Source organism: Asterias rubens, chromosome 7, assembly GCF_902459465.1.
Source record: "Asterias rubens chromosome 7, eAstRub1.3, whole genome shotgun sequence".
Lineage (NCBI taxonomy): Eukaryota > Metazoa > Echinodermata > Asteroidea > Forcipulatida > Asteriidae > Asterias > Asterias rubens.
In genome coordinates, this window is record NC_047068.1 from 16,783,005 (window position 1) to 16,855,093 (window position 72,089).

Sequence of the window (72,089 nt, forward strand, 5' to 3'; positions counted from 1 at the left end):
TGAGGAATGACCCCGTTGGGTCATACTTGAGGAATGACCCCGAAGGGTAATACGTGATAAATGACCCTGTAGGGTCATACTTTAGGAATGATCCCGAATGGTCATGCTTTAGGAATGACCCATTGGGTTATATTTGAGTTGGGTTATAATTAGTTGAGGAATGACTCAAGGTCCAAGGTCCATATATACTTCAGGAATGACCCCGTAGCATCATACTTGAGGAATGACCTATAGCAGGGTGATATTCTGAGGAATGACCCCGTAGGGTATTATTTGAGGAATGACCCCCGTAGGATACGTGACAAATGACCCTGTAGGGTCATACTTGATGAACGACCCCGTAGGTTCATACTTGAGGAATGACCCAAGACTTGGATTGAACAAAAAACAGCCAATCCTGACCGTCGAAGACTTGGATTAAACAGGAGGGATATATTTAAAGAAAATCCAAGCGTTGCCCTGAAAAACATCCTGTAAAGATTTGACCCAAATTGTTTGCTCATCGAGACTCAATGTAAACCAAACATTGCATTGAAATGTTGAGGGTTCATTAACACCTATAGTACATTGAGACGTGTTTGTGAAATGCGCTTTGTAACTCAGTTAATATGATTATTATGAAAACCTCAGACCACCACAAATACTATAAAACAGCAGGGCAGCTCATTGGCTGGTTTATTTTCACAGCCAGAGCTACAGGGCGCTGGTCTGTTTAATCAAGGTGACATAAATGATCACAGGATGAACCATACTTTAGTTTATTTATACAAAGAATAATGTTACGATGATGGTGAGTGTTGAAATTGCAAATAGATAATTTAATTTATCAAACAGCGCTAATGCAGATGGCAAGATCACGATGATATAGGGAACGAATAGAAATGTTATGTTGTAGATGTGGGGAGGAAACCCGAAAGTGGGAAACCATGCAATTGGGTGCTATTAATTTCCTGCTTTTATTATTGCTTTGTGTACTGTATTATGTTAAATCTATATTAATTTTATTGTGTACCCCAGATGTGGGGCAACAGATCTACGGATCATAGTATGTATTTGCTTTTGTTGTCCCTTGCCCATCTTGGGGTATAATGTTGTCAATGTATTTTGTTTTGTACTGTTATGGAGAATAAAATAATAGTAATAATAATAATAATAATAATAATAATAATATTAATAATAATAATAATAATAATAATAATAATAATAATAATATTAATAATAATAATGGTTGTGAAGCTAAGGACTCTGATTTGTTTTCTCGAAATTAATCACTGTACTAGCCAGGAGCCAATTGGAGAGAAGATCAGAAAGGAAGTTTCAGTTTGTTTATAGATGTTATTGAAAACCAAGTCAACATGCATGGATGCTTGATCAAAATAACAACCGAAGACAACGACTTACTACGAGTGCAAAATATAAAACAGGGACTTCCCCGACCCATAATGATTATATATTACTTGTACGTCAAAATTAATATAATCAATCGCAGTTTCCCCATACACGACAGCCTTTTCCCAAACCAATCCCCAGGGAAATATGCGAAGGTTTCCCAGGTTTAGGATAATCTCCTTATTAACATCGTTGATCTCTCCAGTGGGCATCCCCAAGTTCTTAAATTATTTATAATCCGTCAGAGTCGTTTGTACGGCACGGCTGATTACGCCACCTTGACCGCACCGGGACCCAGAGTGATTTATTCCCCGTGCCTTGCAGTTAGACAACGATGATAAATTACTAGTTTTCATTTGGGCACTTTATTAAAAGTAATGCCTTCAAGTGAGAAGCAAGCACCATTTGCTCGCTCCTTATTGATATGAATGTGGCGTCCTTGCCCTTTCTGGCACTTTTATGGACCTTGGTTCGAATACAACTACAGTTGATATCATACACACACTGTGGGCCTTAAACAAGCTGTCAACCAAATCCACTGCTTAGTAAACATCCAGCTTACAGATTGGTTTTCCAACTAAACACAGAACCTCCTTCAATGTATTCGTTTTAAGGGTGCCACATGGCTCAGCCGTGGGACCTCAATTATTCTCATGACCCTGGATCCGTGTGCCAAGTCCCTCCCTGATTCAAATCAATTCGATAAAAACTTGGTGATGTTCAAACAATGTGTATTAATCAACACAGAGGTATACTGCATCATGACTATACGTGCAGCATGTGGGGGTCATTTTCAGAGTTGTTTCAACAGAAAGCAATGCTAACTGCTAAGCGAAACTTGAAGACAGTGGACACTATTGGTAATTGTCAAAGACAAGTCTTCACAGTTGGTGTATCTCAAGATATGCATAAAATAACAAACCTGTGAAAATTTGAGCTCAATCGGTAGTCGAAGTTGCGAGATAATAATGAATGAAAAAACACCCTTGTCACACGAAGTTGTGTGCTTTCTAATGCTTGATTTCGAGACCTCAAATTCTAAACTTGAGGTCTCGAAATCAAATTCGTGGAAAATTACTTCTTTCTTGAAAACTACGTCACTTCAGAGAGGGAGCTGTTAATCACAATGTTTTATACTGTCAACCTCTCCCATTACTCGTAATCAAGAAAGGTTTTATGATAATAATTGTTTTGAGTAATTACCAATAGTGTCCACTGCCTTTAACAGGAAACCCGTCAAAAATATTGAACTGTATGTGAAATAATATTTGGTTGTAACCCTTTACTGGTATGTGCCTGTGGTTAGAAGTTTGCTGTGCTTCGAACACCAATATGAAAGCCGAAAGTGACCATCCCACATTCCCATGTTTCTGAGTTTTTCTGATGGGCTGTTTCCAAATTGATCTTAATTAATGATTACTAGATTCGTAATACATCATGATGAAATGTTTTCTGGTCTAAAAGCATCTTAAGTATGACGTATACCCTTGGCAATTTAGCTTGGAAACAAATAAACGCGGATGGCCACGTCAGGCTTCCGTACCACTATCCATTACTTTTTGTATTTTGTATTGTTTATCATCCAGTAGATGCTGTGCCATCATCACCTTTTGATTTCTTGTGTTACGCTGGTGTTACATACAAAATACAGAGAAGACGTGGCGCGTAATTGGATTTTTTAAGCGCACATTCTCTACAGTATATCTAGTGTTAGATATACATACACTATATCTAGTGTTAGATATACATACACTATATCTAGTGTTAGATATACATACACTATATCTAGTGTAAGATATACATACACTATATCTAGTGTTAGATATACATACACTATATCTAGTGTTAGATATACATACACTATATCTAGTGTTAGATATACATACACTATACCAACCTGAAAATGTCATCCGGTTATAGAAAGTAGCAAAATTACTATTTTGGGTAAAATTGAGTACAGCTGGGTAAGCATTACATACGAAATATGGATCCGGGAACGAAAGAGGTCTCTACAAAAGGGAGGGTTTTGAAACAAGGGACTAACACACGTCCACACAGTGTTTTAATATAAACCAGTGTTGAAAATTTGGATTTTCCTGAAGTGTCACCGGTGGAAGTGTACATGCTCAGAGTGACTGCAACACAGAGATGCACGTTTTGTTGATTGGACGAATTATAATATCAGTTTTGGATGAACGGGCACAACATCAACTGCACGGGGGAGGGGGTGGCATGCATTCAGGTAAGAACTGAAAAACCAATCCACACATACGTGGCTTCGATGCTAAGCGCGACTGTAACCGTAGTCCACGAAGATGAGAGGCAGGAACAATTCCACCAATACATCAGTTGCGTTCTTTTGAGGCGCGTTGTCTTAAAGACGAGCATCTCAAAGCACTCATTATACAAAGACATGTAGAGACCCTATTATGAAGCATATTTTGAAGGGTTTACAAGATGATGTACAATGATGACGGTGTTTCTCCCATTCCCCCCCCCTCCTCTCATCCTCCCCCACTCCCTCCTCTCTCCTTCCCCACCCAAACCCATCTCAGGAGCGGTGTGATCACAAAGACAAGACAGTCTCAATAATACAGCTGACAGGTTTCTGTAACACGGACAAGACGGTGTGAAAAACGACAGCTTTTCCTAGCAAGGATCCATCATTGATTGTGTCTTCAGCCGGCAAGACAATTTACTATCATAGTTCCTACATCCAGTAAATCCCGCTTTTTTCCCCTCCCTAATTCTTGACAGTATATGAGCAAGGAACGACGGACAAATGAGAGACAGCTGCAAGAGGTTCGCAAGGCTATTCTTGCACTGTGTGTAGAGATCAAAGACTACTCCCGGCTCTATATGTTTTCATATTCCACAAAGACATAAATTGTTTAAGCTGAAATTTCTGCCGGATCACTTTATTTCGAGTATTCTTTATAGCCTAAAGACACAACCCTGTTATTTTCGCAGGTAAACTAGTTTATGGAGGCACACTGATTATTAACAAATCCTTCTGAGCAATACGGTTCGTCTGCATTACTATATCTATCAATACAATGACTACAGCACTACAGCACTACAGCAAGTTAGAAGTCGAAACGTTGAGATTAATTAAAAACTCATTCTGCGGTAGTGAAGTTGATAACGATACTCTATAGGCTAAAGTGGTAGTCCCAGCCGGTTTTCTACCTTCAGCCCATCAGGTAGTTAAAAAGCAGGAAAGTTCTTTTCAGATCTGAGAAGCCTCCCGAAGCCCGAAAATCTACTCAGCGGTAGTAGAACATTATAGCAAGACAAATTCTCAAAAGAACAACATCTACATGGCGAGCAGATACACACATTGTTATCGCAAACTAAATACATAGCAAAAGTATTAACGCTGGATATTCAAAGATTATAACAAGGGGGAAGCTTATGTCCGCCTGCTGTGTAGCCGACTGATGATGATAACAGTTTCTTATTTCAATTGCAGCAGTCACATTATTTAAGCAAAAACTTTACAAAACAGCTTAAACAGCGCCCTCACTGAGGTCAAAGAAGACCATGGACCGAGCAGTGTGCAACGTGTGACGTCAGTGCAAGGAGTCGACAGAAATAAAAAGTAAGTGGGATTTGAAGACGATCAGAGCATACTGATTGAACACTTATCGAAAAATACTGATCGAAATGTCAAGTTGAAAACTACTCAGTTCTTTTCAGAACCACCCCTACTCAATTAGAGATAATAATTAAATGGTGTTACCGCAAAGCTTAGGCCTACTATAGTAGAAATAAACATCTTCAAACGAATAAAAAATGTCAATGTTTTATGCGCATGACATAACTGAAACGTTTAACAATGCTTGGTTAAACGTAATTGGTCCGCGAAATCAAGGACAACCAAGTCATCGTAGAATCTCTTCGTTATGCAATATCCGAATAAACATATTGCAAATTATACTAATAACACCCACACAGGAGGTGAAAGTTGAAACAATGACTCTATAATAAACTTAAGAATCCTCGTCGGACAACTTAAACTAAAAAAAATAATCTTCGTCGGACTAATAAAATTATGTTATAATATGCAATTTATAACAGAGTCCGACACTAAAATCTATGTCAATTAATGTCCTATGTCAATATTTTCCTTTTGTAGAACATTTATCCATGATTGCTATTGTTGTATTTAATTTTAGGTCCCCAAAACATCCTCGACCCCGCAAGTCAAAACATCCTCGACCCCGCAAGTTAAGATCCTCAGAACTATGCCAAGATATTGTCACAAATGAAAAAATACCCTATTCCGTGTCGACTTTATTGACACAGTTCATAAAAAACAGCAGCTTCAAGGGAAATAGAATTGTGTCAAGGAGTGATTGTTGATATAACTCATCATATTTACTCCACATTTGTGTATCCAATGCCTCTCCGTGTGATCTTTCTGTTTTTCAATATTGTTTCAGAAAATTGGCCAGCGCGATGTGCGACGGGCTCTCAGACGTTCAAACACCTGCCCAATCAAAGCACACCATGCAATACGGTTTAGGGTTATTGTATATAACTATTCGATACAAGACACACTCAATTTGCTGTATGCTCTCACGATTGGAACTCTAACATAATATAGTAATTTTCACACGACTGCAATTTAGCAAGGGTCCCTTGTTTAATTTTAGCAAGGTTGCAAAAGAGCACCTCGTGTGAAATAACACCCATGTCAAAACTGTCTATAAATGACGGGAAATTTGAAATGTCATTAGGGACCTTGGATAGTCCAAAAATGTTCTTGTGCAAAAAATGCAATTTGTAAAACTTCACAACCATGCCAGAATCAAGCAAGGGACACCTGCATAATTACTGTCGTTTGGAAAGGGCTTAAGATTGCAGAGACCAAAATGTTCCCATCAAGGAGTAAGACGGACACCAGTTCTACTTCAAGATCTACTTTACCATCCAAAGTCACAAATTAAGAAGTGTTACGTGTTACTGAGATTACACGATGCTAGTTATCATAGGTGCTGGTCCACCCTGTCGAAATATCCATCATACTTTGGAAATGTTACTTAAGTTCTCAATAATTATGTCAATATCATCCGAATGGTTTTGAATGATAGATAAACTACGTTAGCCTGCATATTGTGGTATCATGTGGCGATTACATCTACACCATGTACAGTCAGCCCTCCTCGTATCTGACCATTCAACATCATCCACTTTGGTTTTGAATGATAGATAAACTATCAGCCTGCAATATGATATCATATCACAGTATATATAGTCAACCCTCCTACTGTCTGACCATTCAATATCATTCACTGTGGTAAACTATATTGGCCTGCAATATGATATCATGAAGCGACTACATCGACACAGTACACAGTCAACCCTCTTACTCTCTGACCGTTCAATATCATCCGCTGTGGTATTGAATGAGAGATAAACTATTCAATTCTTCAATGATGTTGCAGTGAACGCATCTACACAGTACACAGTCAACCCTCCTGCTATATCTGACCATAAAATCAAACGCATAAGTTTGAATGATAATGCATGCATTATGAGATCAAGTGGTGAAAATGTTAACACGTTACTTATACATACATATAGCCATGACCAGTATTACACCAACCAACACAAAGGCAATTGAATGGTTCCAATAGTCAACTAAAAAAGTACCAACAACATTTTTAAGTGTAGGTGGGTTACATTTTAAAAACAAAGTATCCCTCCCTTCATATGGGTCGTCCTCGTCGGGTACCACATTGGATAAAATGACCACACCGTCGTTTTATTGAGGTATTCCAGGAACTAGCCTAATGACTCGTAAGTTTTACAAGCTCCATTTATGACTGTGATAACACATTCGTGTGGTTCGACACGGTACGTTTATAAAGTATGACGTGTAACTCAAACCGGAAGTGCTGTGCAATGAAATTTGCTTCGTGCGACCATAGAGCAAGTTTGGGTGCGACCATGTTGCTTCTATTGTAACAGAAGCGCGTCATGACCTAACCAATACAACAAAGATGACGTATTGTTTGGGGTTTATCGATGCTTGTGAGTCTTACGTATTCTGGTGCCAGAACACGTCACTGGTGCCAGAACACGTCACTGGTGCCAGAACACGTCACTAACGGAAACAAAAATATGACGTAGCGTTTGGGACTTACTGATACTATTTGTGAGTCTTCTGTACTCTTATTCTGGTGTCAGAACACGACACTACTTTAAGACATACAAATTATGGTGTCAGAACACGTCACTATTTAAGACAAAAAAAAAGGTGACAAAGAGTTTTAGGACCTACCGATCTTTGTGAGTCGAACTTTCTTACACTGTCGTCCACGAGACTAAGCCGAGACTGGGGCGATGCTCTCCACTTGCGTGCTCGGGCGTCCCTGGGCGGGATCCTTGGGTAGAGCGATTGGTACCACGAGTTAGAGAATCGCTTAGCCGCGTAGGCATCGTCGTCCTGGTCAGTCTGGTACATGTCCATTGGTATGGCTGCGGCCACACCAACAACAAGCAAGGCGAAGAGGCCGACGCCTAGACATCTCAGATCGATGTTCATAATGGAGGATATCTGTGTGTTAACGAAGATACCAATATGGTTACTTCAATATGGTTATAATATGGTTCATTCGATATGCTTATGGTTCCTTCAACATGGTTATGGTTCATTCCTTGGTTGTGGCTATAGTTATGGTTACTTGATTATGATTATGGTAACGTCAATATGGCAATGCTTCATTTAATATTGGTATGGTTCCTTCAATTACGGTTCCTTCTTTGTTCATGGTTATAGTTATGATTCTTTAATTTGGTAATTGTTCCTTTGTTGGTTGTGGTTATGGTTATTGTTATGGATCCTTCATCATAGGAACATTCTTACAGAGAGGGGTGATGTCAGGGAACTCACGTATAATGGAAGACAAGTCTGAACGATGTTAATTTTAATTTTATTTTTTTGCTCTTTGAGATAGATGGATAGATGGATGATGATAATGTGCCACGCATCAGGGAGGATGGATCGGACGTGAAGCATGACTGTACTAAACATGCCCCCATGCATATTGATAATGGGACAATTGCATCAGGAACTCTTTATTTGCGTTTGTATTTCAACTTTTCAATTCAGTTCACGTCAAACTCTCTTCTATCCGTCACACCAAATAAAAATAAAGAGGAAGTAAATCAAAATTAATAGCAAGATGGTACGGAGGTTGATAGTGGCAAAACTTTCAACTTCTCAGTTAGAACTGGTATTGATCAGTTTCAGTCCGCAGATTATACAGTTTATGGTCGGATCAAAGTTTCCTTTATGTTATTATCTTTACTCCAAAGAAATGACCAAGAAGTAAACAAGAATAAAAACACCGACAGTTGGATCGGTACAGAATCTTAACATGACAACTAACAGATACATTAGGAAGGTTTGAGTCGAAAGAAAAGAGGAAAAACGATTTTGTGAAAAACGGAAACAAAGGAGAGACAAATTAAGTCATTTATTTTGCATGAATTCACGTTGGACGTCACACAACTGAAATAGTGCGTCAAAGCTATAGACCTTATGCACATGACGTCATTTCATTAGCCCGCCCTCACCTAGAGGTCAAAAGAAGGTTTTTCATTGGCCAATCCTGTGCGCCGCGCGTACAAATCTGTGCGTTTCAATTGTTTCGTCACCGTTTTTCCACTAAGATGGCCGCTGGATGACGTCAAGGCATAAGGTCTATTATTATGGAGCGAGGTCGAGAAGAGCAAGAAGACAATTTGTTCATAAAGTTATTCGTTTCTTGGAAAATGTGTCAAGAGAACCAACGAATATTAATTAATAGTGTCGGGTTTAAGGAATGTTTTTATTATCCGAAAGCAGTTGCAGTTTCAAATGGAGCTAATAACTCTTAAAACTTACGGGTGAGAGTTCCAGGTGGACTGAACCATTTCTGGGTCAGTGAACCCATTTTGGGGTCAATGTGACTAAAAATCTGTACAAAAATTTCACCAAAGTCGGTCAACTTGACCCATTTTCATTAATAGTTTCCGGTTCAGCTTGATTCAGAAATTGGTTCAGATCCCCTGGGACCCGAATTCAGAGTCGGATCTGACCGGGAGTTTTGATAGTGTAATTCCGCTTTAAGATCTTCTCAAGGAATATGTTTAGTTCTACATATCGTTTTATGTCATAAAGTTGAGCAAATTATCTCGTGAACAAAGACTTTGATCGTTTACACTCAATATCAATAGTATTTAGCTGCACTATCGTTTAAAGCATATGGTCTATTGTAGTTTTCGATAGGATAGTAGCAAACGAACAATTTATTCATACCCTTTTTATTGTGAACCATATGGCTTATTATGTTTTTAATATGGCTGTAAACGAATTTTATTGCTGTTTCCTTTAGTCATGTGTAATAAGTGCGTATGGGTATATATTTTTAAAGTGTACGTTTGTCATTAGTTATTTATTTGTGTGTACATTTGTCATTAGTTATTTATTTTTCAGCATATTTGGGTTCTTTTCCAGAAAAAAGCAACCAATAAGTGATCCTCACAAACCGAACACACTCCAATACAACAACAATCACAAAATACATATCTACTCAAATATATTATTGGAAAAAAATGTGCGTGTCCCTTTAATGTTTTGATATATATAATATTATCAATGTGATAGAACACTTTAAACCCCGATGTAAAATAACTTACACGCATCGTGTGTATATTTTTCATAATTAGCTTCATGCACCGTAAAAAAATATATATTATATATTTTTCATCTTATTATGTTTGCACTTTTAAGGAGAACGAATTTCTGTGGGAATGTTTAAATATTTGACACAAAAATATTAATATTTGAACCCGAAATGACAGTTCTATTATTTTGTCGTATACTACACTTTAAATTGTGCATTATTAACGCGTTAACTTTGTTGTATTTCAGAACCCATTTAAAAATTTGTCCATAAGCATACGTTTAATATTAAAGGTGTACAGGGGTTTTATTGAGCGGTGTTTATAATACAGTGGAGGTTCTTTTGAGGGGAGAGCAACATGACACACAGTATTGGGTTCTGAAGTCACTAACTCCTGAATATGTTGGCTTTATCAATGTTGTTATTGAAAACCAACTAATGGCCTTTCCATTAGTAGTTGTACATTCTGTTCCAATCAAGCAGTAAATAATGATGCAATGCTTAATTCTAAACTAACAATTTTGGGGCAGATAGAGGAACTATTTGGGGTAATATTGCCTTTGATGATACAAGCCTAGATCTTGCACACTGTCAGAGTATGGGGTGATAGATGGTGGCTAAAAACTCAAAGGAAAATATGAATTTTGAAGAAGAAAAACTGGCAAGCAATTTTAAAATGGCTGCCAATGTTTGCTCAAGTTATATATTTTTTTTAAATAACAAATCTGAAATGGCCCTATTGCCCAAACACTTTCTTGTGTTATACTCTGATTGTTTGAAAAAAATTATATGCTTGTACCAATCAGTCAGTTTGTTTCCACAGTATCAAGACCACAATCAAGATCAAGTCTTGTTTGATATGATTAATTAAATAAAGAATAATCATGGACATTCATGAAACTACGGAGGGACCCCTCATCATCATCCATACCTCAGTCTCATCCTCAACCTGCTCTATTGTGACATTATAAAAAATCATCATAGAGTGATTCATAAAGGACAAATATTCATGTCTATCAATTATAACTTCCCAAAAGACGTAGAAATCCTGTCAGGTTGAGGTTTGCTATTTTTAAATTGATGGCAATCAAAATTTTCATCAGGGCTTATCTTCCAAGATAATGAATAATCTCAAATTTCTCTTCAATTAGTCCAAAGTGTCCATTGCTCTGACATACTCATGCCAATGATTTTAATTTAATAATTGGTTGACTAAATCTAAACTTACAGTTTCCGCAGATAATTTGGATACCTTTATGGAACTGCTCCAAATTAAAATCAACTATTAGTGATACTGGCCAGATAAAGAGCAAAGAATAGATTTAGGGTGAACTCAAGCTCTTTGTATTGTTGGTTCTGGTTGAAAAAACCTAGGTTAATATTATAGTATAGTCTCGAAGTTTCGTTCAGTATGCCCTCATTGTCTTCAGGAGTCTAGAATATGGGCAGAGCGAGCGGGGATTGAAAACGAAGACAACTATTCGAAACGTCAAATGTATCACAACCGCGGTTCGTCTCAACCGACACTTCTCCCATTTGTTTTTTACTTATGGTTTTTAATCCGATTTATTTCATTCGATTATAACTGCATCAATGTTGTTTCATTTATTTCGCTCCAAATAATGACGATTCAGCCGCGAGCCGAAATATTCGGTGTTTTGTTGTTATAGGTTGCATGCCCCGATTTTGACGAACGTATTTAATAGAATGAGGGTTTTTTTCTCTTAAAGAATGTTGCCGAAAGATGATGATACGAAGCGAGAAACATTCGCTTTTAATATACGACATATCATTTTGCGGACTTGTTTTAGGGCAACTATACCTTAAAGCCATTATACACTTTCGGTACAAAAACAAAAGTTCACAGATTTACAAATAATTTACATGGTTTACAGAAGGTAATTAAATGGTGAAAGACTTCTCTTAAAATATTATTCCATGAAATGCTTTACTTTTTGTGAAAACATTAAAACAATATCAATTCTCGATAGCGAGAATTACGGATTTATTTTAAACACATGTCATGACACGGCGAAACGTGCGGAAACAAGAGGGTTTTCCCGTTATTTTCTCCCAACTCCGATGACCGATGTAGCCTAAATTTTCACAGGTTTGTTATTTTATATATAAGATGTGATACACGAAGTGTGTGACTTGGACAATACTTTTTACCGAAAGTGTATAATGGCTTTAAACGAAAGTTTATAATTTTCCAAAATCTATAATAGCAATGTTAAAGTTTTCGTATAATTTCAGCTGAAAATCGAACCTAGAATCATTTATTTACGTTCCCAGAACACTTCAGAAGATTGTCACTTAAAAGAGCAATCCGTAAGATCATCAAAAATTTGAACTGTCTGTTGTTGTAACTTTCGTTTTAGTTTGTTTACCCTATTTAATAAATTGGTGTCCGGGGAAAGTCTAGTTTACCTTCGTTTTTAATTTTTTTTTAATTTTTTTTTATCATTCCAAAGTTTACAACTCAAAAATGGTATATCTTCTTAAAAAGCTTGAACTCATGATTATTTAACGGTTTGAGCAGTCAGCTAAATCCAATGGAATGACGTTCGTGCAGTCACGAGTCAAAATGACGTAATTGCACCCAGCAATAGAGTGGAACAAAGTTATAGAAGCACTATGGACACGTTTGGAAAATGTGAAAGACCAGTGTTCTCACTTGGTGTATCCCATGTATGAAAATAATAAATCTGTGAACATTTAGGTCAAATGGTCATCTAAGGTGCGAGAGAATAATGAAAGAAACAACATAATTGGTGCACTACTTTGAGCACTTTCAGATGCACAATTAAAGGCTTCAGCCGAAGTAGTTTATTAATTTGAGTAAAAAATTACCTCTTTCTCGTAAACTACGTAACTTCAGAAGACGCCGTTTCTCATCGTACTAACAACAGCTCCCCATTGCTTGTTACCAATAAGTTTGTATTTTGAGTACCAAGAGAAGAGTGTCTGTGCCTTTAACTCAATGTTTTTTTTTTTTATTTTTTTAACAAAGACAAGCTTAGGGGAAATGTGAACCCGTGACAGTTGCATTTAGGTGCTGGTTCTCAACTGAGTCATCTAGCCTTTATGTCGGCAGTCTTTGTATTTAGCCACAATATGTGTGTTTCGTAGTCTAGTTCATTCTCAGTTTTTGTTTATTATCAAACAATTTGATCTCAATCTAATAATCTAATCATTTACTTTAAAGTGCACCACATACATTTATCTCAGCACACTATACATAGTGACAATAAAAAGTTGATGTTGAAAAGTTGAACAAGAAGAGTAAAAACTTTTGATAACGCATGCTGTTGTAAATGATAATGAAAAATCAGCGATCAAAATCAATCGTTCCCCCATTTTTGTCTAAACGAAAGAGAATGCTCAATGATGATTTGTTTCAAAATGATTGTCTTAACTTGGTTGAAGATTGCAAACGTAGATATTAAAGCAAATGTTATTTCGATCAAAATGTGTTTTATTTGCTGACCACGGCGATGAGAGCAACTCAGCGTGGTAATTTCATAATGGTTTACCTTTATTAACGAAAATAGCAACCTCATTATCTCATAAACTTCTCGCTTAAACCGAGAATGTAATTATATTGACATGCATCTGAAAGCATTCCACACATACCTGTATCTGTCTCTCCCCACACGGAAATCAGTGAATCTTGACGATTTCCAATTAAGAAATTGCACCGAAATAATAGAGTAACTGGCTATGGTGGTTGTACGCGTATTGGTTCCTTGAGACTCCCAACTGCGTTTTGTGTCGCTCCAGCTACCCTCTCAAATGGCCCGTTGCAGGAAATGTATCCGATGCTATTGGATTGGATTGTTCGTGTGTGTGTGTGCTTTGCCCGGGCTTGAGTTTGTGGCTGTATCATCAGTGAAGATGTGTCTATCGTGAGGAGAGAAGTGATTGGTCGGTTGAAGTTCCAGGCAACGCGCGCTGCGCATGGCGATTTTGATGCCGTGTCGTTTGGTAGATAGCAACTCATGAATGATTTAGTGCGGAGTCAGTGGCTTATGAATAATGCATGTGGAAACAGACACCCGTGGAACGAAATGATTGCAATTACCAAGAGCACACATTGACTCGGTACAACGTGATCAATATTTCACATCATTGAATTAAATATTGTATTTGAATAACTTATAGCGTCAAATGACCAAATCAATTATTAAGTACGGGTGTTTTTAGTGAGTAAAGAAACAACCATCTAAGAAAAATATGGTTCACCAGCCCCGTTTCTTTCTCTTGACAGGCAGCGATTACGATCGTGATGAGCATGTCGAGACAGCGAGCTGGTGGGGGCTAGCGACGCTTCACGACGGGGGCGGGCATTGACATCGTACGGCAATTGACACTATTTCAATACGACCTTTAAGTAGATAATACAAACATTACTGACGGTGAATTCATTTTAATCAATTGTACCTAACTTCCTTACATCACTCATCGTTGATTTTAATTAATAGAGGTACATTAAGTAGCGATTGTCACATGGCGGCGTGGGTGTGGTGGCCCACTTTCCTGTTATTCATTGTCCACACTGTATGTCTAATATTATTACATTCCAATTTCAACAAGAAAATTTACGATTGATTTACTTCAACAAGTTTCTCTAACTTCTTTACTATCGCAGACTTCTCAGTTCTGAAAAGAACTGTCCCTTTCTCAAAAAACATCTACCCAGCAAATAAAAACACATGGTGTTACCAAAAATCAATTGTATTGACACCATACCATGCAATGCCTAAAATTCCATAAACAAACACATTGTAATGTTTTTTATTTTATAAACTTCCTTGAATGTTAAAAACAAATTGTCTTTTTAATTTGTACTCTTTGAAAAGCCTTATGTAATTTGGTTATTACTTTTTACCTTTGCATTTAGCGCTTTGAGGCCAGTATGGCAATTTAGTGCTTTTAACAAATATTTGTATAATATTTGTACTTCTTCGAAATATTGATGTTCATTCGTCTGGTTCTTTGAAATCAAATAGCGCGGTAATCACAAGAGCTTACCGAGCAAGGCACACGACCGAAAGTCTTTGGGGAGTAAAGACCGCAGACAAATCGGCGGCTTTCTGGTCCGATTACGTCCATGCCAGAGCCGTATTTCATAGTGCTGCTTTAAAGAAGCTGCCGGTAGGCTATATAAGGAGCTGCCGCTAGGCTAAAGGCAAAGTTTACCTTTGGTTCTTCAAAACTTTCGATTGTTTTAATCCTATAATGTAGTTAATTTTCGTCCTTCGGATGGGACGTAAAGCTTTTGTCCCGTGTGTTGTGTAACGCACCTGAAATAACCCAGTGCACTTATCGGAAATCGAAGGGGTTTGCCTCGGTGTTCCTAGTTTGACTGGCAGCATGATGCGCCAGAGCACCTTGTAAAATATTACAATGGTGCTATATGTAGAGAAGGTTTCGTAATTCAGACGTGGTCCCACATACCTTCACAGTAAAAACTGTATGTGGTCGCGTTTTAGAGACATCGCCAAAAATACAGAGCGAAAAATGTCCATGCAGGAAGAATAATCCCTTAATTATGAATACACGATCTGATGAGAAACGTTACCACGGTTACGCTTCTCAGATTTAAATTTTGGACACAAAAGTGATAAAAGCACACCAAGTTTGGTATAGGTTTTTCCCCAGGCCAATTTCAGCAAAGATTCAATCAATTTCATAAACAAGCATTCAACTTCACGCATTCCCCCCCCCCCCCCAATCCACTCATACTATGTTTTCTTTCTAGCTTTTAATGCATTCAACTTCGTTTTCGAGCACTTTATTCAGTTTTTCTCATTCATATTCGCAAGTTTCAGTCATTCTACTTCATTTATATGCAACAAAGACTTCACTTTGACCATTCTAAAGTTGAATGTCTACTACCTATGTACACTTGGTGCAATTGAATGGTTGGTCGGAGCTGTTGCTGTTGGCTTTGCGAAATTTAATAAGTGTTGCGGCCTAATGAAATAGAATGATCTTATTTGACCTGTGAATGCTAAACTGATGAAATTGAATTACTCCTTAACACTATTGAATGCTGATTCAAAGGAGCATTCTTTTCACTTTTATTTTTAACGATCCGGGTTTTAAAATGAATGGATTTTTGTATTATATTATATATACATACATGACAAGTTCTGCAGGAGACTTGGAGTCTTAAACTTTCAGAATTTATTCTGTTGATAATTTGCTATAATTTTTTGATAATTGCTTTTGATATTTTTTGACATTTAAAACAATTACATCTCGGCCTAAATACGGATCGCCCTCTCTCCCGATCTCTGGTCCTTGTCCTAAACAGACAGACTGAATCCTCACACTGAAGTTAAGACATTTAGCTTTGATGTTTTGTCCCATAACCATCGGGGTGAGGAGAGTGATCTGGTGCGGAAGAAACACCAAGACAGAGAGGGGTAGGGTCCAGGGCTTACACACGCGCCGGCGGCCGCTGTGTGAGCGATCGATCGACCCATGAAAATTGCTCAAACCTAGAGGGGGAAAGTTCAATGAAGCGATGACGTGAAAACGCTGCCGACGGCAGAGAAAACTGTTGCATGTCCTTTGTTTGTTTGTGCATCTCATTTTGTTTCGTGGGATTTGTTGAGGGGATATCAAGCTTAAATACACCCGTAACGTGATGCCAGTGTGTGCACCTCTTCTTGCATTTTTATTTTTTGTTTCAATTATTTGAACACAATTAAATCTTAAATAATTTCACCAAAATAGGCCCCCTTATACTTTTTTTTTAAAGAACAGTAGGCCTATCTCTAAGCAGGGTGACAAAAATGTCGGAAAACCGTTCAATTAAGGTTACTATGAAGACGAGGTCTTATTGTATCAGTCATCAGTTGATATCATTGAAACTGCAAAATGTACCCAATTTTAGTTTCTTGTTCGTACACATTCATCTCGCAATAATATCGTATACAAAAATGAATTAATAAAAAAAAGAAAATTATAGCAAGGTTTATGAGTGTCTTCTTTGGGTTGATTTCTTGCGGTCAATTCAGATCAACGTAAAGACTTTGCTATGGCCAGAAGTGTTTGAACTGTATACTACGTGATCAAAATACCATACAGCGAAGAATTTGTTTCCTGTGGGGGTTCACGAGGGGATCATTTTCCAAATCATAATTGAGCCAGAAATTGGTTCCTGCGAGTTACTCAAGTGACCACATTGTGATGGACACGGACGAGATGGGTCACCTAGATCCATCTTGTGAATTTTCATTCGACAATGTTTTTCTCTCGGTAAGTAAAGAACCAAAACAAAAAAGATGATGAATTTGGCCAGGGGCATTATGAAATTCATTATCCCCTTGTGTTCAACCTCATTTCCAGTGGTTATACGATCTCGCCTCGCCGCACCATGTCATATACTGCTTCTACATCAACCTTTACCTGCAGACACACAATACTATAGAGAAGGTCGCCAAGATTCATATTATGATTGCTAGGTTTTATCCCGGAATAAGTTATAAACCCAAGTTCTAATAATTGCTGTGTGGTCCTGAAAACTGGCCGATTAAACGACTTGACAGGGCAACGCAAATAATAGAAAAAAGGGGAATACACCTAGGCCTAAACTAGGCTATTATAAAAATTGCCTTTTAAGGAGTCTCCTTAAATGGCAAGAACAATTGTACAACATGCTTGTTTTTTGTTTGTTTTTTTAATGCACGTCGCCAGACACACAAGGCCTGAAGGACATTTCAAGGTGTGGGCGAACAATTTTATTAGTTCAGTTCATTAATGTCAGTATGCTCTCTACCAACAACGCACACATGCTCCAAGGACCAACACATCAATGTTGAAGTCAACACTTGCCCTACTTAAAATAATCACTACTTGTGAACATGTGTTTTGCGAAATTTCTAAAAGGTTGAATAAGGTACTCCAAGCCCTATACCGAAAGCTCACCGTAACAAAAAAGAATAGTCTTGAAACAGTAAAAAATAAAAGCAACAAAGTATTAAAGAAAAGCAACAACAAATTTTGCCAGAGTTTGTATATAATCTCTTGCTCATCACTGCTTCTGCTTACCACATAATTGTACGCTTATCCGAGAATCATATATTTTACAGGATGCCGTTAGCGCATAATTGCATGCTAAGCAGTATACCTGGGAAAAGTGGCCTTGTTTAGACTTGTGCCCATCCGCAAAGGACAGGTATATTGGTTAATATGTACACACATGTACGTCTGATTTAACTGTGAATCTCAAGAACCATGAAGGCCAGGCGGAATGGTGCGAGGTCAAAAGGTGATTATAGACGAGGACTCAACGGCAGATCTCTGGCGTAATCCACGAGCCTGGAAGTGTGACTTCAGATAATAGGCTAGGCCCTGTTAAACTTAACAAGGTTTCCATTTGCAATGTCTCAGTCTCTGCTTTTTCTCTGGGCCCCCCCCCCCACCCCAACTCTCATTGTCTTTATTTCCCCTTTCCCTTGTTCTTTCATGTAATTATAAACAAACATTAACTGACATGCAGAAATCAAATAGTTTTATATTAAACAAACCAATAGAGGCAGATGGATGGTGGAAGGGCAGGGGAAGGTATTAAATTCAATGAGTTTCTCAGCCAAGGACTCCACAGCCTTGCCTTCAACCCCAACCCACAGGAAGAGCCAATATATACCCAGTGTTCGATTTCGTAGCATATGTTTGCTTTCGTCATTCCGTACCCGGTTGACTTAAAGAAAAACTCACTCCCGACCGGAACAATCATTTTGTATCAATTCCGACGGGTGGCTTGCCGGGTGCGTCGAGAAATTTACTCGGTCAAGTCAATCAAAGGGAGGCACATCAACTTCTTCATAAATCAAAACATTTAATTGCCTTCTTCCGAATGTACATTTCCTTCACAACCGTCCAGATATAAACCAGAGCTACATTCCATGACAGATCTTAAAAACTCTTTTTCAGACGTGGACAAAGTTTGTTTTCTTTTGTATTGAACTACACATTATTTTGTCGTTAACTTACTCACTCTAGATATAGTTCCCAATAAATTACAAAGATATTTATAATAATAAAAAACGTATTTTTTAATCATTAATTTCCCCTTCCAGAGTACACGTTGCGGGGCAATGTTAATTTCCTATTCTTACTGATACAGGAGTGTCACATTATTAACAAAGATGATTTATAACTGCATGCTTGGCAGATGACGTTTTATTAAAGACAAAAGGAAAAAAAAACAATTGAGTTTGAAGTACTTTAAGAGTTCACCTCCACAGACCATCACCACACAGCTCAAAAAATCTCAGAGTAGCGTACCAAGAAAACCCTGCTTAAATCACGATTTGGCTTAGCAGTTTAGCTCAATCATAAACAGGTTGATCGATTTACTGAGGCATCTGAACGTGTGAAAAAGGGTCTCTCTTAAAAATGATAAAGGTGAGTAAATGGGGACGGGGTGCGGGCAGACTGGGTGGGGGTGCTTGTTCACATATGCATTGATTTGAGAACCATGTTCCCACAAACGAAATGCTTTTGGGAACCACAAACCTTGGGTTCCCATTGAATTTGGAACATTGGGTTCCCAAAGACAAGGCTTTGGTAACATTTCGTTCCCTTGCTTTTTGGGAACCAACCATGGGATCCATACACATCTTTTTTGGAACCCTCGTTTCCCTCATAATGCTTTCGGGAACCAACTTAAGACTTTTACACATAAATTTGTTTTGAACATTTTGTCTCCTAAATACAAGGCTACAAACAATACTTCTAGCAAGCAAACTTAGGTTCCAACTTCCGAATTTGTTTCTGTGGAACCATCCTTAGGTTCCCATCCATACAATATATACAACGCTTTGGGAACATTGGTGTCTCTCTCACACATTGTGTAAAAGACAACAAATCGCAGGGCCAAACGAATAAATGCGAGACTTGAACAAAGATATCTAAATAATACCAATGTACATTTTGTCGTGCATATGCCAACTAAAATATCTTAAGCCTTTGCACTTTCAAAGAACACGCCAAATCAAATAACTGCTTCTAAAATTGCGTTTCCAATAACTACCTTTGCAGTTGCATTTTTAGAAGAAGAAAAAATGTCTACCGCTAACTAGGCATTTAAAATGCATAATGAACCAAACAAAAATTAGTTCCTGTCACTTCATATGCAACACTCTGTACACAAAAATATTGATCGGTTATTAAGATACGCGGGGTCAAGGCTTCAAATCAGTCCACAGAAAGGGAACAAAACTCAGACTGCAGACTATGGAATATGAAATGGCTCTTGAATAGTGCGTTTGAGCCGAGAACGCAGTCAAGTGAAATAGAAGGAGAACTGTTCACATCATTTTATGAACGAAAAAGTAACTGACCAAAATAATGCTGATGCATAGGTCTTAGACGAAAAAGTAACTGACCAAAATAATGCTGATGCATGCATGGTCTTCAACGAAAAAGTAACTGACCAAAGTAATGCTGATGCATAGGGTTAGACGACAAAGTAACTGACCAAAATAGTGCCGATGCAATGGTCCAGACGAACAAGTAACTGACCAAAATAATTCTGATGATACACGGTCACAGACGAACAAGTAACTGACCAACATACTGCTGATGCAATGGTCATGTACGAAAAAGTAACTGACCAAAACAATGCTGTGATGCAACGGTCACATACTAAAAACAAATCGAGACCGCCATAAAGGTGCAAATAAATTAAAACAACTACGAATAAGAACATACACTTATAAGAAACTCCGTTAATAGATTTGTTATGATTGTGTTCATACAAATTGTTAACATTATTTTTGTTTTACTGTCTATTTTTTCAATTACCGAATTCGGTTTTTTTTTTTACGCAAATGGAATACATGAATAGTTTTTTCAAAGTATTAAAGTTGGCCTTCAGAACGCTTTCCTTATGAGAAGTAATTTGGTGTTGGAGAAAGCAAACTTGACAAGAATAGGATTTGACCCAACGACCTCAGAATTAAAGTGCTGGCATTCTAACTGGGTTGGTATTCTAACTGTGCCAGCTATATTAATATGAAGGCTTCATGAATGTCATGACAGATAGACGGTCATAATTTGAAGACTAAAAATTCCCTTTCCCGACCCATTAACAGCATTGTACGCAAATCAAAAGATGATACAAAACCGATACCTGTCTCACTGACCAACAATTATTTATTGAATTGGCATGGATGACCATGACCAATTAATTCGTCAATTAATTTACTCTTACCGTGTCTCGTCCCGAGGTAGCAGTCCGGAGTCCGTCGTGACGGGGTGACTTGTCGCGTTGGTTCCCCGGGGGACTTCCCTCTGGTTGATGCTTCGTGTCAGATTGGACGGGAATGATTGTGATTAATGCATGACGGGGATACCTTGATGACTTGTGAAGACGCTACCTGCATGAATGAATGAATGCTGGGTGTCATTGAAGACCCATGCTTGCTAGTTCGGCTTCCCTTTGATTTGTTTGATTTGTGCGTGTAACAAGAATGGGACTTAATCGTAGCAAGATATTTGGAGCAGTGCAAAGGGCGTGGGTTCGAATCACACCCGATTAATTTGCTTCTTGATTGTGTCGCAGAAATCGGGAAAGTACTGAATATACACGGAGTGCTCAAATCTCGATGTAGGGGTAAAAACAAACTACTCAGTTGCTTTTTTAGGTATTCATACGACCTTCTTTCGAATCTGACCTCATCTTAAGAGGAACATTTTACATCAAAACTGGTTACATTATGAACTTCCTAACAAGTAAAACCAGACTCAAATTAGAAAATCAACACGAATCCTTTAAAACACCTTTAAAAACCCTCAAGTCACCGATACACTGTTACAAATCACGTCAAAAAACTGCTATGGAACCATTTTCATATCGAATGTCTTCGACACAACTAATGAAAAGTATTTGGATTGTTCGCATTTTATCATCGACGTACCTCGTGGCTTCAAACATTAGGCTAAGTGGTTATAATTCAGGGACTGATGAAAGTGTGAAACAAATGGAGTAAGGTGATTCCATCTCCATTTCAACTGTAATTTGTCTCCAATTGAAAACACGAACACCGCAGGCATTTTTAAACCGGATAGAATATGACACATCCTAAGATGTTGGCCCATTTGTTCCTAAATTTTAGTGGCTCCACGAAGAAAGCATTGGGTCTAATAGTAGTTCTTTTAAGACTGACGAGTTGTCAATTGGTAAAAGGAGACAGCCAAAAGGTTCTGTTTCGCCTTTTGTTTTTTTCTGTCTCTCTCTCCATGTGTCAACAAAAAGAAACATTTTAAGAAAGGCTTTTGAAACTTGGAGATATGACACCGACTTATGCAGCACTTTGGAAGGGTTATCGCATGGTGCTGCGGCGCATCCACTATAGTAGAAACACCAGGACAAACCCTTCTCTTGACGATAAGTGTAACAATGTACAGTACACAACACAATGGCTTTATGGCTTTACGTTCCATCCAAATCGAAGAGTCACGAGTGGGACTCGAACCCACACTAGGACCCGTCAGAAACACGAGAGCCGAGTCCAGTGCAGTTCGGCTGCGACATGCAAATATTGGGTGAACTCTGTAATTCAAGTTACCTATACCGGGATCCAAATTTAGCCAAACCTTATACCCAATGTAACCCAGACCTCAATGTAGCATCAACACCTTAATAAACCCAGACCTATAAAGCCCTAACCCTTAACTCGTTAGCCCGATTCTGGTCCAAGCTCCAATCTAGGTTTAGCTCAAGACAGGTTTATGGTACAATGTTGAAGCTGCTGGCTTTATCATGTTTGGCTCGTGGGTCTATTGAATGGGGTTTGCACTCAAATAATGAACAATTAAAAAAAAAATCATAATAATACTTATTATAATCAAAAGTAATAAATCTTTACAGTGAGGCACACCAAGGCGCAGATTGTCTTAATTAAAACATGCATCTCTTTCTATCCAAATCAAAATATCACTTTTAATGAATGCGCCTGAGGTAAGGCCAGGAATGACAACATGGTTTCCGGCAAATTGAAACATCAATTTTTGATGAGGGCCATAGCCTGAAGGCTTATTTAAGTAAATATTTATCCGTTTAAGGATATAGACTCGGTGTGTTTGAGGGAAGTTACCACTGGGACGACGCATGTTGGCTTTTCTTATGAGATTTTCACACTAGCAGTTTGCCAGTATAGATATTTCTGATCTCATTTGGATGAGGTTGGGTTAGCATAGTTCAGTTTTAATTATACTGAGTGAATACTAATGTGGATTATGGTAGCTTAAGTAACGAATATTTTGGAAGAAGTTTGCAAAGAATTAATTAACTGTTTAAGTGGATTTTACAACTTTTATAAATAATTGATAATAATTTCTTCATACAGTGCAATATTTGCTTTTATGTTTTCTTCCATGAGCTGTGTACAAATCACGACTGCGGGAAGTAAGTAATGTGATCACATGTTATAATGGGCTATAATAGACAGTCGCAAAACGAATGACATTCAAAAGACTGAATAGCGAACATTACAAATCATATCTCTGACTGAGAACCAGGGGTCATGTCACTTTAGGTCTCACAAATATAACTAGTTTGCAGCATGGTTTTAGATAGAAGAAACAAACATCATTTGAGCGCTTTACCGCAGTGCTTCTCTATTGTATGCCAACTCCGGAAAACAATTCCGCGAAGGACACGTTCTAACGGAAAACCCCTGCCGCGTTCACACATAATCGCTCAGCCGAGCTTGCCTTGCAAAACAAAGATCATCTCCCTCAAGCGAATTAAACATCGGTCAAATTTGGCCTCCCGAAATTTCATCAAAGATGACTTTTATTTGTAAAGTTTCTATTAATGAAACTAAATATTCCTCAAACTAAATGCCTGAAGGAGTGACACGTAAAAAGAGATAAAGAAAACTTCCTTGTCTTTAGTTAGTTTTAGTACCCCAGGCTTGCCCTTTAACAAAAATGCCTTGCCCACCGCAATGGGAGGGATTTTCATACAAATTTTGCCGATGTGTGTATTTTGGCCGTCTTTCCCTGTGGGGAGGGGGTGACGAAAATACAAGAGCATCTAAAGATTTGAAAGAGGCAAACGGACTGGGTTCGATTATTTTATTAGGTGACCAGCGATTGAGTGACAATATATATATATATATATATATATATGTTTCAATATTTATCCATTCCCATGATTCCCAAAATCATCAAATTATAGTCATCACATTTTAGCGAAAAATCACGGAAAACAAGGTTTATTGTTGAGGATGCTAGGCAAATTGATTATATTATTCTTAATTCAAATGCTGATTCAAAATTGGCACTTGTAATCTTTGGGTCTTAGGAAAACAATTTGTTTTGACTTGAACAGTAGACGTACTATCAGACTAGAGTTTAAAGGTAGTGAGTTTTCAGAATGGAAGTAGTAAAACATTTCAAAGGAGTCGTTTAAAATGTTTAAAATAATTTCCGAAAACAAAGTTTATACTTTGGGACAGAATCATCTCATCTTACGGTCCTTATAAAAAATATTATCGACTCTGGATCAGTGAGCTTTCGAATTGAATGTAGTACGATATTTCATCGTATAATAGTATAAGTCGTTATAATTGCTATGCTTGAAATCATCATTTGCGAAAACAAATTATATATTGGAATGGGACAAAAATAATCATCTCACCTGACGGTCCCCAACGTGAATTAATTAATCAAGCCGTGATACAATTAATTTAACAGTTGGTCATTAGTGCAAGATTTAATTTTTAAGAACTGCCCCTCTGGGTCGCCACGACTTGAAACTTGCTTTCAATTTAATCTCAAATTATCGTCCATCTGTTCAAAACATTTACATCTGCGAATTACTTTGTAATTACTTTGCCCGCAGAACTGGGCCCAATTCCATAGAGCTGCTTAAAAAAAACAGAAAATGTTGCTAAGCACAACAACTTGCTTACCAGAAGAAGGTGACCAGCTAAATTAAAGGCTTGTGTACAATTTGTGGCTGGAATTCTGTTCATTTCTGCTAAGCAGGCAATATTTTCTGCTTTAGCAACTCTATTAAATTTGGCCCTGGATTTACTCAGAGTGATCGAATGACCCTTTGCCTTGGTGCGCCTTTACAAAGGGCTCACATTGACTTTAATATGCTCTCATAGCTCAGTAGTTTACAATGACTTTTTTCTGACTTTAAACATGAATTATTATTTTTTTTTAAACCCAAGAGGAAGTGTTGCCAAATTGAAGCTTTCAGCAAAAACTACTGCTTTACAAACTTCTTTGCTAAGCCAAAAATTGAGTTAGACATCAGTCACAAAAAAACACACCATAATTTTGGTTGTAGGAAGGCCTAATCTGTTTCTGTTTAGCAATATTTTTCTATGCTTAGCGAGTTGTTGTGCTTACAGGCTTTATGAAACTTGGCCCAGGTATGGCCGTCAGTTTTTGAAACAAGGTTGACCGACAACACTCAGAACAGACGATCCACAAAGGCCAATAAGTTTGATTTTTTTTCCCTTTCTTTTTTCTTTTAAATTAAAATTATTAATTGATTAACTTCAATTCAAGTGTTTCCTCTATGCCCATCTATGAACAACTTAGAGGAATAGATAGAGAGAGTCAGCTTATGTTCGAAATGTTGAGTCGTCAACCACTTGTTCTATAATTCTGTTCAGAACCAACACTACCTCGACAGGGATTGTCACATGGAGCTATACCACGAACCTAATTAAACGTTGGTTATTCAGACACTGCAATCAACCCTAAATTTCTAATTTGGAATGAAAGACACGATGCTCTAGGTTATTTTCATCTGGAATGAATTGAATTCCTAAATCAGGTACAGTGTTATGATATGGGTGGATATACCCAAGCGCAACAGCCATGATTGACAACTTCTTTATATCTCAATGTCAGCTTAACATTAACGAAACCCCATGGTAGATTGTATAGGGAAAGGAAAATAATATAAGACACAAAAGGGGAAATTTCTACACCGACTGACATGTGTTATACTCCCTGATTCAATGTAGAGGGTCGAGGTGTTCTTTGGTACCGGGCTTCAGTATAGTGCCATACCACTTATCTGGACGGCTGGCAAAATAATGGGTTTTTTTTTCGCTGAGTCGACTACCTGAAATCTAGATGATAATTCATCTAGCCAATTAATTATTTCATCTAGCCATAGCCTTCGAATTCCACATAATAATTTACCTCGTTAAGACTATATATAATGAAAGTTGGATGTCGATTATAACTGCATTAAACAAAATTCTCACCAATCGCCAAGTTGACTCACTGAAACAAGGAAGACAAGTCGACTTAAGTTTAGACAAGATATCCAAACAAGTTCGTCTTTCAAGATAAGAAGTCCACTTAGCCAAATATAATTATTATCTCATTTTCTGAATAAATATAATGACACTTCTGCATCCCTATTTTACTTTTACTTTCTAAGGAATCGGTTTTTATTACAAAAAGTCTAGCCCCTTGACCAAGTGAAATGACTTCAAAAATGAATTCAATGACAATTAGATGGAATCATTCATGAATACTAGGTTTTTGTATTTTACAAAAAATGAATAAATATGAGAATGATACCAAGACTGCCAACGGCAGTAAGTTGATCGAGGCGACATTTAAACATCGGATCATTCACAGGAAGTTTAGGAGTGAACATCAACTCATCATGATTTCAAGATCTCGAAGCAAGAAGCAATATCCGTGTGGTTATGTTTACTCGTGGGTTTGATTGGTTATTAAGGACAACTAGAATAACACTCGACGAGCCACTAAAATGTCAACAAATAATAATCAAAACTAATAATATAGCGCTTAGGTTTCTCACTCGAATGTTTTCGGACCTTTTATGTCGTTCCCTAAAATTATTTGCATCAAGCTCACACTGATTATATAAAGTCCATAGCATACCACGCCCTCCAGAGAAATATTTCAGTATAAAATATTGTCTGAAGTTTCATACATGGACGTTGTGCTTGTGACCATAAACTGTGGTAAGCTTAGTTTGTTTGGCTTATCAATTTGTTGTGCTCTGTGAATCTGGGCCCAGGGCCCAATTTGATAAACTGCTTTTATAAGCAGAAAATACTGCTGGACAAGTATCTTTGCTAAGCAATTTGTTTACCATTTAAATGTAATTTTGATATTTGGACCATTTAAATGTAATTTTGATGTTTGAACACTTTCGTATAGTTATATATTAAAAACTCAGGCCCCAACCTCAAGGTTTTGAAAAACTAAAAACACTTTATGATAAAAATGATTTCACAAAATGTGATTACATTTCCAAAGAATATTTATATAATCAAAGAATATTTTCATGTTTGAGTCAATACGCTAATCGGATATGCTTATTGACTAGACCATGAATGCTAAATTCGTCGACTTCTTTTGTTAGGAACTACAGAAAAAGTAACGAATAATACAAAGACAAGAAAGAAAGGGGCACTGAATAAACAGCGTTCTCCATTGAAAATGGTCCGCTGGCCAAATGACAGTTTAAACCCTGGGCCCAATTTGCACATGAAGAGGCTCAACTCTAATTTATTATGATGACCAGAACAGGGTTGTAAGCCATGTCACAGGTACACTTACGACTGATATCATGCTTATTTCTGCTATTAAGCAGAGAGGATTTTGATATTACAGAACAAAAATTGCGATCCGGCAGGATGGTTCAGTGTTGAAAAGCATCGATCCCTATTTCTTTGAAAGATGGACAACTGTGAAGAAGGTTGATTTGTGAAAATTACAACCTGACCGATCCTGCTGGCCAGTCACTGTTAAACACAGTCTTACTTATAATATTCATTATTAATTTTAGTTCTCATTCACCGCCCAGACATGTTTCACAATGAATAATAAACACAAAATCTAACAAGAGAGGTTTAACTAACGTTGTTAGTATCTCGTTTGAGTAGAGTTGGTTCTGAAAAGAACCGGTGGTTTTGACTAAAAAATACATAATTAACCGTTCAACGGTATGTAGATTTAGCTTCAAAGATCCCAGGCCATAGTAAGAAACCATTAGTAGTAGGCCTACGTTATGTGAACAGGTGGTTCATAATGATGGGCCAGTCCTAAGCTAATACAATTGCACCAAATCGTGTTGTAAATTTAACATACTGGCATTCTTTTCATCATACAACCAGACAACAACACAACGTACATGTATACATAATTAACAATGTATAATAATGCTTTTCAGCGTACCTCGCCATCAAACATGCGGTGCACTTATAGCATCTATCGCCATTATCATAAAAATACAACTTTGAAATTTGTGCACCGAAGTTGCAGCCCATAACACAGAAATATAAAGTGCAACACTCACCTAAATTCGTCCCTGTATGACCTATAGTAACTTAGCAGCATTTGAGCACTGTAACCTCAAGAAATGTGGATATTTTCCTCGGGGAAATGTGAAACTTTTCAGTGCTTACAAAGAAAAACAGCAACTGTCATGGCCGACTTGTTCTGGGGCCTTATCACACATCTTCACATATCATACGCAGGGAAAACAATAATTGCAAAAAACATCCAATTGAGCAATTAAACCGTACTACATTACCGGTATCATTGCAAAATAAAACTGCTAATACGATATTGAACTGAAAGCCCCATTAACGATTCGAATTGTTAATTGTATTCAGAGTTATTAATTTTTAAAGAATGGCGAACTATTTCGGCTCGGCGTATGAACAGTAAGAGCGGTTGTGATAGAGCGTGCTAATGAGTGCATTAACGGGCGTCTTTTTTTTTTAAAGGTGACGCTATATGAACAACGTAAACTCAAATCTCTCAGCATGGTTGCATAATGTGGTGTGTTTTATGCGTTGTCATGTAAGAAACACCTGCAGACATTGTAATGTGACAATGGCCGGGCCGACACAATGATTTTCTGAGTCGTGCAAAATAGAATTGGATGCTCTTTCCGAATGAGGGTGGAGGTGTTACCATCAAATCGTGTGTTTGATCTCTATAACCACCTTAAGTGCATAACTTAAATTCCACAAATTACTCAATTTGAAACCTGATTTGATGTAGTGAAGTCACAAAGGCCAAGTAGAACAACTTACACACCCCATTAGCATGCATGCCGTCGATTTCACAAAGAGTTAGGACTCGTCTTATCTCGAGTTAGGACGAGTAACTCGTCCTATTAAACTTAGGATTAATCTTAAGGTCTGCATGCTACAGTGCAGGGTTGGGACTCGTCCTAAGTCCTAAGATTAGTTTTAAGTTAGGAGGAGTTTTGTGTAATCGACGGCTGATGTATTAATTGAAATAGGGCAAAGAAGCAACTCGTACGCAAACCTGCCTACGCCTGCTGGAAAAACAAAGTCGATTTGTATTCTACACCAATCGGCTTTAGGCCGAGCTAAACACCACTATTTACACAGTCAGAACGTCCCGATAATTTTAAGTGCATGTTAGCGAAATCAACCCAAGAAAGCTGTGTGCTAAGTTGAATGGTTGAAATAACCACAAGTTGGCGCCAAGATCAGCTTGGTGGCGCCCTTGTGCCGTAGGTATCTTTCTGTGTTTGTCGACTGCTCTCGCTGCAGCTTGTTCACTCACCATACAATTAAATAGCAGCAGTTTAGTAAATTTTTAAAAACAACAAACATTGATTTGTGTTGAAATGGATAATTGTAAGCAGTCCTTCCTTATTTGATTGTCAACATAGAAATAACGTGTAAACAGTAGTTGAGGTTCAAATGTCTCCCAACTTAGGCAGATGATGACATATATCTCTAGAGAACTTTAAACATCAAAATAATTCTTGAGCTTTGAGAATGAAACTAAGCGAAGTCAAACTATTGATTCAGTTGCTTTCAGCTTGGGTTGTTCGTGTAGGAAATCAATCCTTTCATGTCATTATAGCCCCGCTTCAATCATTATTAATGATTTATATGATAACTAACTTCCTAATATCCCAACAGACATCAATGTTTCGTTTGCTCCCGGAAAAACGGGATATTGGCGTGTTTGTGTGTCGTTGCATTATGCCTCCCTCTTCTATCAGATTTCAGTCACTCTAACAGGTCTATTGAGCATTAGACTAAATGGCTGCCATAGGAAAGTCATAAGGGAGATAGTGTACTGTCATCAATACTGTTTAAGCTTGCACTGCAATTACATGCCCGGATTCACAGAGTTGCTTTTGGTAAACCTACCTTGAAGATCGAGTTCTAATATGGGCATGCATGTATGCTGCGATGTGTACAGACAATGAAGGGCCCCGGTGTAGTCTGTTTTTCGTAATGATTTCCTTTTGGAGGGGGCTTTTGGAAGTATGGAGTTGAGTGTGATTTGCATTTTCACACCCTTCCCTGATCTCCCCTCCCCCTTTAATAGTTCCCCGCCCCTTCTTCGTCATTTTGATTGGTCGTTTACCCCCCCCCCCCCCCCCCCCAAAAAAAAAAGCAGTGGCTAAGTAGTCATAGAGGAATTACTTTTTACTATATCAGCATGGCCGTTACGATCTCTGGTCTACATTATATTTCATAACATTGAGAAACGTTTACCTTTTTTGCCGAGTTCGGGTACCAAATCTTGATTATAACGTCCAAGTGAACCGCCTTCCCATAAGTAAATCCTTTGTAGTAAGTTGGGAAGTTGTAACCGTGTCGAGCCTTTCCTCCATTGTCGAACCATGGTCGACTTTTGTTGTTTTTAGTTATGATAATAGTAGAAGGGCTAGTTTAGAGGGCTGCTCGTTCTACCTCAATGGTACAAATGTCTTTCTCTGCTGTACCCGCATATCCATGCACACGGAGTTCACAATTACGGTTCCGCAGTCTGAAAAGGCTTACGTACAAGAGACATACCATTGCAAGTTTTGAATGCTTCGGCTTGGGTTTCAGCTTAAAGGCTGGGTCCGAAATTGGCGGCTATATGGCTACGGCAGGATCACCATCATCATGCTCTGAAGTAGGCATACAGGTAGGCAACACCCTTAGCAACAGTCGTAGCCATACGGCTTATGGCCCTGTCTGACCGTTACCGCACCCGAGGGTGCCCGTTTCAAAATAACCGGCAAAGCCAGAGCCGGACGCCATTTAACAGCCAATGTCACACAAGTCACACAGCATCTTAATCTAGAGTCAATAGTTTATTTGCATCTGTGTATTCTAACAACAAGTGACAAATCTCAAATATTATTACAACCATGGCACTTTACTATTATTGAAATGAAAAATAGAGTCAAAAATTCATTTTGTTATTAGCTCATTCTGTATAAACTATTTTCATCGATAGTTACACTCAAAGTGGTTTTGATCGAATCATATTCAACATTCATAACTTTTAGTAAGGCCACTGTTCACCTGTTTCGTCTCAAATATTTAATTATTAATCTATTATGTCAAAAACTAGAATTAGGCCTATTTATTATTTATGGGTCATCACACACTTCTACATTTAATATTTAAATCTTATGATTGATGCATAATTTGGCAACATTTTTAATGTTTTTTTTTTTTTAATAGGAAACACAAAAATAGGACTACAAATAAAGTGAGTACTGTGAGTACTGTGCAGTTGAACTACATACATTTAAAAAATAGTTTACCTCAATCTTGAGTGAAGTCCTTAAAAACCACAATATTTAATGTTGTTATATATGCTATCACACCGTTTGGTAAATCAAGTCAAAAATACGGGCCATTTTTGTTAGTTTATCTCACCCAATGGGGCAACCGGAAGGCAAACAATCACAGAAATTCGGTGATTTGTTGTCTTTGTACTTCTTTGTTGCATATTGAATAATACAAACAAACAAAAAAACAAAAAACCAGGAGGCAACCAAGAAAGTATATTCTTGGGAGAAAACATCCTTCAATCTGAAAGGTGCCTGATAATGATGTTCATAGTAGGTATATACAAATCATTAAGATAAAAAGTTACTGTCTTATATTAAACTCTAATATTGTCCATGGCACTTGAAGGCCAATGAACGTGTTGATTACAGTTGCTGAAGTCAAAATAAGCATGTTGTTGTTAACGTGCATAATCATCTAATTGAAACCTATAAAAGATGTGAATTTAATTACTTTTCAAACAAAATCTGTTTAAAGAGAAGGTACACGTTTGGTAATTGTCAAAGACCAGTCTTCTCACTGGGTGTATCCAAACATACGCATAAAATGACGAGCCTGTAAACATTTGAGCTAAATTATTCATCGAATTTGCGAGAAAATGATGAGAGAAAAACACCCATGTTGAACGAATTTGTGTGCTTTCAGATAGGAATAAAAGACTTCTAGCTTTCATAATTTTAGTGACCAATTACCTCAAAGTCTATGATACTTCAGAGGGAGCCGTTTCTCACAATGTTTTATACTACCAACAGCTCCCCAATGCTCGTTATACCAAGTCAGTTTTTAAGTTAATATTTGTTTTACCTTCCCTTTAACATCTATTCTAATCCTACCCAATATCATTTACAACAAAGCAAGACTTTATCACAAATTACTCAGATGATATTTCAGACTATTAAAAAGCAACGTCATGGCAAACGGCGGCAAAAGATAAATAAACATATAGCATGGGACAGATTTCATTGATGTTCTCAACACTATAGTTAAATACAGTGTGGTATCAATTCTATTCTAAACTATTATTCTCAATCTTATGATTTGAATTTGAATTGTACATTTATTGTTTTATTAGATGGGGTTGGTCATTGAGTTGCAGCAAACTGTCATTCAGCTTCAAGCAGAGACACATATACTAATATTGCAAGAGTCAAATCTGATATACAAAAATGAAAACAAAAATTGTAAACATTTTACAAAAAACCTCTGACACCTGATGTCAGTTGCTTCTCTCCTCTGGGGTTAGGTTTTACAATATGACTTTAAAATGAGACTTAAACAAAATATACTGTATATGACAAATAATGTGTGTGCATTTATTGATTTTGATCTCAACACTCCTGGGTAAGGGGTGGCTGGTTCTTGGCCGCAGGGGCTAACCTATTTCTGTCGGAATCTCTGACAAAATAATTGACTCAGAATCAAAGCTAAAATCCAGATTGTTAAAAGCAGTTTCCTGGTCAGCTGGCACTGACACAAAAATAGCTGTAACCGGGGGTATATAGGTAAAACTACCTTACTTCAGAGGGAGCCGTTTTTTCACAGTTTGGTATACTACCATAGCTCCATTGCTTGTTACCAAGTAAGCTTTTATGCTAACAATTATTTTGAGTAGTAACCAATAGTGTTCAGTGCCTGTAACACCTTTTTGTACAAGAAACTAGTGCAGCAAAAGAAACTATACACTTTTAATCACTGGATAAAGTTTACAGCATGATCATCAAAGCTACAGCTGACAACACTAGAGTGGTCATACACCCTGATACATCATCCCCACCATTCACACCTTCATTCATGTATTTATTACACAAGTCTTGATCACAGCACTGAGTGCATTGGTGCACGTCGGGCAATTCCTTGCAGTATTTGGAATCATGGGTTTGGTGCATGCTGGTGCAGGGGTCCGAGTGACAGCCACGAGTCAGGTTGAAAAGCGTGGAACCCATCCCGTACCAAGTTGTCTGGAAAGAGAGATTATTATCAACATTCTTGATAAATGGAAAAGTTTCTGTATCCTGCATCTCTTTTTCACTAATTTTTTACTAAAAACGAATATCTCATTTAAGATGCTATTTTATTTCATAACAATAATAATGAATGAAAAACTTGTGGCAGGATACGGAAACTTTTCTAAATAAAACATTTAGTTTGCAGTTACAGGAACTGAAACTCACAACACAATCAATGGGGGACTTTTGGAACGCTGGGTGGAAGCAGACTTATAGGTAAATCCGTTGTTCTCGGAAATGTGTGCATGCGCATACCTATACATTTACCTGGCAAGTCTGCTGCCAGCTAGCGTTCACGAGTCTCCCATTGATTTATAGACTCAAATTTATTTAATCAGAAATAGATATGGGATTATAGTTTATTCAAACTTTACTCTTTAATTTGGGAAATTACTCTTTAAAGACAATGGACACCTTTGGTAATTGTCAGAGACCAGTCTTCTCACTTGGTGCATCTCCAAATAAGCACAAAATAACAAACCTGTGAAAATTTGAACTCAATTCGATGTCGAAGTTGGGAGAAAATAATTGAAGAAAACACATTCTTGTCACACGAAGATGCTTGATTTCCGGACCTCAAACAAATAATTCTGAGGTATCGAAATCAAATTCAAATGTTTAGTGGAAAATTACTTCTTTCTCAAAAACTACGTTACTACGTTTCTCACAGTGTTTTACACTATCAATAACTCTTGATTGCTTGTCACCAAGTAATTGTTTATGCTAACAATTACTTTGAGTAATTACCAGTACGCCTATAAGACATTCGTCCACCCTGAAAGGATTTTAAATCAACGTAAAAGCTCACCCAACATTTTTCTCCTGCATCGCACGTCATATGTGGCCGTGTGGCAGACTGTTGACCATAGCATGGGCTTATAGTGTCATTGGTTTCACATACAAAGCAGTCGATACCAGGCTGGGGGAAAACAATAACAAGGGTTTGTGAAAAGTCTACCTTTACTTGCCAATTAAGCCACTGTCAAAGTTGTGACATGAGGGACACCATTTTATTGGTGCACAACTTAATGAGCAGTCTAGTCTATGTCTGGCACCTTGTATGAGAGCTCCTGCTTTTAGTTTGTCTTAGTTTTTTTTTTTTTTTTTTAGGAGGGGACCGAAAGATGCTTCTATAATCACAAGTTGTCGCAACTCTCTCATCTCAATAGACCTGATCATGGTCTCGACTTTCTCCCATGCAAATCAATGTAACCAAACCGAGGCTTGAAGGGCAATGAGTGTGGTTTTCTTTCTTTTTTAGCATTAATACCAAGGTGGCAGTATCAGATAGAGTCCTTGTAACAATACTGAATACCATGACTGACCTACTATCACATTTTTTATAATATTTAATCACAATTTTTCTATTTCTGACATGGGCAACCATATCGGAAATCAGCCTGTGAAGTGTGGAAAGAATATCATGGCTGCACCGCTGCAGCATCACAATAGCGCCCTCTAGTGGCTGAACCAAGAATATGAACATTGTTTTGTAACTTTTGCTTTCAGTGTCTTACAAACCATGCACGGGGATTCCTGCAAGAGTCAGTGCATTTTAACCAGCAGGGTGTTGGTGAGTCAAAACCACAATCATTCGTTGTTTTCCGTTGTTGAATTAAGCATCTACTGATAAAGAATTTCTAAGGAATACCATTCTAAGTCGGCAAACCAAAACGTCTGGGTTTACCAAAATAAATCTGAACTTATTTCATTCCACTCAATCGCAAAATTATTGTCCGAATGTAGAGGGTCACCAAGTCTCTCAGCCTCTTGAAAACCAGTACAATATGTTTTAAGAACACTTAACTTCAGATTTCTTTTTTAGTTTTTGGTATGTGGGTCAGCCGTTTGGAATTTATGCTAATTACCCTAGAAAAAACATCCAAGAGATTGTTTTGTCATTTTTTTTTCAAATTGACTCGCTGCCAGTTTCCACGAGGCTTTCCCTTCCATTCCAAAGCTAAAAACAGGAGGCTGACTATCTCCAAAGCCAAAGTTGATAAAATCCCCTCAAAAGTTGAAGCACTATTAATTGCATGCATGACCCCCAAACGTGCTTATTTAACATAAATTGATTTGAGGGCCTACACGTTATAATAATCAGCTTGGGGCATGAAAGTGTGGGCCCCCATACTTAAAGAGTGCAAATGAGATGTTATTACTATTTCTATTTATTTGGCCATTTCACAAAGTACAACTAACAATTATTATTTGCAAGCAAAAGTTTTAGCTAAAGGAACAAAATTTGTGTAAAGGACCTCACCGAGTTAGTGCCATTGGCCACGGTGGTTGTGAAATCTTCGCTGTCGTCAGTAGTAGTCTCCAAGGCTGGAGATCCTGTCATCGTGGGTCTTGTGTCCTCGCCGTCAACTGACGTTGAATCCCCTGTCGAAGCGGTCGAAGTGACCGCAGCAGTCGAAGTGACCGCATCAGTCGAAGTGACCGCATCAGTCGAAGTGACCGCATCAGTCGAAGTGACCGCAGCAGTCGAAGTGACCGCAGCAGTCGAAGTGACCGCAGCAGTCGAAGTGACCGCAGCAGTCGAAGTGACCGCAGCAGTCGAAGTGACCGCAGCAGTCGAAGTGACCGCAGCAGTCGAAGTGACCGCAGCAGTCGAAGTGACCGCAGCAGTCGAAGTGACCGCAGCAGTGGAATCTATAGATGAATTATTAAGAAAAATAAAGGTGGACATAAAGACGGGGACAGAGAATATTAAACATGGACTATAACGGATTATTGATATAGCCAATATTACTATTTTTGTACAAGAAATGTAAAATAAGGACTGATATTTTAGTAGTATTCAATAAAACCTTTTCCTTCATGCAAAAAAAACACAAATTCGCGCGGCGTACTCCGACCCAGAAAACTCAGTTTCGGCAAAAGCCGGTGACCCACGAACCATTCATACACAGTGTGTGACGTCACACCACGTACCGAAGCTCTGTACACAGTGTGTCAGGTCGATCGTGTGCGTGCATTTTACATGTACATTGAATGTGGAATAACATCGGACACTATAGGCTGCATTTTTTTGACACAAAAAACAGCGAAAAATAATGTCCGATGGCAGCGGGTCTTGGGAAAACCACAGTTATAGATGGGAAAAAGGCATTTCAGGGAGGCACTTCAGAGGAAAGTGAGGGCTCTAGCGATAAGGGGAGCTCACCGGACGAGAGAGAAGCCGAAGACGTGTTATGAGTACATGTAGTTAACCAGCCCGGAGACGATGATCGTCAGGCCGAAGACAATGAGCCAAACCCTGATGATCGACGGCTAAAGACAGACTGGTAAGGCCACAAAACGTTTCATGAATTATACTGAATGATGCTTCGTTTGATCAGTTTATTTCTGCTCCCAAAAATAGTTGAAGGCTATCCTTGACTAAATTAAAACATGAACGAACATGATGGACAAGGTTTATTGTTTACCTCCATTCACGTTATAATACATGTATGTGAACAAAACATGCACTGACTTAGGCAGTAGAAATGTGAGGGGAGGGGTAATTTTTGTCTTGCGTTTTATACTTTGTTGGCAAAACTCATACATTATCAATTTAAACTGATATTGTAGATAACCTATGTTGGTGTTTTTCTCCACCAAGTAACTGCGTGGTGGTTGACATATATGTGCATCTACACAAATATCTCATGTACATGTATGTAACTGTTACTTTGGATTATGATTGCCTTCTGGCATGGGTATAGTTTTAAACAATTCAGGTACACACATGCAATGTTAACACTTCACCATGCAAACCACAAATCTGTTGTTAATAATTTTGTATGAATTCTTTTGTTAATAATTTTGTATGAATTCTTTTGTTAATAATTTTGTATGAATTATTTTGTTTTGTTTTACAGAAAACACTGCAATATTGAATATCAGCAAGTGGTGAGCTTAGGACTATCTTGTCCGTTCAACCGCTGCCACTGACATCATGTTTGGTGGCAGCAACACGAAGGACATTTCCAAACCCTCGTGTACAGTACAGTGGAAGGATTTTCGTATCCACCAACGGATTAGGCAGCTTTGCTTTGGTTTATTTGTCTTCAGTCGTAACAATTTTCCAAGTTATAATGATCCGGAGGGAGTGAGAAATAATTTTATAAGCCATAATAATTTACGTATAAATGTACATGTATATTATTTCATTTTGTTTCTTTCAGAGGGGTGGGTGGTTCAAATTGATTAATTTAATTTGAACCACCCACTCCTCTGAAAGACACAAAATGTAAATTACTCTGGCTTATAAAATTAGGTGTGTGGTTCAAATTGATTAATTTAGCACTTATGTGCAATAAACTTGTCCCCTGTTGTCAACAATACACTATGATTAACATGGTAACAACATTCAACTTGGTTAGCAGAAATATAAAAACAAAACAAAAAAAGAGAAGCCTACATGTACACCTCCATAATAACGACAACACTAAAACTGTATGTTTTTGCAAACGACAATAGTTTATTTTTCAGTTTTAAATATCAAAATTGAAAAAAGGTTGCCTAGTGATAGCGAAATCATCTGAACATTCCGTCATCAAAAAAAGTTAACTATACAACCCTGTCAACGCCCCTCCCCCTAAAAAAGAAAACCTAAGCCATGTTATGTACCTAGTTAGCTGTGGTTCTCTTTGTAAATTGTAAATTAAGTTGTACATTAAAAGAATATAATAAAATCATTGTGTACAGACCATGTTATTCTGTTTTTAAACAAAGTTGATTGTACTACCCTGGTTACCCCCCCCCAAAAAAAAAATATATATATAAAAAGTAAAATAAAAACCCACATCATTGTGTACAAGCTAGGGCCCAATTTCATGGATCTGCTTACTGTAAACAAAGAATCGACACTTGCAGAAGCAGGAAATTCTGTGCTTACGTCAAGCGTGTTTCACAGGTTACCAGCAAATTTTGGCTTTTGCGGGTCATGGGTGCATACTTGGTTTATACCAGGCATTCTACGCTTACAAATGTAAGCGCAGAAATTTAGCCCTTGGACGTAAGCAGAGAACGGTGATCATAGCGCACAATTTGGTGGTGAACAGATCCATGAAATTGGGCACAGGTCATTCTTTCTTCAAACAAAGTTGATTCTGCTACCATGGAACCCCCCCCCCACCCTACCAAAAGAAACACCAAAAAATCAATGTGTACAGGCTAGGGCCCAATTTCATGGATCTGCATACTGTAAACAAAGAATCGGCACTTGCGGAAGCAGGGAATTCTGTGCTTACATCAAGCGCGTTTCACAGGTTACCAGCGAATTTTGGCTTTTGCCGGTCATGGGTGCATACTTAGTTTATACCAGGCATTCTACGCTTACAAAGTAAGCGCAGAAATTTAGCGTTTGGACGTAAGCAGAGAACGGTGATCATAAGCGCAGAATTTGGTGGTGAACAGATCCATGAAACTGGGCACAGGTCATTCTTTCTTCAAACAAAGTTGAACCCACTACCTTTGAACCCCCACCCCCCCCCCCCAAAAAAAAAAGAAGCTGCTGCATCCTTTTCCGGCAGGTGAAGGTTGATGTCAATGACACGGGGGTTACACATCAGCTGCGGATGGAGTTGTTTTCATGTCTTGTCACCCTGCTGACAATGAACAAGTGCATTGTGCATGCATTCTTTGCGTATCTGTTTAATGAAAAATAAAAAACAAAACCAAATAATCGTTATGTGGGATTTCTTGAAAATTTACAAGGCAGAAACACAATCTCGGAAGGTTTGACGTAACACCACAGACTGACAATCTCTCTTTGAGTTGGCGTAGTTTTGAAAAGAACCTTACAGGAGTTAACGCAAAACCAGAACAAAAGGAGTCCACATGCAACAAAACCAAGGGGGCAGGTTTTCTTTATGTCTAATAGAAAACATGACCTCCAACCACCCCCCTCCCCCAGATCTACACCTAGTACAAAACTGTTCAGGTACAGATCGGGGTGGGGGGGGGGGGTACTTGCGATTCAACACCCCATCCCCTCCCCCCCCCCCTCCACCGTGAACAGTTTTCAAAGGGGCAGCTGAAAAACTAAAAATGAAGAAATCATCTGATCCTCTGAAAATTTGCATGCATAGGCCTACTACTTACCTAAAGTGCTATTGAGAATCTTAGGTCTCCATTTCTAGTTCTGGCTAGCATGTCTCCGTCCTGCATTGTCTTCGTCCTGCATTCTCATTGTAGTGTAGAGCTGCGAGTTATTTCTGTACAAAAAAATATAAAAACAAAAAATAAATAAATAAATTAAAAAACTAGTGCTGAAAAAGAACTGGCCTTATTTTACAAATGCAAATATAGTAAACACTCCATGTAATTAACCGTGCCAAGCCAATAAACACAGCTATAGGAAAACTTCACACTAAACTTCTCTGGAATTGGTAATTCCTGAATTAAATGGTAATTCCTGAATTAGGAGAGAAAAAAATCTGAATGACCATGGATGGGCAATTATATGGATGGGAGTTTGAACATATTTTTGAGCTGTGCCTTCAAAAAAAAAAGCGAACAATTCTTAGGCAGCTTTGGCAAAAACAATGTCCAGCAATCCAGTATAGACCAATATAAATACATGTCAGCGAGGCCAATAAACTGTTAACTGTAACAATCAACTTTTTAAATGGATTAATATAGTGTTCACACATGGTTGAACATGAACATGCCAGAAAGTGTAAACCAGGGCATAAACATGCCAAAAGCACTTGGGTGGCTACATGGATTCATCACTCAACAGAGTCAATACACTATGTAGCTATTTTATGGTAGTCGGGTCAGATTCAGAGCATGCACATCGTGTCATTTGACAACAAGATGATTGTTCCTTGCATGAAAAGGGTAGAGATTGTTTACTATTTTTCTTATTACAAATACATGTACATGTATTGGGCCTGAATTAATAATGGAGATAGTTTCTCAGTAGTAGATTTTTAAAAATTATTAACAAGTACTTACCAGGCTTTTCTCCCTCTCTTTTCTGTAATGCCACTTCATTCTTTTGCTGTTCCACGGCCACTTGCGACCAGGGCCACGGCAGAGGGACCCCGTCGACGTCGTACTCGTAGCATGCACAAGCAGCACTGGCTGGGGCCTGGTGGTAGAAGATCCCCCTGAATTCTCTCGATGTTTAGAGGTTTAAATTTCGGAATCGATCCAGGCTTCTTACACAAACTTTGAAACTTCTAGTGCATCCACAAACAACCAAATAGTCGGCAGTATTTATAGCTGATACACTAGAGAAACAAAAAGCTTCGTAGCACACACGCACGCCTGTAGTGTGGATGAAAACGCATACACAACACACGGAGTAACATGGCGTAATCTTTGTTTACTCTCGTTGCTTCATGGGTATGACATCACCATTTTTTGACCGCGTTCATGACGTCCGCTGGTTTACAAATCCGCTTGGATTTCAGTGTTGGTTTAATAGCCGGGAACCAGTACAGGGCGGGAAATTTCAAAATCGAAGAATCGAGGTCAAATTTTTTCGGTCAAATTGTAGCAAAATTATTTGGAGAAAAACATGACCACAACAATGAATTGATAGCTGAACACAACATAAACAAGTTCTGATAGTGATTTTAATGTAGGAGTACCGTTATAGTCTATCTTTAATTTTGGTAAGCAATAATACACCGATGTGTGTAAGCACTGTATATACTCAGTACTTTCCAAGCTCTATGGACAAACCACAGGCATTATTTACTTGGGTGGGATTCGAATCCATGATCTTTGCAATTCTAGAGCAGTGTCTTACCAACTAGACCACCGTAGCTAGAGGCAGCTCGAATCCTGTTTTAGCAGTTGGTACTGCGTACTAAGTAAAATTTGCACAGGGATAAATAATATTTATTTTGGTAACCCGTATGTGATGTGTGTTAGCACTGTATACTCATTTCTGCCCCAAGCTCTGTGAAAAGAAAAAAAATAACAGGCATACTTCGGTGGGATTCGAACACATGACCTTTGCAAACTAGATCACCGAGATTGCCCGATAGTTAGGGATCGCCAAGGCTGTTTGTGTAAACTCAATATCCTAAAATAATATTGATGCAGTATCCTGTATAAGGCGAATGGAGGAGAAAGTAGATTCGTGGAGTACACTGTTGAAACGAATCTACACTTTTTAGAGACTACTATTCTCTCTGACTCGAATATTTCGCTCAACTTCGTCAAACAAACGAAGTTTGGTCACATTTATAACTTTTGTACAAAATATTGATCAGCATGCCTATAAAATGCTTTCTTGCTATGTTATCGGGTAATTTTTTTTTTTTCAGTTTAAGAACTTACGCGAAATAATAATTTTTTTTATACTTCGAAAATGTTTTTGAAAATTGGAGTTTAACATGTTTTCAGCTGTATTCTAACAAAATTAATGTTGTCTTTTATTTTGGAAAGACGGTTATCAATCTTGTTCTTGTGTTCAGTTATAGCGCCCTCACCTGTCATGGTTGTTGTGGTGGCTGATGTCGTGGTTTGTGCCGCCGACGTCCCACATAACACTGCGGGCAATAATTAAGACGAATACGGATGAAATAGAGCAGCGATTCAAATGGAAAAGCTATCGTCTTTCAGGATGTTTTTGTTATTAATTACTCTCAGAGGCACTGGACACCTTGCTAATATTGTTAAAGTCCAGTTTTCTCACTTCAGCCCAACATTGTGCATAAAATAACACGCCTGTGAAAATTTGAGCTCTATTGGTTGCCGAATTTGCAAGAGAATAATGAAAGAAAAACCCTTGTTGCACACATGTGTATGCTTTCAGATGCCTATCAAAAGGCTTCAGTCTTTTAAAGTTTGAGTGAAAAAATACCTCTTATTCCTAAACTACGTCACTTCAGCATCATTTCTCAAACTATCAACAACTCTGCACTGCTCTTTACCAAGTACCAAGGCTAGCAACTACTTTGAGTAATTACCAAACAATGTCAAGTGCCTTTAAAGACACTGGACACTATTGGTAATTGTCAAAGACCAGTCATCTCACTTGGTGTTTCTAAACATATGCATATAATAACAAACCTGTGAAAATTTGAACTCAATTGGTCGTCGAAGTTGGGAGATATATTGTCACATGAAGTTGTGTGCTTTCAGATGCTTGATTTCGAGTGTTAAGATCCATTGGTTGTCGAAATCTAATAATGTCATGTTTCAAATTTTGCTCTTAAAAAGTCAGCTATATGAGCCAAACATCTCCGGTTTTTCCCAGAATGTTTTCATCGAATGTTTTGGATGTTGACACTGATTATATCCAATAATTGATTGATTATATCTAATAATCTTTTACATATTAGTATAAAAAGTACCTGTCAGAGTTAACATGGCTAGGCATGATGTCCTGGCTAGTTTAAGGTCCGTTCCAGAGAGCAGTTTCCGTACCATCCTGGTCCACGGGTACTGTTGACAAACAAACAAAAATAACAATGGAGATAAATGATAAGGCTCAAACATCATGGATCGGTTGAGTAAAATTACAACACTAATTATTTAAAATCTTGGTTTATATTGTGCTGTAGCCACTTTGCTTTTGTGTTTGTTGTATTTGTTGTTATCGTAACTTTTCATTTTATTCATGCAATTTAGTTTCTTTTGAGCCACCTCTTTAAATTTCAATGTGTTTATAACAAATATACCAGAAATAAACAGATTAAACGAGTAGGTTAGGCCTAGATGCTTTCGATCCCAACTGTGGACCCTTTTCAGAGGCATAAACAAGTACAAACAAATAAAGGCATACAACATATTATGATAAAGCCATTGGACTCTTTCGGTACAGGGGGAACAAAAAGTTCACAGATTTACAAATAACTTACAGGGTTTACAGAAGGTAATGGTGAAAGACTTCTCTTGAAATATTATTCCATGAAATGCTTTACTTTTTGAGAAAACAGTAAAACAATATCAATTCTGCGAGAGGGTAGCAGGGTGCTTTTCTTGTCTGCTAGATTCAGCTTTTAAATCCAGTTTTATCTACAGTAATTCCATGCCATCCAATCTTCATCTGCAAATATATGTGTTTATGGAACATTGCTGATCAACTAAGCTGTTTTTGGAGGTAACATTTTCATCGAGATTTTGAGATATTTATTTGACTTTTTCTTGACATGTGATTGAAAAAATCCAGATGTCAGCCATTTTATATATCTCAAAAAAAAAAAACCTGGACTGTCAATAATGTTCATCATGGCTTACAGCAGTGTGATTTTATTGGTTCTTACCATCATTCTGTTTTCCTCGTGGACCCTCATGGCTAATCGTCATTAGCTTCGATGAAATAATTTAGCTCATACCAATTAGTAAACACAACGGAAACTGTATTTATTCATCATTGATGATGATATTGTCGAAAACTAACGCCTTCGCATTTAAATAGTATGAGCATTGAGCCAGATAAAAGCCTTGAAAAGCTATTGTGTCCATTTTATCCTTACCAAATAATATTCGAGAGCCGATTATTGTTCCCAATGGGAGCTTGTACTTTTATACAAACATTACCGAAAGGGTAAAAAATTTTGCATAAATATTAAGCTATCTTTTAAAAATTGAACTACGATTCCAGTTGTTTACTGCAAGAATCTTGAAAAATTGGTTTTCAGAAACTCGGGCGGTGCAGTGACTATAGGGTTAATATAATGGAGTATTGTATTGGTACAACACACAAACAATAATACGTTCTGGGAGTAAACACACAAATCAGGATACTTGTCAAGAAAATGTTGTGGACATGAGGCGCGATTTGAGACTATAATGAAATACTGAATGGTTTTGGCTTTTTTAGATTTAATATTTCCCTAAAATGAGCTGTTTACCAACCGTACCTGCATAAAGTCAAGGCTATGTTTTTTTTTAAGCACTGGACACTGTTGGTAATTTAACAAAATTGTTGGCATAAAAAATTGCTTACTAACAAGCAAATGGAGAGTTGTTGCTAGTAAACAAAATTGTGAGAAACGGCTCCCTGAAGTAACGCAGTGTTTGAGAAAGAGGATAGTTCCTCACTCAAATATAAAAAAAAAAATACTTCAGACCTGAGGCCTTTTTAAAAATCGGAAAGCGCACATTAATGTGTGCAGCACAACATGGGTGTTTATTTTATCATTATTCTCTTGCGACTTCGATGAACAAATAAGTCACAATTTTCACAGGTTTACCATCGTTTGGATACACCAAGTGAGAATACTGGTCTTTGACAATACCAAAGGTGTCCATTACTAACCATGATATGTGGAAATGTTTCTACATGAAGAACGCGATAAACAGTCTCTGTTTATTTCTTACGAAATAACAGGCGATGTATATATAGGGAAAGTGCGGCAGAGGGCTACGATATCAGAATTGTTAAAGGAACACGTTGCCTTGGATCGGACGAGTTGGTATATAAAAAGTGTTTGAAACCGTTTGTTATAAAATGCATATGGTTAGAAAGATGTTTTAAAAGTAGAATACAATGATCCACACAAGTTTGCCTTGAAATTGCGTGGTTTTCCTTTTACTTTGCGAACTAACACAGTCGGCCATTTATTTATGGGAGTCAAAAATTTGACTCCCATAAATAGCCGACCGATGTTAGTCGACGAGGTAAAAGGAAAACCGTGAAATTTCGAGGCATGTTTGTGTGGATCATTGTATTCTACTTTTACAACATCTTTCTACCCATATGCATTTTATAACAAACGGTTACAAACGCTTTTCAATGACCAACTCGACCGATCCAAGGCAACGTGTTCCTTTAAAGAGCCATGTTATTTAATAACATTTCTTGCGCCACACTACTGACGCAAAACAGGTGAGTTATGACTATTGTTTATAAATAATTATTAATGAATGAAATTACATCATGTAAAAACCTTGAACGGGGTAATAAAGAAAATAGAGATGACGTCAGTCAGGCCTTGTATAGAAACACAGCTTAGCTTCAGGAGGCCAATGAAAATCAATTAGATGACAACTTATATATTATTTGCCATCAGATATTTACAATTTTATTTGTATATATTATCTTCATCATGCCAACACAAACAAACTGTACAAATTTCACTTGTTTACGAAACTTCGTTCAGCCTGTTTATCTGTGGGAATTCTTCATCTTAATGCATTTGTCTCTAAACGCCTCTCTTAATATTCATGCATGACATCATCATTCTTACCCGAAATGAGGCTATAGGCGAACGTCCGCCACCACTTGCATTGGCTGCGCCCATAGGGGGTTAGAATTGTGACGTTACTCATGCATATGTTAATGAGAGGCCTAAGTAGGGATCATACCGTACACGACGGCTATCACCAGAGAAGTAATTTATTCCCACAAAATTATAGCTGATCATCCCCTCATTCTAATGTACAAAATAATATACAATTAGATCCGAGCAATAAGACAAGTACATACAAATAAAAAACAATCAAACTCTGAAGGACGAAATGATTAGGGTTGCGTTTGGCTGAAACAGCATCACACTAAAGATTTGACCGGTGCAAGAGAGAGAGAGGGCGGGGGGGGGGGGGCTCACTATGTTTGTGGGGATGATACCCAATCAAACCGAGAACTTTAAAGGCACTGGACACTATTGGTATCAACTCATAACAACTGTTGTTAGCCCCCAAAAATTACTTTGTAACGAGCAATGGAGAGTTATTAATAGTGTAAAACACATTGGATGAGAAACGGTTCCCTGTGTAGATGAGATAAGAAGGTTAAATGCTCATTCCTCATTCAAACATTCAAACATTTCTCATTCAAGCCTGAAGCCCTTTTTAGTCATCTCTTTCATTATGACTCTTGCAAATTCGATGACCAATCAAGTCCAAATTTTCACAGGCCATTGTTATTTATGCACCAAGTGAGAATACTGGCCTGTTTTTACAAAATTGAAGGTATCCAGTGTAACACATGGGAGTTTCAAAAAAAGTTAGAGGACAACCTCACTTTGCTTAAAGGGCTTTGCTTAATTGAAATTTTGAATATGATCAACATGAATTGATAGAGCATTTGTGTTACTCTCCATAAAATGCCGACAGTAGCCTACGTATTTCCAGAGGCAAATTCATGTTTATTTTATTTTATTATTATCACTATACTCACTAATTGCAAATCACTTTATACGTTGTTGTGCATGAACAACTCGTAATAAGGGGTTAATATGTAGTAATTGCAAACAACAATTTTTGTTAGTGATTTTATAGCACTGTGCCACTTTAACAGTCTGGGTAAATTAGTGCAAAATCAAACTATAAATAATTATGCAGATTGCTAAAAAATCTTTTAACTTGAGACTATAGCAAGAGACTATTTCAAGAGGCAAATTGATTGATTTCATGTTTTAATCACTATAGGCCCTATACTCATTACATCGTTTAGCAAGTATGAAACAATTGCAAACATCAATGTTTTGAAGGATTTGGTGGCCATACCCATTTAACAGTCTGTGGAAATGGGTGCTGAATCATGCAGATTGTAAAACAATTCAACTTTGATCTTGAGATAAGTTCAAGTGCGTGACCCGATTTACACAACCACAGTTTCACAACATCTTATATTCTCTATAGGGGGGGGGGGGGTGATGTGATGTACAATTGAATACGCAAACGTATTGATTTCAAGGAACCGAGCGCTGTTTTCAATCCGTATCTTAGCAATGGAAAGAAAACAACATAAGTGTGTCCGGAAGGGGTGGGATGATGTTAAAGCACAAGATGCGATCGGTTTGGAATTTCATTCGTCGATTTAGCGCAGGTGGTTTCAAAAATGGATGGAAAACAAAGGATAACAAAATCAGTACAGAATCAACCATTAAAGGCACTGAACACCTTTGACCAGTCTTCTCAATTGTAACTCAACATGCATAAAGTAACAAACCTGTGAAATGTTTAACTCAACTGGTTGTTGAATTGCGAGAGAATAATGAAAGTAAAAACACCCTTGTCCCACAAGTTCTGTGCTCTCAGATGCTTTAATTCGAGGCTTAAGATGATGTCTCAAATTCAATTCCAATACTTTAGCGAGAATATACGTCTGTCCCCAAACCTACGCTACTTCAGAGGGAGTCGTTTCTCATGATGTTTTATACTATCAACAGTTCTCCATTGCTCGTTACCAAGTTTATATGCTAACATTTATTTTGAGTAATAACCCATTTGTTCGGTGCCTTTAAAGCATAAGAATCAATGTGGTTGAAATGTCATTAGTCCACAAAGTCGATTTAGCAGGTGGTTTCAACAACGGATGAAAAAAACAAAACAAATGATAACAAAAGCAGTACAAAATCACCTCTTAAAGGTTTTTGATACCTTTTGCAGATCAAGTTTTTTGCCAGGACATGACTCTCGTCTCATTGGAATGAAGATGTATACGTAATATAATTTACATACAGACGTTTAAGTTTCATTAATAGTCGTCAAGTTTTTGAGAGAGAAAAAAAAGTGAAAATCGCAGAGCGAAGTTTTCAGTACAAGCGCGTAATGGTAAACAAGTTGTACATGATAAAATATTTGTAGCGACATTGTTTTACTAATTTTCTCAAAAACTACAGCACCCCAGCAAGTAATATTTTAGTAAACGCTTTCTACCATCATTATCTTCAAACCATGTAGTTTTAATGTAAATCTATTGGAGTTCTGTGTCCCCTTTCAGTGGGAGACTGTAAAAGAAAATTCTTCCAGACTCTTAAAAACCTGATTTTTCATTTTAAATCAAGCCCTTAAAAAGTCATGTTTGGCAGAATCGTTTACAGCTGTCACTCCGACGGGTCGTTGCGAGATATAAAATTGTTACCTGAAATAAGAGAATGGCAGTTTTATTTCCAACCTTAACATACAAACGGTTGGATTAAGTCATGGACTCATAGAGCACGGAAATACCATTGAGCTCAAAGAACCTCTGCGTAACTCCATAGTTAGAATTTATGAAACTAAATTGAGCAAAATCGCTGCTTTTTAGACGCCATCATTTTGTCAATATTTTGTCTCAACAAATTTGAATTTTTTACAACTTTAATGTTTTCGCTGTCTGTTATACAAGAAGATATTTAGACAAACAACCTATGTCATGTGACCTTTGATACGCGTGCACCTGCCGAATAATTCGGGTTTTTGGTAGGGACTTCCCCTCATGTTCACCGCAACGCTGGGTTACTATAGCAATAGAGATCATGCAAAAGGGAACATGCAAAGCAGAATGTACCAAGGAACAATGTATTGCCGTTATCACAGTGAATTCTGTCCCCCCGCACGCGACGGCCCGGGGAACAAAATCTCCTATAGGTGATTCCATCCCCCTGGCTATATAGGGTTTTCTGTCCGCCAGGGGAATTTGTCCCCCTCTATATAGACCGAATTACATTTTTATATCATTTGTTTTTTCATCTGTGCGACTCTTGTAACCTTAAAAACAAAATACATTGTTGTTCCTTTTTTTGACTAAAAAAACTCAACTTTGGGGAACTAAGTGCAGTGTATAGGCTGCATGCAAATGTGCGCAGTAGTATTATTTCGTGTGAGCCTACAAATACCGACTTGATTACACAATACCGAGAAGTGAGGCATAGCTAGCTACGTCTTGGAACTCGTTGGGACGGCCGACCGGAATAAATTGTTTTAGACCTTGGTTTTACCAGCAAGTGAGATCCAGCAGACCGTAGAGGGACGACCACCAGGGACCACCAGGGTTCACCAAGACTATAATGAATTGATGTTTTGAGATGGAAATGCATTAGCCTAATGCGCTTCATATTTGTTTTCGAAATATAATGATAATTGGCCATTGAGACAGGATTAATGTACTAAACATGCTTGCTTGGTTTGTTTTTACGTGTGTTTTTTTATGTATATGGAAACCTTGGTCGGCAAAAAAAAAACACTGAACATTATTGGTAATTACTCAAAACATTGTCAGCATAAACAAATTGCTTGGTATATAACGAGCATTGACGAGCTGTTGATATTTTGATATAGTATTAAACATTGTGAGAAACTGCTCCATCTGAAGTAACATGTTGTTTTGAGAAAGAGATAATTTCTCACTCAAGCAATAAAAAACTTCAGCTGAGCCTTTCGTTACGCATCTAAAAGCACATCAAAATGTGCAACAAGGGTGTTTTTCTTTCAACTATTTTCTTGCAACTCCGATGACCAATAATTGAGCCCAAATTTGTTATTTGAATGCATGTTGGGATATATACCAAATACTGGTTTTTGACAATTACCAAACGTGTCCAATGCCTTTAATGAACATGGAAAGCTTGATCGGTAACTTAAGATGTGCATGGCTCTTCATTTTGATGTCTTCATTGATGTGGAATTGCTAACCAACAACTTTCCATACAAACTGAACTGAAAACCATGAAACAGTCTACTTTGCCAGAGTTTATGCTTTAATATCTTATGCCTTGTATCTCTGTAAATGCACTTTACTAGTCTTATTCATTATAAGATTATGGCTTCAGCCAACTCTATGCGAAGTATAGTGACATCTTTAATGCTTTTAATGTTGCATTTGATCTATTACATTGAAAACTTGGACATTTCTCTTGGAACAGAATCATGGTTTTTGAACTCCAAACACGTCCAGATCAAAATTTATCCAGATTCCAGGTCCAAAGGACCTATTACCATGGGTTAAGCTGACCAATTTCTGAGTTATGCTGAACCTTTTCTGGGTGAGGCTGACCCGGTATCTGGTTAAAAATGAGAATTTTACACAAGATCCCGAGTCAGTTTGTCAGAAAATGGATCCTTGTGACTCCGATTCTCCTAGAATCCTGTTCAAATCAGACTTGGCTGTTTAAGAATAGAGTACTGCACAACCCCAAAACGAGGCTTTTCATTGCGACATTGGGGCTATTCCCATGAGCAGTCTCCGTTTGCATACTGCCACACTCGGACGAGCCGCCAAAGAAAAAATGTATACTAACTTCAATGAGCTGTAAGACTCACAGGTACACAGTCGGTTAAGTGTATAGCTGGAACAATATAAATTAGCCGAACACCTAATTATGGGCTGATAAAACGACAAGCTACCGGTAGTCCTTAATATCAAGGGCAACGTCAATAATACAATTCAAAATCATGTTTCTTTGCTCTATACTGTTTAGTTTCCATGACAATACGGGCTCTTGAAATAGACGGGTAGGAAGCAAACGGAACACTAAACAAGACGATGGAACAAAACGGACCCTTTGCACATGACGTTACCCTTTTAAACAACGCCCTCATTGAGTAAAAACGAGCGTCGTGCGCGTGACCTCATTATTAGGACCAGGGCCCAATTTTATAAAGCATGTAAGCACAGAAACTTTTTTTTTAGTTTCATAGCTATCCTGGTGCCCTAAGGAATTTGCTAAGCAGTATTTTCTGCTTAACAGCTTTGGGCCCTTGACTTTGCTCTGGGGTGTATTTAACCTCAAGTACAAACTTCCGTTGATAATTATAGGCCTATACTTCGTTAAGTCCACATAATGAAACGGTGAAAAAACGCCTTCCGTTTTAATTCATCATGTTACATCGTCACGTGCGCTGTTTTATGACAACGTTTTTCAGTTTGTTTAATAAGTGAGTGATGTTTGTTTGTTTCCCTGGCAATATATCAACACAAGACGAGCATCAGTATTATTGACTATCTAAGCATGATAGAGTGGGGTTCAAACCCATCCATTTTTTATTGAGTGGGTTGGACCATGAAATCATTCACCTGCTGAGAGCATTGTTTTTATTTGTTTGGTTCCAAAACGGAACAGGTGTGGACCTTCCCTGTTCATCAAACATTTATAAATACACTCCAAAGGGTATAAGTGGTCTAGGCACAATTCCTCAGAGCTGTTAAAACAGCAAGTATTTCTTATTTTTTCTGATAGCAAGAAAATAAGCAGAATACCAGTCACATGTAGTCGTGTACATATTATAGTTCATTTTTTTATTTTTCTAAGACAATAAATTTGTTAAGCGCGTTTGCTTTTTCTTTCAAAATAAGTCAACAAACTCCGTCAACATAATTCGTTATAAACCACAAAGACTGTGGGTAACCAAGGAAAATGATAGGTTCAACCAAAAATCACTTAAAGTTTACCCACTTCAAATTTACCCGCTCTATTCAATTTGAATAGAGTTGGATTTTAACCAACGACCTCTGGACTAACGTGCCGGCTGTTTATCCCTATATCTTTTAAGTTGCGCGTGCCTTTATTTTGTACATTCGGTATGCGGTCACATTATTGTACCCGATAATGTTGCAAGCACTACAAATTAATATGCTTTGAAATGTTGCAAGCACTACAAATTAATATGCTTTGAAATGTTGCAAGCACTACAAATTAATATGCTTTGAAATGTTGCAAGCACTACAAATTAATATGCTTTGAAATGTTGCAAACACTACAAATTAATATGCTTTGAAATGTTGCAAACAAAATTATATGTTACCAAACGTCATGAACAGAGTACAAAGTTTGGGAGAATAGTTTAAGTCAATGTTCTCTAACATTCGTACTTAAATATTTCGTACATTCTCTAATATTTCATACATTCATGAATCTTAACTTTCTCGTCCATTCTCCTTAACAGATCATACCCTACTTTTTTCCAACTACTACCATTAGAAAACTAGGCAACAACCATGATCAGAGATAGTCTTGTTGTTACTTGTTTATATTATATTACCTAAAAGTACAATTTATGTTTTGCTTTTAAAGTGGATTGTGGGAGACTTTACAGAATCTTAACTGCCGCAAAGTTGGATCACGATTTGGCATATAACACAAAACTATTAAAAAGCCAACTATTGTAAAAAACATGTTTTTATTGCTTTATTTACGACCTCGGTATACACCTAATATTTTATATATTTCCCCCAAAAATCATCATCATCAATCGTTTGTTTTAATAGCATTCAATTGTCATTCCCGCAAGGAGGGTCGTTAATAAAATAATACTTTATAATAAACCACAAATAATACATAGAAAGTGGCCTCAAGTTTGATTGCTGAAATAAAACAGACAAAAACTTGGGCTTGTAGTGACAAATTATGCATCCGTATGTGAGTTTATGAGCCATGCCTTTCTGAGATGAATATTGGGAATGGCAGGATAATAATACTGTTACGTGTTCATATTTTCGATAAAGTGTGGTGACAGAAACATAAGGGAGTAACATGACACAGTTAGTATACACATAATGAATGTTTATGAGTGCAATGGTGCAAATATGTTCATGAGTTGAAAGATGGAATGTTCTATTCAACGAGGCGGAGCCGAGTTGAATGGAACATTCCAGCTTTCAACGAATGAACATATTCGCACCATTGCACGAATGAAAAACATTCATTATTTGTTTTATATAACATCCAAGTAGATCTTTGTCATTTTGATTGAAAGATACAACTTTCAAAACAAACAAAGCGTAGGCCTCCAATTTTTAATTGTAGAAGACGAATGCTAGTAATTTTACTAATATGCCTTGCTGCGTTACCGAAGACAACGCGCACGCAGTGATGTTTTTACGTTTTTCGTTCCATCCGAAAAGTACCATTGCACGCTGGCAGCGTGCAATGGTACTTTTCGGATGGAACGAAAAAGCACGGTGAGTGACTCAGCGTGCAATGGTACTTTTATTTGCTATCACGTGACGGACAATCCTCCAATCAAATGGCAAGGATCTGCTTGGGTGTTATATAAAGTTCGATATTGGATTACAGACATGTGAATGTCCAATGTCCAACAATATCTTTAAAGCAACATTAATATTCGTTGTAAAAAAACACCATGTGCAGGTCCAATATCAAATAACAAACTAACTTTGATGTCATCAGGAACAACAAAGGTTTCCACGCGGAATTCCTACAAAGGGGTGTTGCACAAGGAACCGAGCCCTTATTAATCCGACATCGTGTATTTTTACACAATAGAACAAAGTTACCCCATACGGTTTTCTTTGTTCTAGTGAAACCCCCAAAGGGGATTTCTTCATAAAAATGATAGGGAAATTAAGTATCCCGTTTTTTAAAGGCATTGTACATCTTTGGTTTTGGAACAGTTCGATTTTTTGTATCCATAATTGTAGATACATTAAAGTTTATTTAAAGGATGGTCGCGTTTTTTAGATATCGCAAAAACTCCGGAGCGAATATGTCCACGTATAGGTAAAGTAATACCAATCTAAGAAGCTTTACTGCGGCAACGCTTCTCGTAACGTTTCTCCAATTTGAACTTTAATACGCACTCGGTCTGAGATGGACCCAATTTTCCTCTTTTGTATAATACAGCCCCGGTTTGAATGTGTATACCTATACTCACGTCGTTTGGTGATGACTCTGAAAATTATTGAACAACAACTTAAGTGTATGTATGAATTTTGAGAAACATTTCATTTTGAAGTACTGTAGAAACTTATATCACCTTTTATCCCACAAAGATTTTAATAAAAGTCCAATGGGAGCTGTTACCAAACATATTAGGTACAAACAAAAAAGGCACATTATAGGAGGTTCCCTACAATAACGGGATAAGATACTCATTGTTAAATTTGGGATGTATTTTTCAATGTAGATTGATGGTTTGTATGTTGGGGTGTTAGAGGATTTGTTTTTCGTCGTTCTTCGTTTACTTTTTTCGTTTTCGTTCATTCTGTTGCTATAGCCAATAAAAAAATCATGTTACCGCACTTTACGATGATATCGCAGAACTTGTATCGAGGTTGCGCCTTTTGAATGTTTTTAGCCAAAAAGTAATATTAATTTTCCTTCAGATATTGTGTGAGAACGATTTTTCTACATTATGCAAGTTTGCCCGGCGTTGACAAACATGGTACTCGATAAAGCAAGTACTACAAAATATGCTTGTAAATTTTGAAAAATCAAAACGTGACCAAACGTATACAAGGTTTAAAGGAACACGTTGCCTTGGATCGGTCGAGTTGGTCTTTGTAAAGCGTTTGTAACCGTTTTTTATAAAATGCATATGGGTAGAAAGATGTTGTAAAAGTAGAATACAATGATCCACACAAACATGCCTCGAAATTGCACGGTTCTCCTTTTACCTCGTCGACTAACACGGTCGGCTATTTGTGGGAGTCAAATTTTTGACTCCCATAAGTGGCCGACCGTGTAAGTTCGCACAGGAAACGGAAAACCACGCAATCTCGAGGCAAACTTGTGTGGATCATTGTATTCTACTTTTAAAACATCTTTCCAACCATATGCATTTTATAAAAAACTACTACAAACGCTTTTTATAGACCAACTCGTCCGATCCAAGGCAACGTGTTCCTTTAAGTCAGAGAATAGACTAAAGTGTAGATTCGCCGATTCAATGCATATTTTACCGCTCGTACATCATTCACGAATTTCTCATCCACTCTCCTTATTCATAATGTGTATACGATATGCAAGCGCTAATGTGGAAACCCCCGTAGTCATGTGTTCGTATGTAAGAAAATTTTACAGCTGTGGCTGTATGTCGTATTATAGGACGAGTTTCATTTGCTGACGAAATATTGACCACCTCAAACCTCAGGGGAAAAAATAACAGTATCCTGTCTTTTTCCAAGAAACTGTCGATATTATGATAAAGTCAAAACATGAGTAGACTCAGTTCAAGACGTTACTCATCATAGCATAGTTTCAAGTTCTTGCAAGTCGCTATAAATGATAAGATTGCAATATGAATGGATTATATTGGTTCAGAATGTTACTTGGTACATTACACAACTTTCACATTTTTAAAGAGGACCCTAGTAAGGTTACTATCACAGGATCACAGTAGTATTGGTTCAAGACGTTTCCCACAGAAAGGTATACTCTAAATAAGATTGTGACATGGCTGAATAGTCTTGGTTCAATGTTACTTGGAATCACTACTTTGATTTTGTTATAAATGAATCATATAAAGTTACTACCAATCAATCAGTTCTCTATAATCATCGTTGCTGTTTTGTTACACAATGCTGCTATTGTTGATGTTGTTTATGTATAGTGGTTTTGCTTCTTTTGTTTTATACAAATGCGCTGACAAACTGATGAGTTCGGATATTAGCTACCCGTGCAAGAATGACTTAAAGGCAGTAGACACTAGTGGTAATTACTCAAAATAATTACTACATAAAACCTTACTTGGCGACGAGTAATGGGGAGAGGTTGGTGGTATAACAAACTTTGAGAAACGGCTCCCTCTAAAGTGCCATAGTTTTCGAGAAAGAAGTTTTCCACGAATTTGATTTCGAGACCTCAGATTTAGAGGACCAATTGAGCTCAAAATTTCACAGGTTTGTTATTTTATGCACATGTTGAGATACACCAAGTGAGAAGACTGGTCTTTGACAATTACCAACAGTGTCCAGTGTCTTTAAGGCAGGTTGAGTAACAATGCTTACATAAACCGTTATAGAGCCTCCTTCGGGGTCAGTGATTTCTAATTAAAGTTTGCATGATAAGGTTCGGTAGTTTTTTAATTTAGACTGAACAGAGGTGCTGTTCAAATAAGTTCCAACACGTGGGGCGATCAAGGTAATAGTGATACATTCCAAATCTCACACTGTAATTGGATTTCCCTATTGCAAAATGCAAGGCAATCCATGCACTCTATACTTCCAGTGTAGATCCAAGCAGGAACTCTAATACAGGTTAAAGTCACGGACAGCATCCCTCAAGGTTTATAATCAAGATGTCTGACGCTAGACGAAAATAAAACCTGGGGATTTCTACAGACAATGAACATGAATATGTCGAGGACTTCGACGGAATGTAAAAATGAAGTTTTTAAAGGCACTGGACAGTAGTGGTAATTATTCGAAATAACTGTTAGCATAAACACTGACTTGGTAAACGAGCAATGGAGGTATGTTGGTGAGTATTATAAAACATTGTGAAAAAACAGCTCTCCCTCTGAAGTAACATTAAGTTTTTGAGAAAGAAGTAATTTCTCATTCAAATATTAAATGACTTCAAAGGGCCCTGAAGCACATAACTTTTTGCAACAATGGTAATTTTCCATTCAATATTCTCTTGCAGCTTCGATGACTAATTGATGAAAAAACTTTCACAGATTTTTTATTTTATGCATAATATTGGGATACACCAATTGACATACCAAATGTGCCTTTAATATCAATGTTGAGATTTTCTTTGTTTTAAAATAATTTGAATAGATGACATGGTTTCCGATTATTAGGTTGATTTCGGACCGCAATAATGCCGAATCAGCACATGTTTGTATTTGAATCATCAAACCACATAGCAACTAATCATTCACATTGACCGACTGCTGGAAATCTTAAACTCTCGTCTGGAGTGGATATGATCTTACTGCACACAACCGTCAGGATTATTATTATTATTAATTTAATTTTATCAGCAGACAAGACGCAATTCAATAACACAACAGTGTCAGAAGAAAAATCTCAGCATGCGTCACCAGTATCAGTAAAGAATGGCACTCCATGAAATTCAAAACCGACAATCAACACATTCCTGATTTAGCGAGGAAACCTAGGCTGGCTACGGATCGGACTTTTGTTTCTTTCTTTGCTACTTTTGTTCAAGCTAGGAGGTAGAAATGTCTACCTCTATGGTTCAAGCTTGTGTCAAGATTTAACCAAGATCCTGATAGTGTGTCATTTAATAAAACACAGCATGAGAATAATCTCATACAAATGGCACTACGCACTTACCATTGGCATGGAGATGAGGGAGCTAAGCAATGATGGATGCAGGCTGCCTACGAATGCCCCTTGACAAAATTTGATTTCCAACCTGCCTGTACCGACTACTAATAACATATGGAGACAAACAGCATGCGCACTTGGGTGCCGTTTATGCGCAAATTCAGCCGGGCTGTACTAATCAGCAGCCCCAGACTATGGACAGCGTGTACGCGACGTTGCTAGCGACTTTGGCTGATGATGGCAATGTATCTAGCCAATGGGCATATCACCGATCTGACCGTTGCCATAGCCGAAACATGGCGTTAGGTGTTGGGTTTTAGGCTAGGAGAGGTGGCTTGACTCGTCTTATCAGAAAATATTCACAAGAAATGTGTCGGTGAAAACGAAGTGATAATGGACTTTCTATTAAATATTTCATTGTTTTTGCCGAGGGAAAAGCGCTACATCATAAATGTCTCATGATAATATTATTCTTAGACAGTGCCACTGTCGCATGCAATTATGTCCTATATGCAATTCTATCCGGAGGACATTATTGCACATGCAATAATGTCTGCCGGACGGTTTTGCATATGCAATCGTGTCCGCCCGGACGCTGCTGCATAATGCAATTGTGTCCGCCCGGACACATTTGCATATGCAGTTGTGTCCACCCCTGTGAAAAACCGTTCTGGCAGTAAATTAAACGCCCTTGGTCGACGGAACACGTGCGCCATTTTACAAGTTAAGTGCATGTCATGACATGGGAAATGTTCGGCCGTTTGGGTTTTCACTGCAATCATAATGTACGTGAATAAGCATGCTGCATAAACGTATGCAGTACATGAATGTTCAGTCATGTACATGCCCACCGGACGGTTTTTGCATAGCCCCGGACACGATTGCATATGCAAAAGTGTCCGAAGCGGATTGTATGGCGGACACAATTGCATCTGACACCGCCAATGATCGTCGTAGGCAGTGATTATATATTACCATAACTGTAATGCGAAACTCTCGGTCCAATGTATACAAGTATACGAGGACATTCCAATGGGAAACGTTTACTTTGAACCATTTTACAGTTCTACCATTTCAGTATTTCCATTTTACAGTAATGCCAGTTAACAGTATTACCACAAATGGCGCCCTCTATCTGTCACAACTTATTTTTATTTTGTGTACCAATGTAACATATAGCATAAAGACAAACACACAAATCAAACATAATGCCCAGGGAACGGTAACCAATAGCGCAAACTCGCTTGTATGACCTCGATGGTGATGTATATGGGTAATAAATTATAAGGTCAAGAGAGGTCACTGCTACTGGAACTCTTTTGAGTGACCCATCTTCAACAACAAAAATGTCACAAGCAGAATTTCGAGTTTTGGTTAATTCGTCCTGTGCCAAATTTATTTTAATGTAATTCTAGAACGAAATAACCGTTTCAGTTGATTAACTTCATTTGTTCCAATGCATTGCTACTGTTTGTGAAATTGTATCGACATATTTCTGCCAATTCCATATCTGTTGAGGGGAGAAAACAACATAAAAATGGGTGGTTCACACTTTTGAAACTATTGGTCTATCTTTAACCAAACAAAGATCAGAGTTCACTGGTTATCACTTATAGGTTATCACAATAATGATAACTGATATTTACATACATTGCCTCTTTGACTCGCATCATTGCATGCATGATACTAGCCCTGGTGGTCTTATGCTTTCGTATTCTGTGTACAGATGAAGAGTCCTATTGTACTTACAGGGATAGATCGTATACATGAATAGTACATTACATAATACCTAAAGCAATTATACAGAACTTTCCAAGGCCACATTTCATAGTCTTGTAAGCACAAAAACTTGCTTAGCACATAAAACTACCGGCCAGAATATAGTTGCCAATGCTGCGATTTGTACCCCGGTTATTTTTTGCTTAGCCAAGAAATGTGCTAAGCAGATTTGTCAGCTTTATAAAATTGAGCTCTGTCGAATTTCAACGTAATCTTGTGAATAAAAGCTAAATAACCAATCAATTTATAAATTTTCCGCCACTATGGTATTCTAGGAGACGAAAGTAAAAATGTGTTTGGGCTAACTATGCAACTACGATTTAAACGTTTGTCTGAATGAATAAAAAACAAAAAGAAGTTCCAGTTTCGAGTTGTGAAAGGAACATGACGTCTGGTTTGTATAAACCAAATTTCAAGTTGAAGCCTTATTATAGGTTTGCAGATAACGCTTTGTATGACTATTATTACAAAGTCATAGCTATAATTACTAGGGGCTTCTCAAAGATTATCTACTGAGTATTTAATTTCCGACAATGCGTGATATACTCACTTTGAAAACTTCAGGGTCAGACTTCAACCGGACTCCGAGTCCCAGGGGACCTAGTTAGATTTGACACAGAATATGTCAAAATGACCCTAAAATGGGTCAAATTACGCATAATCTGAGTTTTATCCGAGCGGGATTTAAAATAGTAAAAATTAAATAAACCGCTTTCTGGGTTAGTCTTAGCCAAAAATTGGTTGGGCCTTTTTTTGTTAACTAAAAAAAATTAATACGAAATTGCCACCATTGTATTGGGCTTTTCGATTAGAAATGAGTTTTGGTTTTTTTCTAAGTCAATAACAAAATAGAAATCCTTTAAAAACAATAAGCGACCAGGACATGATTCATGCTGATATCGTTTCTCAGATTCAGACATTGGAATTTATTTTTTACGGGGTGTTTGACGCCATCATTTCACAGAATGCTTATCTTACCACCATTGCCATCTTTATAAACATTCAAGTAAACTTCCTGATAGAATGTACACGGTTTTTTCGGTGTCATTTCCGAAGTATTACATTATTTCACAGAATGCTTATTTTCCAGCCCTATGTACTGTCTTAATTGTTTATTATTGTTTTATTTGATTTTCTGGCATCTCCTGTGCAATTTGGCCTCTTTTAAGTTGGGGAGGGGTCCACTACCCAATCATGCTTTAGCGTTTAACTGTTTGTTTGTTTGTTTGTTTGTTTGTTTGTTTGTTTGTTTGTTTGTTTGTTTGTTTGTTTGTTTGTTTGTTTGTTTGTTTGTTTTTTATAAACGTTCATTTTTTTAACTTACATTAAGGTTATTGTTTATGTAGTATTGTGGTAATTCTTGTGCAATTTTACATTTTAATATTTTATATGTTGCTGTACAATAGGATTGTAAATTTCATGTATTTTTATATACTTGACGAATAAACCATTCAATTCAATTCAATTCAATTATTTCTCGCAGGTTTTTTTTTTTAAAGAAATTTAACAGCTCACTCAAGCAAAGGTATAACAAACTTTAACATGTGTAGACCTATTCTTTTGAGAAATAATAACCATTAAAGTATAATCACAAATAAAATCACATCCTCATAACACACAACCAAATAGTTTAAAGCCAATTGACACCTTTGGTAATTGTCAAAGACCAGTCTTCCCACTTGGTGTGTCTCAACATATACACAGTTTAAAAACAACCTGTGAAAATTTGAAAACAATTGGTTGTTGAAGTTGCGAGATAATAATGGAAGAAAAAACACCCTTGTAAGTTGTCACACTAAGTTTAGTGTGTACTTTCAGATGCATGATTTCGGGACCTCAAAATCTAATTCTGAAGGTTTCGAAATCAAATTCAAATCAGCTATGCATTGCTTGTTACCAAGATATAAGTTGTTACGCTAACCATTACTTTGAGTAATTAACAATAGTGTTCAGTGCATTTAAGTCAATAATTAATGCTGGTGACATACATTATAAGCTAGTGCTGAACTGCGATACCGTCGTGACTTTTATCTATTAAAATGGGAGCGATAATATGAGTACAAAGTACAGTATTGTGTATTGGATCTGTGTTCTTCTTAAAAACACTGGACACCATTGGTAATTGTCCCAAAAAAACAGTATTCTCACATGGTGTATCTCAACACATGAATAAAATTACAAACCTGTGAAAATTTGAGCTCAATTGGTCGACAAAGATAACAATGAAAGAAAAAACACCCTGGTCACACGAAGTTGTGTGCTTTCAGATGCTTGATTTCGAGACCTCAAAATCTATATTTTGAGGTCTCGAAATCAAATTCATGGGAAATTACTTTCTTCTTGAAAACTTCAGAGGAGCTGTTTCTCACAACGTTGTGTACGATATCAACAACTCCCCATTACTCGTTACCAAGTAGTGTTTTATGCTTATTATTATTTTTGAGTAATTACCAATAGTGTCCACTGCCTTTAAAGGGAAGGTACACGTTTGGTAATAGTCAAAGACCAGTCTTCTCACTTGGTGTGTCCCATCATAATCATAAAATAACAAGCCTGTGAAAATTTGGGCTCAATCGGTCATCGAAGTTGCGAGAAAATGATGAAAAGATAAAACACCCTTGTTGGACGAATGTGTGTGCTTTCAGATAGGAATAAAAGACTTCTAGCTAGAAGTCTTTTATTATTTTAGTGAAAAATTACCTCTTAAGTTCTCAAAAACTACGTTACTTCAGAAGGAGTTGTTTCCCACAATGTTTTATACTATCAACAGCTCTCCAATGCTCGTTACCAAGTCAGTTTGAAGTTAATAATTTGTTTTGAGTAACTACCAAACGTGTATACCTTCCCTTTAACAAGAGAAGGGTCTATTATTGTTTCAAGGGCATGGTTGTAAAGAACGGATTCTGAACACAAAGTGACTATGTATATAACGAATTGGCAACAACAGTTCTTTGATGATAATGACAATCATTGATGAATTTCTCACGTTTGATTTCAAGAGGAGGCTTGACCCATTTCTGAGTCAGATTGACCTGGTTATTAAAGCTTTGATTCTGCGTCAGTTTGGCCCATTTTGGGGTCATTTTCTTGACACAGATTGTGGATCATCACACTGACCCACATAAATGGGACGGAGAGTGAACAGGGCCCAATTTCAAGCTGGTAACAGACTTACTGCATAGGGAATTTCTTTGCTAAGCAAAAGAAAAACAAATACTGGGACACCAGATGCAAAAACCACTTTCTGTTAAGCAAAATTCTGCTGTGCTTAGCAAGTTTTTTGGGGGCCCTGATAACATTGAGAAACATGGTACAGCAGGAATGGACCAGCATAACACGGCATGCGATCCGGATCTCCGACTAACTTTTGACCCGGGCGATTTGTGAGAGTACAGGTATTTTGCGAAATCGACCCCAGATGTAAAAATAATCCAAACGATTTATCATGAGAACTGGTTCTGCTTCCCAGTATTGTATTTTATCGATGCGGTGTGTTTTTGTTTGACAACTTCCTTGTTGTAGAGCTAGACTGTACGCATCCAAACCTTTTGGCCAATTGTTTGTCAATGACATGTGACGCCTAACAGAGTTGGGGATTTCCCTTTGTAATTTGCATACGAGATTTTTGAATGCGTTGTTGCTGTGTATGAGAGGCCTACTCAAGCGAAACAGGTACACAGGTGTGAAACCTTGCCGCCCATGACTCAAGGACTACATTTTGGTCTATGGTGTTGCTCAGTGTTCCCATGATACGCAGTACACATAAGGGTCGCATTGCGTGAAATCAGCCCAGTTTGATTTTTCATCACCAGGACCAATACTAAGTGAGTACATATTGTTGTTAAATTTAAAGCTTTCTTTACTTTTCTACGTGGTTGACTTGAGCACCAGTAAACTGAGTGTAAAGTGTTTTGTTGTAACTTTTTTATTTGTACACGCACGCTATGCCACCACAGCACGGTGTGTTTTTACATAGAGTAATTACTCTATGGTTTTTATAAGCACGTTCTATACTGACTGTAGGTGGGGCGGTAGTCAAGAACAAAGTACATAATTCGTGAGGGAGTACGAAGGTCGTTGATTACATGTACATGTACATTCAGTGCAGCCTTTGGGTGTATATAAAAGCGTAGTAGAAATGTGTATCTTAAAAGTTTTCCAGACTGACTGTAAACACTAATATATTGCTGTGCGTACCCCCTACGGAAACTGTAATGCCGAATCCATTAACCCATGATCCACACCGCACTTAAAATTACCCCAAAATGGTCCTGGAGAAGGAGATGTAGTCACTGTATTCATGAAAAGTGCCGTTTGGATGGTTGGATAAAAGATTGAAAACGAGACGCTCCTGATAATGGTTGGTTTATGTTGGATATCTACCCAACCTGTCTCGCAATCTATGGATGATTGATGCTGATAGATCGACCACATTGACCACAATGAAAAGTTCTTATACTGTTTGCTGATTAAATGCTCTTTTGTTTTAGATTGAATGATGGAAGAGAATAATTCTATGGAGGGTTATCTTCAGAAGCGGGTTCAGACCGGTATAGTAAAGGTATGACCATTTTGTTATCTATAGCATACTCGTAATAAGGTGACTCTGTACCCCCCCCCCCCCCCCCCCACGACATGGGAGATTTTCGATCGCCTAAGCAAATGCGATAATGATGCCCCTGGTCAGTGCCTCGATGCCCTTAAAATGACCCTGAAGACATTTACAATTTTCCCAGAAATAGGGGGCCCTTTACCAAGGAGTAAACGGATGGTATCCTTTGCCTTTCAAAAACGAAGCATCCAGGCCTGACATTATACCATTACCTTTGCTATGTACATATAAAATGTGTTATTCCAACCTTATTTCTGTTTCCTGTTGTACTGTATAATCGAATATTAATAGGGCACAGGTAACCTAAATAACACTGTTTATTTAACCACATAACATTCCTCTCCACGCAGTCCATGAAAAAGAAATGGTACCTGCTGAAAGATGGGGAACTGAGATGTTATCAAAATGAGGATGCCTGTAAAAGAAACGTAAGTCACATAAAACTGTCTTTTTTTATATTTTATGATGAGTGTATGAAAAGCAGTATGGCATACTATTCGGAAGTCTACTTGTACCATATGTCCGGAAGGGTATGTTTTTACAGCTGACATAATACAATAACAAACTGAAGACAAAAGTCACAACTTCTTTACTGAAACAGTCGTCTGCAAGAGTAAACAGTCGTTGTGTTTTGATTATTATTTTTCACAACAGGTTATACGAACAAAACTAATTTTAAACATCATGAAGTTATGTCCTGTTATTGTGTGTTAGTTTTGATTGTTCAACGACATCAGAAACTCATGCTTCCCTAATTGTTTGCCTACCCAGGAGTGCAAGTGCGCACGCATGATGTTCCATTAATTTACATATTCATGCGACTGATCTATTTTGTTTCAAACAAAATTTCAGGCGGAGATGTACCAAGATGTGGTACAGGTGCATGATATTCAGACGGTCCGCATTGCCAGTGAAAAGCACGGTGCAGAGGTTGTCACTAAACAGAAAAAGTTCATACTGGTTGGTATTATGTGTTAATTGGTATTATGTGTTAATTGGTATCATGTGTTAATTGGAAACATTTGGAACAAAGAATCAGAATTTTGGTCTTACCCTAAGCACTGTTTACTCAGTATAGTATCAGTAAACAGTGCTAAGTATACCTCCGCGAATGTGAAAAAAAAGTCACAGGCATATTACTCATGTTGGGATTCGAATCCATGGCCATTACAATCGTGTCTTAACCAACTAGCTCAGGAAAGCACTAAGAATGCTAACACACATCTGTGTTTTTATTATGGATTAACCCAAAATTAATATGGTATTGTGTTTTTCTATACCAGTTTTAAATTGTTTAACCTGTTTTCTTGCCATTTTCAACTCTAGTACATACAGCACCAACATGTTTTAGTATTAGGGGTACAAGGGTGCACCATGCATGTTAACTATATAGGGGGCACTTCGATCGTTTAAAACTGTGGTTTCCGTTTGCATCTCTCTTAAAACGATCCCCTTAAGACAATAGACACTGTTGGTATTTGTCAAAGACAAGTCTCCTCACTTGGTGTATCTCAACATTAATATGCATAAAATAACGAACCTGTGAAAATTTGAGCTCAATTGGTCGGCGAAGTTGCGAGATAACAATGATAGAAACAACACCCATGTCACACGAAATTGTGTGCATTCAGATGCTTAATTTCGTGACCTCAAATTCTAAATCTGAGGTCTCGAAATCAAATTCGTGGAAATTACTTCTTTCTCGAAAACTAAGTCTTTTCAGAGGGAGCCAATTCTCACACCATATTACCTCTCCCAATTACTCGTTACCAAGTAAGGCTTTATGCTAAGAATTATTTTGACTAATACCAATAGTGTCCACTGCCTTTAAGAGAAACCTAACGCAAGTGTGTAAAAACAAATTCACTATGTATGCATGCGTGTGTATAAATTGAATTAAAAAAAAATTCAAATTTCTCTAAACTGCTCATATAATTGGATCGGAAACCCTTTGTATGATCGACGATTTATATGTCTATAGAAACAAGAGGGAAGATGGGGAAAACAATTCGGTAAAACTGAGGATTCGTTATTGAACCGCGTGTGAATCAACATTAACAACAATGTGATATTTTCAAATGTTTCTGGTTTTATTTTTCCAAGGTGGCATCGAGTGAAGAGGATCAGAAGAAATGGATCAAGGCGATTTATGAGGCACTTAAAGACAACAGACCTCGGTCAGTGTCAACCCCAACTGAGAAGAGGTCTCCTGCCAGGTAAGGGATACCGGTGTGGCCACGGGGATTATGAGTCACACAAACTACTTTTGATAGCGCCCTCATTCATTCGAAACATCCTCCCTCATCAGCCAACGTTAATTTTCCATAATGGGGACACAATCTCAGGCGGACACCCCCCCCCCCCCACCCACCCCATAGCATATCGAACTGTGTACAAACTACTTTTGATAGCGCCCTCTGGCGAAACATCCTCCTTCAGATTACGTTATTTCCGAATCTCGGGCGGACAGATATCCCTGATGGGACGCCACTGGGTCAGCCAGGAGTGGTGATGTTCCTATAGAACATACAATAATATTAAAATTGTATTACGGACATCATGTAACAATGTTTAACGTTTTCTGTATACATTTTATCTGATAATTAAACAAGCAAACACGCAGAGTGAGATAAAATAATGTACGCAGAGTGAGATAAAATATGTGTTATGTAAATAAATCAATTGGGAATCCGTCTTATATTTCCTGACAAAATTAAATCATAACAATTTCGTGTCATTGTTTATTCCTTCATAAAGAAAAATTTCAGCATCGAAGTTTGGTTTGCCCCACATGTTCACGTTCAACCGGAAGTCTTTCGATGATGAAACGCAACGAACCGAGACTCAAAGTCTGTTCTCCGTCCATCCAGCGACTGCTGAACCGTCTCCTTCCCGGTCTGAGGTGGGCGTACAAGCAGACGTCGGCCCGGCACTCAACGACCAGATAACTCAATCTAGCACGTCTGCTGAGATAAAGAGGGAAAGTGACACCATCACAGTTATGAAGACTGAACGTGCTGAAGGTTTGCATCTGATGGACGGACCTGAGCAAGAAGAGAGCAGCAGTGTTGAATACAAAACAAAGGAAACAACCGACAACTCGATCGTTTCCGACGGCCAAGTCGACTCACAGAACACCCCTCGTACCAAGCCCTGTCCCGATAAGCAAGTAGGGCTTGATCCGGTATGGGTGAAACGAGATGAAGTGAACGGTAACATGGCAATAACCGAAGCAGGGAAAGAAAGCGAGCCGTGTTTCGACACGAAAGTACCGTCGGACAATTCGGACGCTGAATGTCAAGATCAGATAGACACACTCGTTCAAACCACGGGGTCTCTTTCCCTCAACGAACCCCAGCGCGAGACGAAAACTTTGGATGATGAAGACGAAGTCGAGACAGTCACTGAGGCAAAAAAAGATAGGGGCATGGACGAGCTGCAGGCTCTCCTGAAGTCACTTTCAGAGGGAGTGTTTAGTGACTGTGATGGGGTTTTCTCCAGTGACGATCAGGAGCCCATATCGGTAGGAAGTGATGATGAGAGTGAAACAACACAAAAGGGAACATCTGCATTCGACCAACTGCAAGAACTTTTAAAGGGTTAAATTAAACCTGATACTGCTTGGATTTAAATCAGAATAATATGACATTTCAGATTAATTTCCCTTTTTGTGTACATTATAGATGTATTAAAGGCAGTGGACACTATTGGTAATTACTCAAAATAATTATTAGCATAAAACCTTTCTTGGTGACGAGTAATGGGGAGAGGTCGATGGTATAAAACATTGTGAGAAACGGCTCCCTCTGTAGTGCCATAGTTTTCGAGAAAGAAGTAATTTTCCACAAATTTGATTTCGAGACCTCAAGTTTAGAACTTGAGGTCTCGAAATCAACTATCTAAACGCACACAACTTCGTGTGACAAAGATATTTTTTCTTTCATTATTATCTCGCAAGTTCGATGACCGATTGAGCTCAAATTTTCACAGGTTTGTTATCTTAGGCATATGTTGAGATACACCAACTGTGAAGGCTAGTCTTTGACAATTACCAACAGTGTCCACTGCCTTTAACATAGTATCTGATGGCATGTGTTTTTATGATAAATTTTGATAATTTATAACAAAAAAGGTCTCTTTATAACAGGAGCGGCGTAGGCACTTTATAATACGTATTTCTATTTTTAGTCATAATTAATCTAAACTATAGGCATAAGTACATCAAAAATCTTAGGAAAGGCTGGACATGATCATCAGTAATGTTCTCGTTGAAAAATGACTTTTCCTGTTGAGAGTAGAGTGTTGAAGAAAGGTGTAAGACAATTATCCCTTTCTCGCTATTCATTTGTTTGAGCCAGGCGGCAAGATGAGACTCCATAGACGTTGAAACTTATTGTTAATGTTTTTTTTACTAATCAAAAACAACCAAAAGGTTGACACCTTTCAAATAACTTACGGGTCATTCCGTGTCAATTCAACACGCTTTTGGACCTGACCCTCACGGATTTAAATGAAATTTGGTGTGCTGATTGGACTCCCTGAGAAATGCCTTAATCCCAAATTTTATGTAATTCGGATCATTATTTTGGGAGATACGGCTTAACGAACTTTTGACTAATTAGCATGACCTGCTATGTTTGGACAATCATATCTCCAAAAGTAAAACACTTACCGACATAATATTCACATCATTTTGAAGCTCTTGACATAGCCCACAATTGATAACATAAAATCAAAAGATTTCCACGCACCACCGAAAAAATACGCAAAGATTTGACCTTTGACCTTGATTTGCGAAAATGCGTATTTTTCAAAATGCGTAATTTATTTTTTTTTAATGCAAGTTTAAGATGTAAGCAACAATATTCTGAAAAATTGTGATGGGCACTCTTACAGTTTTTTTGCTATGATTTTTTGAACATTGGCTATCAAGGCCAAAACCATAAAAACGCATTGTACAACATACACAATGAACAGTGTTCAGAGTATTGTGTGACAGTGTGTACACGCACATTAAAAACCATGTCACCCTGGTAATAATATGGAGTCCAAAAGTCTATTTCATGACATGACTTAATGAGCTAATGTGTTACATACCCTTAATTTAATAATTATAGGAAACACTGTATACATACTGTATACATGTTATACAATGTACAGTGTACAGAGTATTCACATTTAGTGCTTTAAAAGTCAATTCCCTGGAGGATGATTATAGAGAAAAATGTGTTGTGACCCATTTAAATCACACAGCAAGAAAAAGAGCAGGCTTAAAGCAGGTATCATAAAGGTTTATACTGGAGCATCCAAGTCTTTATTTCACTCGAGCACACAGTTTATGCACCGGCTGTCGCACGAAGATATCTGAACTGTCGCCTGAGAAAATACTCTCAAAAACTGAAAGTTCTAGCAATGATCCAGAAGTTCAGGGACCATCAATGTCATCTGCACATCAGGATGTTTTTGTGCAGCCAAATACCGACATTAACATTATCAATGAGGCTATGACAATTATTGGTGTATCTCCTATCATAAGTAAGAAGAAAGCTCATGGACGTTACATGGAAAACAAAGTTAAGCGAATAGAGACAACAATAAAGCAGAAACTGGAAACCGCTACAGGAAAACAGTTCGGTGATGATGAAAGTGAGATGATAACTCAGTTGAAACAAAAGTTTCATTCCTTGACCAAGAAAAGTGAAAAAGTTCAAGTCTTGACCGTCTTACCAGTGAGTTGGAGTATCAAAAGAATAGAAAATTAAAAATGGTGCAAACGGTGAGAGACTTTTACTTGTTCGAGTCCGTCAGCAGACAAATGCCAAGACTTTGTATCGGTTACTGTTGATGGTGAGAAGAAACACCTCCAGAAACATCTTGTTCTTTGTATCTGAAAGAAGTGTTTGAACTTTTCAAGGAAACAATCCTCCTCAAAGTTTTGCTGAAAATTTGCTGAACTTGGGCTGAAGCAGTGCATCCTTGCCAGATCTAGTGGAATGCATTCAGTTTGTGTTTGTACTAAACATCAAAATGTGAAACTCAAAATGTGAATGATTGTCTTTGAATTTCTAATGTACATGTATCATGTACACATTATTGCACATTACACTGTATGTATGTACATGTACATGTACATGTATGTGCAATGCGTTTTTATGGTTTTGGCCTTGATAGCCAATGTTCAAAAAATCATAACAAAAAAACTGTATAGTGCCCATCCCAATTTTTCAGAATATTGTTGCTTACATCTTAAACTTGCAATAAAAAAATTTTGTACGCATTTTGAAAAATACGCATTTTCGCAAATCAAGGTCAAAGGTCAAATTTTTGCGTATTTTTCGGTGGTGCGTGGAAATCTTTTGATTTTATGTTATCAATTGTGGGCTATGTCAAGAGCTTCAAAATGATGTAAATGCTATCTCGGTAGGTGTTTTACTTTTGGAGATATGATTGTTCAAACATAGCAGGTCATGCTAATTAGTCAAAAGTTCGTTAAGCCGTATCTCCCAAAATAATGATCCGAATTACATAAAATTTGGGATTTGGGCATTTCTCAGGGAGTCCAATCAGCACACCAAATTTCATTTAAATCCGTGAGGGTCAGGTCCAAAAGCGTGTTGAATTGACACGGAATGACCCTTACAATATTTTATACAAAGTTACCAAGAAAATTTATTAAATTAGTGTAAATAAAGAAACAAAGGTTGCTTTTAAATTGCCTACATAATACATGTATTGTCATTGTTTGCTAGCCTGTGTGTGGGGGGAATATGGGTTGGTTTGTCTTGAACGATTAGATGCTCGGAACTCCTCTGTCAGCCCCCCCCCCCCCCCCACCCCCCTGATGAAGACCAACGCCAAAACCATGACAGTCTTGGCAACAATGAAAAGTAAGCAATAAAGCGTGATGGCGTAGGTATATGACATTTTATTATTGTACAATACATTGTGTAATAAAATAAAATGATGAAGAAAATACGCTACGGCCTATCTGTCATGAGCAAAAGACCTCCTACGAGTTTTGGTCTGCTGCCCTCTGTTGGAAACTGTGAGTATACATAATGTAAGTACTGGCAATTATTAGTTTCAACCACAAACTTTCTCTGTCAAACCCGACGCCGAACTGAGCAACCCCCCCCCCAAACGAATTTGCTGTAGAAGCCCTCTGTAAAAACGTAGAATAAAGGTCATTTTGGTCTAAACTACCTCTTTATAACAAGGAACGTTGATTATAAGAGAGCAGCAAGCAGAAATGAGATTTTGTCTGCACAATGTTATGTTTATCAGCAGAGCATACTATGGGTAAAGATAATTATAATGTCAAGCCCCATTTGCGACGATTTCACAAAGGCCCCTCCCCCCCCCCCCCCCCTCATTTTCCCCAACCACCCACTTAGAAAGTAAAATATGACTTCACAAAGACCGGCCCCTCCCGTTTCCACACCACCCACCCAATTTTACAAATAATGATACCAAACTGCTGCCCCCCCCCCCCTTACTCAATGTTGCTATAAGTAATTCAAACGCAAACAAAAAAACACCCGGGTTACACAGTTGCATTTTTTTCTTATGGCAAGTATATCTACATTTAATAACAATACCGTTATATTTCAGGATAAATATTATCACAAACTCCGTTAAAATAAAGTTATATCACAGTTCACTCCAAATGAATCATCCACAACGATTCACGTCAATCAAAGAGAAATAATATGCCGTGTAAAATAATCGAGTGTTAGTGTTTATTAAACCGCTTCTCCTTCAGAGGTCTAGCTTGAGTTTATCCACTGCAAAATTGGGTGTCCAAAAGTTTGATTTACTCGGTCAAGAATCCAGTCAATGAAGCACAACATTAAGAAAAAGTTCGCGTTGTGTTGTTCTTTGCGCGAGTTGTTGGGAATAAACCAAGGTTTTTAGCTGCCTACATTATTATAAGTTAAAATGTACATTGTTCTTGAGTGCCGGCACTCTATTTCTTTGCACCTTTCTTTCCGCCCTTCTTGCTGACTTTCTTCGTGGCGCTTTTCTTGGGCTTGACTGTTGCTGGAGCCTTCTTCGGTTTTGTTGACGATTTCTTTGGAGATGCCTTGGGCTTCTTGGTTGCAGCTTTCTTGGACTTCTTGGGTGTGGCAGCTGGCTTCTTTTTCGCTTCAGTCTTTGCAGCTGGCTTCTTGGTCTTTGGAGACTTGGCTTTGACGCTGGCGGCCTTCTTGCTGGGCTTGGCAGACACTGGAGGCTTCTTGACTTTCTTGGGCGTTGTCTTCTTTGTGGTCTTTTTCTTTCCCTTTCCAGCTGCTTTAGAAGAGTCGGCTGGGACACGGAAACTTCCTGAAGCCCCACTGCCTTTGGTGTGGGTGAGCACCCCCTTGGCAGCCA

The 72,089-nt window shown here is 37.8% G+C and overlaps 3 protein-coding genes and 1 long non-coding RNA gene across 4 annotated transcripts in view; 1 reads left to right on the forward strand and 3 right to left on the reverse strand.

Moving 5' to 3' along the window:
- Positions 1 to 32,267: 32,267 nt before the first annotated feature.
- Positions 32,268 to 57,441, reverse strand: LOC117292819 (mucin-5B-like). Its single transcript, XM_033774984.1, has 6 exons — positions 57,332 to 57,441; positions 42,990 to 43,080; positions 42,123 to 42,182; positions 35,945 to 36,336; positions 34,490 to 34,600; positions 32,268 to 33,633 (listed from the first exon to the last, which is right to left on the reverse strand). The coding sequence occupies exons 1-6, from the start codon at positions 57,437 to 57,439 to the stop codon at positions 33,379 to 33,381; spliced, it is 1,017 nt and encodes a 338-aa protein (XP_033630875.1). The 5' UTR covers positions 57,440 to 57,441; the 3' UTR covers positions 32,268 to 33,378.
- Positions 39,186 to 40,905, reverse strand: LOC117292820. The gene is made up of 3 exons (XR_004519323.1): positions 40,633 to 40,905; positions 39,775 to 39,887; positions 39,186 to 39,320 (listed from the first exon to the last, which is right to left on the reverse strand). It is a non-coding gene; the product is annotated as an uncharacterized LOC117292820 (long non-coding RNA).
- Positions 57,442 to 62,719: 5,278 nt separating the features above from the next.
- Positions 62,720 to 67,420, forward strand: LOC117292757. Its single transcript, XM_033774908.1, has 6 exons — positions 62,720 to 62,928; positions 63,595 to 63,665; positions 64,067 to 64,144; positions 64,569 to 64,676; positions 65,820 to 65,932; positions 66,474 to 67,420. Exons 2-6 carry the CDS (start codon positions 63,600 to 63,602, stop codon positions 67,318 to 67,320), a joined length of 1,212 nt encoding a protein of 403 aa, XP_033630799.1. The 5' UTR covers positions 62,720 to 62,928; positions 63,595 to 63,599; the 3' UTR covers positions 67,321 to 67,420.
- Positions 67,421 to 71,272: 3,852 nt separating this feature from the next.
- LOC117292642 (histone H1.0-B-like) overlaps positions 71,273 to 72,089 on the reverse strand; it is a 1,136-nt gene continuing 319 nt past the window's right edge. Inside the window, exon 1 of the mRNA XM_033774769.1 lies at positions 71,273 to 72,089. This exon is cut by the window's right edge and continues 319 nt beyond it. Within this exon, the coding sequence (XP_033630660.1) occupies positions 71,683 to 72,089 (407 nt within the window). The 3' untranslated portion in view covers positions 71,273 to 71,682.

Coding starts and splice junctions, on each gene's coding strand:
- LOC117292819 (XM_033774984.1), bottom strand. CDS start 57,439: ATGTTATTAGTAGTCGGTACAGGCAGGTTGGAAATCAAATTTTGTCAA. Junction 43,081..57,331: donor CCCTCATCTCCATGCCAATG/GTAAGTGCGTAG, acceptor GTTTGTCAACAG/TACCCGTGGACCAGGATGGT. Junction 33,634..34,489: donor ATGCAGGAGAAAAATGTTGG/GTGAGCTTTTAC, acceptor CTCTCTTTCCAG/ACAACTTGGTACGGGATGGG.
- LOC117292757 (XM_033774908.1), top strand. CDS start 63,600: ATGATGGAAGAGAATAATTCTATGGAGGGTTATCTTCAGAAGCGGGTT. Junction 64,145..64,568: donor AGGATGCCTGTAAAAGAAAC/GTAAGTCACATA, acceptor ACAAAATTTCAG/GCGGAGATGTACCAAGATGT. Junction 65,933..66,473: donor GAGAAGAGGTCTCCTGCCAG/GTAAGGGATACC, acceptor TCCTTCATAAAG/AAAAATTTCAGCATCGAAGT.